This window comes from Parasteatoda tepidariorum, chromosome 3, assembly GCF_043381705.1.
Source record: "Parasteatoda tepidariorum isolate YZ-2023 chromosome 3, CAS_Ptep_4.0, whole genome shotgun sequence".
Taxonomy (NCBI): Eukaryota; Metazoa; Arthropoda; class Arachnida; order Araneae; family Theridiidae; genus Parasteatoda; species Parasteatoda tepidariorum.
In genome coordinates this window covers 36,915,205-36,987,293 of record NC_092206.1, presented here as the reverse complement: position 1 = coordinate 36,987,293, position 72,089 = coordinate 36,915,205, and the positions used below count along the sequence as shown (strand labels likewise).

General features: G+C 27.1%; 2 protein-coding genes across 4 annotated transcripts in view; both read left to right on the top strand.

The window, feature by feature from the left end:
* The first annotated feature begins 18,746 nt into the window (after positions 1-18,746).
* On the top strand, positions 18,747-50,888 carry LOC107455154 (neuroglian). Its single transcript, XM_016072622.3, has 23 exons — positions 18,747-18,977; positions 21,254-21,500; positions 23,016-23,203; positions 23,886-24,039; positions 25,076-25,236; positions 26,841-26,946; positions 27,041-27,228; positions 28,771-28,902; positions 29,636-29,779; positions 31,662-31,813; positions 31,917-32,037; positions 34,799-35,080; positions 37,203-37,390; positions 38,096-38,275; positions 39,533-39,770; positions 40,245-40,363; positions 41,560-41,746; positions 44,280-44,402; positions 44,972-45,160; positions 45,466-45,597; positions 46,398-46,556; positions 49,046-49,259; positions 50,318-50,888. Exons 2-23 carry the CDS (start codon positions 21,286-21,288, stop codon positions 50,520-50,522), a joined length of 3,777 nt encoding a protein of 1,258 aa, XP_015928108.2. The 5' UTR covers positions 18,747-18,977; positions 21,254-21,285; the 3' UTR covers positions 50,523-50,888.
* Positions 50,889-62,283: 11,395 nt separating this feature from the next.
* Positions 62,284-72,089, top strand: part of LOC107438378 (zinc finger CCHC domain-containing protein 24) — a 23,631-nt gene continuing 13,825 nt past the window's right edge. For 2 of the 3 annotated variants that reach the window (XM_071178498.1, XM_043038515.2), the window contains exon 1: positions 62,286-62,475. In XM_071178498.1, coding sequence (XP_071034599.1) covers positions 62,374-62,475 — 102 coding nt within the window. In that variant the 5' untranslated portion in view covers positions 62,286-62,373. Of the gene's footprint in view, positions 62,476-72,089 lie in introns of all 3 variants that reach the window. The other variant, XM_071178499.1, reaches the window with a different exon arrangement.

Sequence of the window (72,089 nt, the reverse complement as noted above, 5' to 3'; positions counted from 1 at the left end):
AAGTTAAGTAGCTGAAGAAATCAATTCAAGGTAATTTCCCCCATAAAATGAGTTAACAAGTTTGAAATATTTTTAAATGTTTTGGGACATAGGGAAAATAGATCTCTAAGAAAAGTTCGTTAAACAGAAAATTCATTTCGCTACTTGGAAGTTATTTTACGAAGAAATTTTCAAAATGTTCTTAGTTCCTCGAAAAAAGTTCCCAAAATAGAGAAATTCGCAAAATGGAAGTTCGTTAAATAGAAGTCCGACTGTAATTTTAGGTCTTCATATGTGGACCTTATGCTTTAAGTAAGTAAAATAATATAAATATTTCGTAATTCTCGTAATTTAAATTATATAATAGTTAAAATTAGTTAGATTTTCAGGCATGAGCGCCATTTTTCGAAAATCACTTCTGTTTATGTGAATTTCTACCCAAATAATTTACATCTTTTCTCGTCTTTTGCAATCCCCAGAAAACTAAAGCGTCCAATAATGTTTAAATGAAAGTAAAACTATAAACGTGTTTTTGGAAACTAAGGAGTGAAGGTCCACCAGGGCTCGAAAAACCGCCCGTCCTCGGCGGTCAAAAACTCCCCGCGGACAACAAATTTCTCGAATCCAACGTCGGCGCGGACGGCCATTTTCCCGTTAATGTTCGTGATACATTTTCAATTTTTGTTATCTTACAAGAGTNAAAAAAAAAAAAAAAAAAAAAAAAAAAAAAAAAAAAAAAAAAAAAAAAAAAAAAAAAACTATACGTCCTGGTCTTAAACAATAAGCGTTAAACGCAATTATGAAAATCCACCTAAATGGAAGCCCCCATTTAGATTTCTGTGCAGAAACCTCTGTAAATCATTTGCTTGATTGTGGAACTGGCAAACGTCATACTTGATTCATTTAAAAAACGCAGTACCCTCGGATAAATTGACATTCCAGATAACTTGACCTTTGCTATTTAAATTATTTCATGAAAGAAAGAAATTATTTCATAAAAGAAATTCTAGGTTTTACTATTAGTAACCTAGTATTTCCTTTATTACTGTATAATGTAATCCTAATATTTGTAATCCTAGTAACTACTAATTCATTGTGCAATTTATATAAGTGTTAGTAATAAATAAGACAAGATTACATTTATTTAGAAGCGACGGGTTAGTTTCAAAGGAGGACGGGTACATTGTAGGACAAGCCGTCCTCGGTGACGGGTAAAATTTCTGAGTTTTTTCGAGCCCTGAGGTCCACATATGTGCACCGAGGTAATAGTAAAAAATGCTTTAAACGTTATTGAAATTAAAGAATTAACAATTCCTTTCCTCAACAGGCAATTAATTTTTTTATCAAAGTCAAACAGAAAACGAAAAGTTAATTAAAAGATGTAATGAATTCATATTTACGCTATCAGAAAATAATTTAAGTAAAGAAAAAAACTGTAGTAGAAACTTTATAGCAATTATTTTTTATACATTCAATTTTTTATACTCTATTCACTTGACATTTTTTTTATGGTTAAAAGAATGATTTTCGTAAAAAAAAAGTTTAGTGCACTTAAGTATTCGATTTTAAAGAATAAATATTTAAAATATTCATCATTAAAAAAAAAATTACAAATTGATTTTATTACAAATAATTATAAGTGTTACTAATTAGTTATTCATAGAGTTAATTAAAGTTCATGGTTTTCTCTTCATCAAAAAGTGATTAAAATTATTTTAATTTCAAATGAGATAGGGTCTAAAATAGTATTTCCTTATCAGCTAATTACATTTAATAACAAAATAACAACATAGACGAATAATTACATTTACTAACACTGTAAATGAAATGTATGAAAAACTTGCTCCAATATAATCATAATAATATACGTTTTTTCAAAAGGGATAATTTATACATCAAATAGTTTCTTAGTATTCCTTTCAGGTAGATAGTTTATAAGTTTCAAGAATTTCCACTAAATAACATTATAATACTGAGAAACTTTTTATCAAATGCAAGTAATTGTGTTGTTTCTCACCAAAAGCCCTTTGATTTTTTTTTCTTTTTTTGATTATCTGGTTAATTATAAAAATAATCTATATTTTTTCCCGATACTAAACTTCTGAAACAAATGTCCCAACCAAATGTCATCTTATTGTAATTCTCATCGAATGCAATTCTTATCGAACTTACTTATGCGTTATTTACAACAATTAAATAAACTATTTTAACTTTTTAATCAAACATTTAAAGTAAATATCGATGTAATATAGGATTTAATATCATAAAAAGAAATTAGTTTTCGCACTACAAAACGTAATAGTTCGTATATATTAACTTGTCCTCAAACAAGGAACTTCAACTTCCTTGTTACAGAAAGCTGAATAAGGAACTATTTTCTTAATACTCATCATTTTCATCTTTATTTTCTTATAATCGTCTCTACAATGATTAATTAAAGAAACAATGTGTAAGTGAAATTTGATTGTTATCTAGTTTAGACTTAGCATTAGCATATAGTAAAAAAAGAAATTAAACCAATTTTTTCACGTGAAAGATGAAATATTTTTATTAGAGCCCCTGAATTAGTATAGGAGCCTTAAATTTTATGCTTGCCAGACCTAAAAACGATAAACATAATCATTTTTGAAAGGATAACAATGTTTTTCGAAGCTCTATCGCCAAGAAAACTAAAAAAAGCCATAGTTTAAGTGTCTTACACTTGAAGCAATGCGATGATTTTAAACTATATATATAATCTTGCCGTGAAGAATTATCTGGGCTTTAAAACAGATAAATAACTTTAAAAAAAAAGTTACTAAACTTTTTTAAAAATCGCCAAAATCGCCAATCGCCATTTTAAAAATCGCCAATTTCCACCTAAAAGAAAATTATCGAAATCACTGATTTATTCTCAGTTTTTGCACATTTTTATGAGCCCAGGTAATTCAGCATTAGAGTAAGCTTTTTTAAATAATGAAAAATTAGACCACAAACGCTTTTCCTTTTCACAAAACTGTAGCTTTCCTCCATATTTCCATTTTGCGCAATTTTCGAAATAAGCGTATACAGCGCTAGCTTTAGATAGGCTAAGCTTGAACGAACAGTCATGCGTAGCAGATGCAAACTAACAGCAGTTATAAAAATAGCGTATTATTCGCAAAAAAAGAATAATTTTAAATTACGATGGAGACTTCGAAAACCAGCCTTAAAAGTTACGAGTGCTTTAGCTATTCAGAAAACGACCAAAATTTCGAATTCAATATTGTCACACACAAAATAAAATGATAAAAGTAAAAATTATGATAAAAAAGGCAATGAAACACATTGTTGGACTAAATTTTTATTTTTTATAAAATGCCTACCCATAAAAATTTCTTCCTATAAAATTCCTAATTTTTTCCTTCAAAGTTATATGACGAATTTCATAATTCTTAATAATTCATTCTATTTCATTATTCCTTCATTTATCTAAATTTTTCGACACGTTTTGCTAAGAAAACATACGAAAATACATTCTTTTACACAATAAGTCAAAAGTTATTCTGGTAAAATTTCAAATATGAAACAAGCTTCTCTTAATGCTTTCTCCTAATATTTTTAGTTATCATCTAAAAATTCATTCATCATCTTATAAGACTTTCTTGGCATATTACAAAGAAACTTTATTTAGTACGAATAAAAATTTCTTACTGACACTGTTTGCTTATAAAGAGCAAAGCAAAATTAAAAATCACAATTTTTTTTTAAATACACTCTCCTGACCACTAATTAAAGAAACTGGTAAAAATTATGGTATAGTGTCAAGCTAGTGAGCTTAAGCATTTTGTATTTCTAATCCTACCTTAATTGCTATTTTAAATTAAAGAGTAATCTTTAAAGCCAAAACGTCTACAGAATTCGTGAAAGATATTAGCGTTGTTGTCAAGACATTGAAAAAAAAAATGAATTTTTACCGGCGCATTTGAACCAAGACAATTAAATGTCGGTTAACCAAAGCTAATTTTTTTCTTTTTGTAAGTCACTTCTAACACAAACGCTTGGTCAGCGTAGTTTGTTTTGCAAATTTAAAAATGTAAAAGTGTACAATTTCTACATTTTTTTTTCCATCGTAAGAAAAACAAAGACAGTTGCTTGGTAATTATTTGAAGATTATAACAATGCTGGGAAAATGTTAGTTTACTAAAAAAAAATGGGAAAGGAGTTAATTTTTTTGAGCATTTTCAAGTTGTAAATTCTTGGTGACGAATGTTTGAAATTACTGGAAGCAGTTTTAGCAATTACTAGGGAATTAACTGTTGTAGATGTAAGGATCAACAACTTGTCAGTAAGCTTAGAAGATAAACAATTGTTATATTTTTTTTCTCCATAAAACCTGAAACATAAGAAATTAAAAAAGCTGTCGTGACTTTTCATAGAGAAAAAAGCGTTGGTAAGTTGTTCGATATTACATAAATATTAATAGATGTTACAATTTTATTAATTTAATTATTTAATTAATTAATTTTGAGATTTAAAATATTGTACAAATTTTTTTAAACCATGAAGTTTAAAAAATATATGGTTAAATTCGTCAGTTCGAATTTTTGAATTGATCTTTTTAAAATTAAAGTGTTTTATTTTCATCTGAATTGGAGAAAATTTCTTCCTCTCGCTTTTTCTTCTATTTTGTTTAAATGCACTGTTTGTTACTTAATATTTAAATTTAGTGTGATATAGAATTAATATTGAACTTTTTTTTCACAACCATTATGAAATTTAGGGAATATTAGTGGTATGTTTCCAAATTATTATTATATTCGTTATTATTTCGCTACAAACGTGATGTTTTAATGAATTAATTTGTATTATTTTAAATTTTTAGTTTCAATTATAAAAGGAGAACTTTTTAAGATGTAAGTGACCGTACCTTTTTTATTAAGTAACCCTAGTTTAAAATTACTTAAACACAGTTATTTCTTTAAAGACAGAGATAGCATTGTGCTTTAAACATAGGGCTAATTTATACCCTCATGGGAGATAATTCAACGCAATGATAGAAGTAAAACTGAAAGGATTTAAATAAAAATTGCTACAATTTAAGGAAAAATTAAAGTATTTACAAAAAAATTTATGTATTATAGTCAAAATTATAACTTTTTAAAAAACTATATTCTAAATTAATTGTCTTAACACTTTCACAAAAATCATCCCGTCATCGAAACAAAATGGCTTGTTCTCAATTCAATAGGTCATGGTCTAACTTCGCAGCTATTAGGGTACCGTAAACCGGGGCGAGTCTACCCATTTTTTCAGTTTGTCAACTTTCAAGTGGTCAAACTTTTGTAAATATTAAAGGAAAATTTTAATCGATTTTAGAAAATATTAACATTTACGCTGTTACTGTATATTTTTATAGAGCTGCTGACAAATCTCTCGTATGGGCCGAGTCTACCCATTCTACTAAAATGAATGTTAACATTGTAAATAATCAATTAATTGCTATTTTAGTTACTATATAGGATATTTATGAAGTAAAATTCATAACTTTATTATATATTCCATATTTTTATTCATAAAATAACACAAATTGAGTATTTGATCGATTATCACATTTTGATCACAGTTTTGTTTTTATAATCATTAACATTATAAAATAACACTTTTTTCTGATTATTGTTGATAAAAATAAATTAAAATTAATATAAATTTACAATTAAATAATTAATAAATAATAATAATTAAAGATTATTAACAAAATCGAAATTCAAACATTGGGAATCATGAAAAATCCTTTCCCCATTCTTTTGGGAGGTGTGATTTTTCTTACAATGTTTTCTCGTTGAAATATAATATTAAATAAAAAAAGTTAATTTTGTAATATAAAAATTGAAAAAATAGGTAAAATAAACATATTTTATATTTACATTTATATTTAACCTATAAATTTTCTTATTAATGATAAATTTATCAATGCAGAATTAAAATAATATACTCAAATTCATTTAAAATGACTTAATTTTAATATAAACAAAGTTCTAAATTATATTATTATGCTTTATTAAAACTAAATACGAATGGGTAGACTCGCCCCGCGAATTCTGGCTTTTTGTTTACAACAGCAAAACTTACATTCTTTTTGTTTTTTTTTATATAAAATTAATGTAATCTTAGTCTTAGATAAGTTTATCACTTAACCAAAGTGAAAATAGTAATAATAATAATATACTTACGGAGCACCAACTAAAAGTTTGCTGATTTTCAATACAAATCTCTCAAAAGACGTTTGAACAGGTCGGTTAAAAAGACACCAAATAAATAAAAACGGATCAAACTACTACAGCGCCATCTTCCTTAGAGTCTGAACTAAGTTCTCCGAAGGTAAAAATTTTTTATTTGCAATTTAAAATAGTGAAAATTAAATAAAACTAAAATGGGTAGACTCGCCCCTGGATGGGTAGACTCGCCCCGGTTTACGGTAGTTACTCTGTCAGAATATAGGCTTGGTTCAAAGCAGCTTCGAAAACAAAAGTTTATTCGTTATGTTTTTTAAAGGCATAAAAATATTTGTATTACTTAACAAGCGAGAAAAAGTAGTACTACTCCGTTACTGGGTATAAAAAGCTAATACTACAGCACCTATACATTTGCATATTAGAGATTGCAAAAATATATTTCGACTCTACCTGTTTACGAGAATTGTCAAGAAGAAAATATGGTTGGAAGATGTTGAGGAGGATATAAAAAAGTTAAAAATTAAGGGCTTGAAGTAATAAAACCTAGATCCGTAAGGAATGGAGGACTATCCTGAGGCAAGAGGGTACTCAAGGGACTGTAAGCCAATGACTTACAGTAGTAGGTGTCAAAAATAGTTTAATATTTTTACAGCCAAATAATTATATATAATTAAATATTTTTGGTCTTATTTTACTTTTCTTTTTAGAGATTGTATAGTAAAAGATTTCACAGCTAAACGTTCCGTATTGTTATATTGTGTTTGCAATATTTCTTGGCGTAGCCACTTGAGCAAAATAAAAATTCTCAAAAACACATAGTTTCTTTTATCTCCATTTTATCTTTAATTAAAACTAAAAATTCCACCTCAACACATTGATTGACTGTCTTAAATAATTAAACTTTTGGGTCCAAGTAACCTTGTTCTACGGTACTAAAACATAACACTGCATTTCCATTCATATATTTTCTTTCAGAGGTATAGCGAAATGAACTTCCAAATTTCGTAAATCTTACAAAATAATCATCACTATAATTGTCAACTCAAAAAAATGTCTTTATTGATTTCATTTCAGTAAATTATACATTTGGATGGAATAATAAATTTCATAAAACACAAGGAAATAATTTAAAGTTTAAAAATCAATAAGGAATTTTTTATTGAAAAAAAAGATTCTTTAATGTCGAATTTTAGAATTATTTTCTAATTTGAACTTCTCGATTGAAATAGGATTTCAGAAAAAAATCAGAAAATTTTTTTGATATTAAATCGTTGTTTTACAACAAAGAATTACTTATAACATTGTAAAATTACAGTGCTTGTCTATATTTTATCATGAGACAGCAGCTTTAAAAGCTACATTATATTAAATTAAAACCTTTTGATTTATTACTACTCAGCATTATAAAAATGGCTACAAATCATTTAAAATAGATTCATTATGCTTGAATCATGTGAAGCTTTTCTAATATTGGTGAAAACAGAACGCGTGTGGTTTATCCTTCTGTTAAAATGATTCATGCGGTTTGTCAGAAATTTCTTGCTTTTTAAAATATGTGAAGTTATCGTATCTTTTTCTTTGGACTATAAATTTAATTGGTGAATTTGTAAGTTGATATTTATAAAATTTCCTATCATTCATAAATTTTAAAATATGTTTTTAAATAAATTTAAATTTATTCATAAGTATTAATAATTTATTTATTGAAATATTTATTTCAATTTCCCTTTTTAAAAATTCCAATATCTTGCAACATTTTCTGTAACTGATAAACTTTAAAAAATGGTATTAATTTTATTGTAAGTTATTCTTTACTATTAATTTCAGTTAGTTAATTTATATATTAATAAAAAAATTATTTAATTAATGCTTTCATTTGCTAATTAATTAAATTACTAATTAACTAGTAGTTTTTTTGTTTTATAAATCAATTGATGATGAATTAATCTTCTGTTGAATAATATATTAATCATTTAATATTTCTCTTCATCATTAATTATAAATTGAAATGATTAAGTGAAATGATTAATTGAAATATTTATTTTCAACTGTTTAATTGACACGAATATTTAAATTACTCAAGGATTTTTTTTTTGTTAGAAATTTTTTTTTATCTTCATTATAGCATAATAGGAAAGTATGGTATCTAAACATATATATTTCATTTTTTTAGTGTATTAATCTATGCAACTGTTATCTGGTCTAGAATATAATGATAACAAAAATGGTAACCAATAAAAATGTTGTGTGTTTGCCTAATTTGGATGACTAGACGTATAATCGTTCAAAATTATTTTTACCAAATTTCTATGGTTTAGAATGGTAACTAGAAGTATAATGCCAGATTACAAAATATAATTTTCAGTTCGTTATTGTTCCATTTAATTATTCCATTTTGAAATACTAAATATACTGCAAAATAGGTTTAATTAAACACACTCGACCCATTAATGCATTTCTTTTCTGGGATGAGGGTCTAAAATGAATTCGAAAACTCAAAAGATTCTTTTTACAACATAAATTAAATTTTATAAATGGTAGCATGTATGAAACGTTCGACTTATAATGGAGCCTTTTTTTATTTTCAATTCCCACTTCAAAGTAGATATAAGAAAAAGGTTTAGTTTGTTCCATTATTTACTAATTTATTTTCATAGAAATGAATCTTTTGTTAAACATGAAAGTAAGAATACATTTTTTTTCTTCGAAATGCTATAAGTTTAGATTTTGATAGTTATTTGCCCTTAAAAAGTGATATTTCGCAGAAATTTGACATTGATTATGACATTATTACGTCTTTTGATATTAGACATTAATCATGTCCTTTCATTTTTATGAATTAAAATGAAAAAATTGTTTAATAATTTTCAAATTAATTTCGTAGCCTATAGGATCATATTACAGAAAAAATGCGATTTGTTTAGTAAAAGAGTGAAAATAATTGTTTTGAAAAGACGTTTTTTTTCTTTAAAAAAATAATACATAAATGAAAATCGAAAATACGCATCATAATAAATGAAAATTAAGGTTAATTTTTATATTTTGTTGCATTTTTCTTGCACTATATCAAATATGTGCATTAATTATGCAATATCTATAAACGCCAATTTCTGCAAAAGCTGAAGGTAAGCACAGGCATTCTTCAAACTTATTTGCAACTTATTCCATTAACCCTACCAAATTACTTTCAACACTCTTTCCTCATTTTTAGATAACTTTAATCACTGAAGATAGTTTTGGTCATTGGGCTGTCTCTAGGTAAGTCCTTTTGTTCTCGCTGCTTCTCTGTTTTGATAATTCATCAAAATATAAATATGCTGTTGCACTCCCTTAATTTGCATAACTTTTCGAGAAGAATCGAAGAGTTTCCCTTCGAATTGATCCCTCCTTCTCCCAAGAGTCCTTGAAAGGGGGATTTTCATTTTAGGGAAACGCATATTTCATTCATAAGGGTGTAGAAACTCAAGATGCACCTTTTCCTTTGATGCTGAGCCTCGAGGGCCTCAGAAGGACTTATAACTCGGCGAGAGACCACACAGAAATTGGAGCCTCTTTCATTTTGAACTTTAAAATTGAGCCAGAATTTTACCGTTTGCTGAATAATGAACTGAAGATTGAAAATAGCCCAGATGGCCATGTCCAATCCTCCTCTGAATGGGCCTAATTTCGGATGCATTCTGTCCTCGCATGGGAATAGAATTGAAATGGAAGAATCAGTTAGTTCTTCTAGAACGATTGGAAAATTGTCATTTTCTGCGGCGCACGTTTGTGACCAAAGACGTGCCCTATTTTGCATATAATGCGCCGTAAGTGCTTATCCGGGCAGTAAAATTGTGTGCTTACTGCCTGCATACGATTACAGCTAACCCTTGATTTAAGAGAATATTTTCGGCAAATTAAAATGGATGAAGGATTTAAATTTAAAACAACAGAAAGTTGGGAAAGTTTGCAATATTTTAATCAAACATTTACTTTTTAAATGACCTGCGCTCTTTAAGCATTTGCTTAAGACCGCTTCAAATTTTAAAATGGCCCTCACAATACCCCAAAATACTTTTAAGAGACCATTGAAGTTTAAAGTGAAGAAATCGAAGTAAAAACTAGTTTTCCTTTTCCTAAAAGTTTTCATAGTTACAATAGTTTTTGAACTATATACAGATGAAGAATCGATTTGTATTGAAACAGATATGTATTAGTGTAACATTATTTTAAACCTAAAGATTGTTTTTCACGTAATCACTCTTTGAAATATTACTATATATGATAAATAATTTAGTAACAAGTCATTCAGCTGACTCAACTATAATTCCCTCTTCAGATAAACATAATATGCAGTACTTTTTGGATGATTTTTAAAAATTTTAATTGTATGTTATTTTTTTTATTAAAACTTAAATTTAAAAGTAATTTTGAACACATTTTTGACAAACAGTGCAATTGTTAAGCACTCAAATTTCAAAGTTCTTACTCGAAGCGAACATCCAAATTCGAAGAACGACCCTTTCGAGGTCTAGATCTCGATCCTTTCGAGAAACAAAGTGAGCTTGGTAAAGCAATGTCCTGTGCTATATTTTTCAAAAAATTTAAACTCTTACTAAAAGATCTTCTATTAGTGAAAATTAACCCTAGAACTTTCATTCATTTAGTTCCTATAAATTTCATATGTTTCTCTCTTTCTGTCGTTACTTTATGAGGTGTGAAATAATTACTGAGTGACTTTTTGTAATAAATTAAAGATTGATGAGTTGAAGGCAATATATATTTAGCAAACAACAACAAAACTTTATTTCTGATGTGCTTCTATCGGTGAGCTATATTTGACTGACTGTTACATAACTAAGCTTACTCTGAACTTTAAAGATAATGTCATTTAGTGCCGAAAGATACTTATAAAAAAAACTTTAAAAAGACACTACAATTATCCGACGCTTAAATAGAAAGTTGTAATGCTTACTTAATATTACTAATTCGATGAATCTAGAAAGTACAAATAAATTTATGAATTAAGAAATAGGAAGAAATAATTAGAAATTTTCAAAAAAATTTAAGTGCTTTAATTAACAAATCGTTGATTTGCCTTTAAATTCCAGTTGAACAACTGGAATTAAAACTCGTAACTGATAATTAGTTCCAATTTGTTGAGAAAAAGTAAATTGTTTAGGAACTGTTAAGCTTGAATGAGTTTTTATCTGATTGCTGATGGAGTGAAAAAGTTCATTAATGATGGACTTGAAGTTGTTTCTGTCACAGAAGGGGGTAGTGGAATAGTTTGAATTGAAAAATCATTTGATAAATCATTCTCCAACACTTGATCTTTGAAAGTTGCAATCGTTTGCGATGTTGATTATCGATTTGAAGAAGATTTGTTTGTTTCTCTTCTTCACATTTTCGTAACTAGTTGAAGCGTCTTTTTATTGCATATCTATCGTTATGTTCCGTTAGATAATGCACTCTTCTAAGACGTTCAACAACAGTGCCATATTTCTACATTTTATGTTTTTTGGTTGGACTTTATCTCCTTCTTTAATCTTTAAACAGTTTGTTGAACTCGTATTGCACAGCTGTATTTTTTAAGTTATTTTCTGGATTGAGTTCGATAAGATCCAGTCTGGTTCGAAGATTCCTCCTTAACATTTATTCGGCAGGCGTGTTTTTCCATTAGCAAGTGGGGTGGTTCGATAGCAAAAAGATAAATTGGCAAAGCTTTTCTTAATGAGTTCTTTGGTGATATTTCACTCATTTTAGCATTAGTTCGAGAATTCGTTCGTATCTTTCAGTTTGTCCATTTGTAGTTGGGTATCCAAGTGCAATTTATTTTAGTTAAATACCATTTCTTTTCCATAATTTAGTAAAGTCTTTTGATTTGAAATTGAAGCTTTATCCCTGACTAATATTTCTGATAATACAAAATGACTAAAAGTCCATCCAAGGTAATATATAGTCGTTCAGGACTTTCTTCGTCGAGAATATTTCAGGCCATTTCGGCTTTGCAAAGACTACTGTAAGAAATTTGTGTTCCGTGAATTGCCCTGCATCGATGTACACACGATGCCAATTGCTCGTTGGAGTGTCTCAATCTGTGTTTTTTTAACATCTTCTCGACATCACAACATTTTTTATAACTATTCTATATTTAACTTATGATTCAACATCAAAATCAATGTTCTTTCAATAGCAGTAAATTCTCGCTAAAACTTTCATTTTTACAATTCCAACATATACATGAATGAAATTTTTTTAAAAATGACTGGTTGTAGTTTTGTAGGAATCCAGGAAGAAAAATTCCATCTTGTAGGTTTAATCCAGATTCTCGAATTTTTACATTTGAAAAATCTTCTTTGAGTTGAAAAAGTTCTGCATCTAGCGCAATGTTCTTTTGTATATGGCTTACTTTAATTGTTTAAGTTGAAATATGCTAAATTAAAATTTCTTGAAAAAGATAATGATCATCAACAATTCTTATTCAATCAAAGAAGATTTCTGGATAAGTAGTCTACAATCCAAAAATCTATTGATTTTCGGTAAATAATTCTATAGAAGTATTTTTATGAAAACTACTTTTATGAAATAAATAGCATCATTTTATCTACTCTAATTATGAAAACAAAAAAACATTGTAATCCCATTTTTAAATTTTAAGAAATTGCGCATATATTAGGAGTGTACCGGGTACCTAGACGCGGCCAATTTTACCAAGTATCCAATGCCGGGTTAACATACATTTATGTTCGACGGAACCGTAATGCTTACAGTAACCTTAAAACTATTCATAAAAATAGTTACAGTTCTAGAAATCCATGTATTCCATCAGTTTCGAAATAATCAAGCTGAAATATCTGTTTTAGGAATGACATATTTTGTTTCTGTGCAGAATTTAATTTAGGAAATCATTGGTAAAGTGAAAACCTTCGAGACAGATAAATATGTTCGCTGAATTGCGTGCAAATTCATGAATCTAATGCTGAAAACTATAATAACTAAATTAATATGATAGTTAAATAAATAGGATATTGAAAGTAAAGAGTTGATATTTATTTAAAGTTAATAAAATTATAATGAATAAAATTCTAAGGTAATTGTAGAAAAATACAATATGTGTTACTCTCATACTAAATTTGCTTAGAGCAAATTGAGTAAAAGCAAAAGTATGTTTTTGTTATTACAGTTTGTAGGCTTAGCGTTTTATAAAAATATAATGGGACAACAATTGAAAACAAAACATAAATATTTTCGTACAAATAAAACTATTATTCTAAAGCTATTACTAATTTAAACATCATTGAAGATTAATTAAGAGTGAAAAAAAGCACATGTTGAAGCAGAACCGGTTGAGCCTTGATTGATTGATAAATAAATTTTTGGAAGGGAGTTTTTGTTCTTAAACCAAGGAAAAGTTTTTACTTTTTTCATAACTCAACAAAAAACTTATTCGAAAAAAAAATTTATTACATATTTTCAGCACAAGTTGATTTACTTTTAAACTAAAAAGAAATATGTGTGAATGAAATTGGCTATAAGTTAACTCTAAACTAATTTTTTTTTCTACAACGTTTGTTTCTTACTCATTAACTCAATAAATTCGATTTCCATGCAATCAAGTTAATGATCTCTTGCAGCCAGACTAACAATGAAAGGTTTTCGTCCGTCTAACACAAATACCTGTTAGTTTCACAGAAAAGTTTTTCCTTAAAACTATTTGCTCTTTGCTTAATCTAAAATGTTGTTTTATCTCAAGGGATTTCGAAATATCAGGATAAGTTGACCGAAAGTTTAATAAATGATACTAAGGTAAGTTCCGTTTATAATTATCGGATGATTAAAAATTAAACCCTGACAGTTAAAACATTTTTCATTTAATACACCATTTTTCACTAATTTAACCATTTTTCACTAATAAAACATTTTTCACTAAATATTCTTAAAATATTCTCCTTTTAGTAGGAACTACATTAATAAATGTTATTGAAAATTTAAGCAAATCAAATGAAAAATAATTTAATCAAATTTCACCATTAGTAGATGACTACAATTTTTCGCTAAGTACGTTAATCATTTCTACACCCTAACAGTCATCTTAAATCTTTTTTAGAAACCTTTTTAAAATATAATTTTTTAAAAAAATCCAGAAATAAAAACATGTTTTTATTTAAGTAAGCAAGGAAATAAATTTCTTTATAATTATATCTTGTAAAATATTTATTCTATTGAAAATTATACGATTTTTATGTTGTTTTGCATAGATGTTATGACACTCGGCCGGGTACCCGGAGACAACGGGTAATAAATTAAAATTTTGCCGGATACCCAGAACCGGCCGGATAAGGCATTCTATTTTCTGCGGTAACCCGGAGTGTTATAAATTTAAGGATCCGCCACATCTCTAATATATAATGACAACTCGATGACAGAAATTTTTACTTAAATATAAAAGTGTCCAGGTGTTTTCAAGTTGTGGGGTGAAAAAAAAATTATAATAAATATAATAAATTTTGTTTAAAAATTAATTTCAAAAAACCACACTTCAATTTTGCTTTTGTTTTCTTTCCCTTCAATAAATAATTTTTAATACGTTGTAGCTTCCCAATAAAACTGCATAACAAATCCATAATCTTTCCACTAAACCATTAATCAATATAAATTCAAATCCTTTCGAAGATAAATTCAAAATATATTTCTCTCACTATCTTTTACTTCCTGATACTTAGCACACTTATAACTGATGATGACTGCATCGTTTTGATGAGATGGAAGAATAATCTCAAGGCCACTGTATAAATTTTTTTGTTTATATTAAAACCTATTACCATGTTTGGATCTCAAGTAAACGGAAATGAGATCATTCAGCATTAATATATTTAGATCAGCTGACGAGCCGCTGAATAATAGAGGAAAAGGAAAACGAGCGATGCTCTGGATTACAGTTACTTGCTCTCGTTGAATTTAAATATTTATTTAGGAGAAAGACCTGTACTTGCTCAAAGAAAGAAGTTAAATTTTTTTCTGAAGCTTGTAATTTTTTAAGTATATTTTAATTTATTAAGTTCTAGTTGTTAGAAAATTTTTAAGAATATCTCTTCCTAAAATATAATTGCCTTAAATCTAGAGTTACAGTAGAATATATGGGTTTTAGTTGTGTAATGAATTTAAAAAAATGTATTATGTAAATATGTTGTTCAAATACTATCCTTTATGAATATTGCTTTGTTAGACTCCTTTTTTATGTCAAGTTAATTGCACTGGAAAACGGTTTTTTTAATGGGATTTTTTTTAAGGATCTTGGATTCTTTCACTGGTTTCAAATCTGTAATCGGTTTTTCACTCCAAGCTGCAGCTTTTCTGTCAAGTTAATTGCACTGGAAAACGGTTTTTTTAATGGGATTCTTTTTAACTGATCTTGTATTCTTTCACTGGTTTTAAATCTGTAATCGGGTTTTCTCTCCAAGCTGCAGTTTTTCTTTAAAATGACACTAGTAATTTTTGGTCTAAAGCTTAAAAGCGTCATGAAAAACAGGGCATCGCATAAGTGTTGCGACAAACCTCAAGCCTAGGGGAGTCATCCCATTCTAGGGAACACATCATCAGGATTAAAATATGTAGTCCCATTCTGTTTCCCCCGCTTCCCTGTTTTGAACTGTTTCTTCGTGTGCTTCTGAGCAGGCAATAATAGAGTCACACCTCTATCCGCATACGACAGCATTTCCAGCCGCTGTCGTATGCGGGTAGGGGTGCGTATGTCGCATAAAATTGTTCCTATGCAAATTTACGCGGCTCCCTTGTTATATTTAAACTTGCTCAATGCTGAAAAAAAGGATCATTCTGAATAACTGATCTAATGATAAGGTTTTCACGTTCTAGGACTCAATCTTAATGGTTCAAGGGGGGGGGGATCTCAAATATGCTAATTAATCAGTGCAAACTACATTTTAAAATACGAAATCAGACACAAAAACGTACTTTCTCTGAATAAACATACCTTTTTTAGGACGGATTCGGATTTCTGCTCCCTCCCCCCCAAATATAGGGCGTAGCAGCAATTTGGGAAATATGGCCTGCACAGTTTGGTCAGGAAATCGACCCCTTGATGTTAATTTTACTTTTTGCGTATTTCGCCATATATCGAGAACTTCTTAAGCGAATTGAAAAAATTTTGCACAAAATTATAAAATTTGTCTGTCTAAAGATAATTCCATGCAAAAAATAAATTTTAATAAATATTTATTACTTTTTATTATTTTATTTAATAGTAGTCGAAAAATTTTGAATAGTTAGGTATACAATTTTATACATCATTTTAAAGCATGCAAGTTTAGATGGCGAAATACAAAATTTGAGCAAAATCGATTGAATAATTCCTGAGAAATCGAATTTTTAAAATACGACTTTTAAAAATTCGATTTTTAGAATTTTGAACTCCATGTTCAATATTTTATATTTTAAAACCGCCGTTGAACAGTCGATCCATTTTTGGGGTTTACGACTACTAATGTTAACGCCGTTGCCTTGTAATTTTAAACCCAATCCAGAAGACAATGGAACTTCTGGATTGAGTATAGGGAGAAATTTGTCTTCGTGGAGGACCTATTTTTTATGGAATTAACTCGCATTTGCGGTGCATGGAGAGGAAGACCACGAGAACCTCCCACGGTTAGCCTGATGGCAAGGAGACTCTAACCCATGATCCGTTTGCAACTGAGGATATTTCACGTCAGCACTGTGATCGGTGCAAGCCGGATGCGAAATTCGTATCGACTGGGATTTGAACCCGGTTCGCCTCATTGGAAGGCGAACGCTCAATTCATGTTCAATATGACGAGATTACTCTGAGATTAAGTCAGAATTTTCTTATTTTAACTAAAATGCCTGACTGACATCGTCATTGCACAGTTTAATGTACATTCTTTCAAATAAAAAAATTCGCAATTCTAAATAATAAAAAAAAAGAAAAAGGAATAAAAAGATTACTAAACTTCTTATTCGATGCGTCATGTACTTTAATGACAAGATTAACAACCGAAAAAATTTAAATTAGAACACTAAATTCTTTTGCTGTCTCAATTATCTAACAAGTAATGTTTTTACTTTGCTCGAAGTTTGTTATCGTTTGTTGAAGTAATGTTTAACTTGTTCTCTTGTGTTGGAGGAAAAGTTAGCAGGGAAAAAATAGTAGTTAAAATGTTCAGCAAATTTCGCATATATTTAGTTTGACAAAAATACTAACTTAATAATTTTTTTTAAACTTTTCGAGTGTTCAATTTTGATACAATTGCCTAAAGAATAACCATCATAAAAATATTTCAGATCCTATTCTTTCAAACAATTTCCACAAAAATCTGTCATAGCAAAAGTCATTTTGAAAAGAATTAAAATGTCTATTTAATGAGTCAAGTCCTAATAATAATATAATCAACAACTGAGAAATAAAATCTAGAAATTTATTTTTTATCTTTTCTTCCTTTCTTTTTTCCCCCTTCTAAATAGCTAATCAATACTTACAAAGTTTGACTGCTACTCAGTCATATAATAGAGCATTCTCAAAGTATACAATTCACATATGCGATTTCGAGTCACCACGATTCGAGCATGCTTGAGCTGTTCATTTTACATGTAACTTTGAAACATTCGTATACGCGTCTATGGCAATTCAAAATTTTCTTTTTACTCGGCAGAGGATCAAAATTGTGATGGCATGTCTTCGGATCATCCTCAGGGATGTTTCCCAGACCGTCGCCAATAGCCCATTATGCAGCTCTAGCGTGACGTAAATTAACTACAACAACAACAAAATTTTTCAAATGGACTCAATAACAAATTCATTAATTGTTAAATATATTCATAAATTGTAGCTCAGAATTTCCAGCTTTTAAATTTGACTACCTAGGCTTATTAGTATTGCTTTTGGATCCTTTGATGCTTGAATTTTTCGGTTAGCACTAGTTTTAGGTTACCTCGACCTCATAATGCAAATTATTTGAAAAAGTACACCATTGATTTTTCCAAAAGGACAACCTGAAAAGTTGAATTATTTAACCCTTAAGCTCGTAATTTCAGATATCTGTTTTTTTTTTAATTAATTAATTTATTTATTTTCAATCAAATGCCGTCATTAGTATGTTTTACACTTATTTTTTTTTCAAATCAAATTGTTTTCTAAAAGTTTGAACTGTAAAAATGATCTTAATGATTAAATGACTTTAAGAACGTGTTGAAATTTTTACCGAAGGTATCCAGGTATATTACAAGTTTATGAAAAAAAAATGTATATAAGTCATGCCATTATTATCTCCTTTTTTTTAAATTTCAATTTTGTCTTGTTAAATCATTAATGAAAGAATGTTGGCACCTACTCTTTTAGATTTTCTTACATTCTTTCTTTATCTTATTAATTTTTATTATGTTTAATCCTAGATAATTTATATTTTACGTCTAAATCAAATTAATATTTATAAGTCCAAATCAAAGACAAAGAATTTTGGAATGGAAGTATGACGTCACAAGGATTTTTTCTTTTATGTTGTCCATTCACCAATATCACGTGAGATACATTTAAATTCTAAAATTTGTCTTATTCGATTTGGCAACGCTTGGTGTGGGTTGGGCTGCTAGTTAATAACAAACGGTTGAAAAGCATTTATTTTGTAATGAAAATGTGAAAATTAAAAAGAATATGATTAAATTAAAAAAATTTTGATAAAGTGAATTTTATTACTTGATTATTGACTATTTTCTATTAAACTCAGGATGTAAAATTATTGTTATATTTGAAATATTTTTATACCTTGGTAAAGTGAAGTTAATTAGTGATTTGTAAGTAAACAAGCACATTTTGTAATCTTCTAGAATTTTATAAAGTTACTTAAAGTTAACACTTGTTTGATGTGTATTGTTCTACTTTATCTAGTTCGCATACCCAGCCTGTAAACGTAATGAATGTTTTTATATAAATGTTGGTTTATTTGAATTTTACTTTCTTACGGTCGAAATAATTTGATCATCAGTTTCATTTTATAGCTGTTATAGTTCGTGAATTTAATATCTAATAATAATACTGTCGAGTTATGATCACATTTCTTTGTTATGCTATTATTATTTGTTGTATCTATCAAAATAATAATGTTAATTTTATAATGTAAATATACGCATTTTATCTTTTACCAAACCTTTGCTATAATACTTAACTATAAATAGTCTTGCATTATTGTACTTCCATAACAAGAATGTAATGTTTATTCAAAGCTAAAAATTTTTTGCCAAGTTTCTTCCATTTTGTATTTACATTTAAATAAATTTGGCTATGTGTGAATAAATAAACCATTATATTTATAAATTTGCTTTGAAAGATGGAGATGGTTGCTTGCTCATTCTTTCTACCCAGTGATGGGGATATTTCCGTGTCCTGATCTGTCATGCCAACTATAATCGCCAAGGCGCCAAATAGATTTTAAACTTGCAAATTTTAAAAAAAAACAAAACATCTAGATGTTTGCCCCGGGGGTGGACGAGTTTCGAGTTGGTCCCTTTCTGTGATGTTATTTTTTAGTTTCTTGTGGACCACTGACCGGGAGTTTTTAAGACTTGGTGATAATTCTGCCACAGATCGCGATATGGAAATCTCCCCGCAGTAAAATTTTTTAATAGTCTTATCCAGGTTTAGACTTAAAAAGGTTGTACCGACTTTTTACTGTATATCTAACTTAAGGGATTAAATGTTGATTTACATTTTTTCCCCCAGGCTTTCTTGATAGCCACTATTTAAATTTTGTCCCTAATTTATTTATTTTAATTATTGTATATGCATTAAAACACTCCTTTGAAAGTCAATTGTTAACAAGGTACTCTCATGCTGAATACTCAATTTCATGACTGACTGCATAATGTCAGCAATCTAGTCAGTGTTATATCAAGCTTTTTTTTTTGTAAGTTGTTATTGATCAATCTGAAACTTAGTGTGCTTTAAGTGATCTCCAGAAATAACCCTGTTTTTTTATAATAACAGCTCAGAGTCTTTATAACTTCACTGTTGCAGCTCATATCTATGCATAAATGTATTGAAGAATCTATATACTTTGCATCTTTCATTTGAGATTCACTCTGGGAAGCTCTTTCATAAATTTTATAGAATTCATTTGGAGAGTATATTTATTTTATAATTCATTATGACTTATATCTATCTTTTTTTTGTGTGTGAGTCTAAGGCATTTTTGTTTTTCTTTAAATGTTTCACACTATGTAAAAAGATGAGATTTATCAGTCATATTTGTCTGAAGATAAACTTTTAATCTGTTTTATGATCATTTTAATTTACAAGAAGTTAATGGCATGTTCTAAATCAAAATATTCCACTAATAAATTGCATCATGAAGTCTGATTCATTTATCATATTAGTAATTAGGAATCTTGAAATGCAATTCAGATATAGGGTGAAGCTTGATGCATAATTGAAAAATTATGTTATTAAAAATTATGATCTCTGAAGTCACAAATTTAATTAACAGAAAATGGTATGTATGGTTAATAAATTGTGTCAATAGGATGTATGACTTATTAATTTTGTCTTTGACAGGGTGCATAGCATTTTTAAATAGCCCTTAAAGGTGCTTTTTTTATTCAGGGTTTGTAAGAAGTGCTTAATTTTCTATCTTTTAAAAAGCACTTTTTTTTTGCTGCATTGGTTGTCTTTCTAAATTTAAAAAAATCCATTATTTTAATAATTTTCTCTGCAATATTTATCAAAAAATAGTTATTTTATTAGGTTTATGTAAAGTTTTTGAAAATGTTTTTGACTTCTATTGATTTTATGTTTATAACTTAAGAACTTTAAGCGATAGAAAAGTAAAATACTTCTTATTACTGCACAGATCCTAATTAGGATTTTTTTTTTTAGGAAAGCGATTAAAAATATTTTTTGAGTGCTTAAAAAGTTCTTCTAAGGTGTTTATTTTTTGTTCAAAAATCTGACTATGCACCCTGTTTAAATTAGAATTACAGTGTTTTGATTTGCAAAACTGGTTTGAAAGTTCAACAAAAATGAGAAATTTAAAATTAGTTTTCTTCTAAACCTGAATGTTTTATTTCTTTTATAGGTTTCTTTATTTTTGACGTATAGAGCTTGACAATGTTGTGTGCAACTACGATATATTTTTTAGCATTTTACTCACTAACATTTTTAATAAGTATTGGACAATCAGCTGAGCCACCAATTGTGCCTTTTCCTCCCACAATCGTTAAACAGCCTCCTCACGAGCAGTTATATCAAGTGGCACAAACAGCAGATGAGAAAGACAACCCCTTCATGCTGGAATGTGAAGCTCAAGGAAACCCTGAGCCAGAGTATATCCTATTTTTATGTTCTATATTCCACATTTTAATTTATTTATCATTAAATAGAGCATACATTTATTCATTATAATAAATGATGCTAGATGTGTTTCAGTATTGTTTAAAAACATGTTATGATCATCTGTTAGTATAGATATCAAATATATTATTTCAAGTCTCTAAATAAAGTAGTTTTTTATTGAAATTAAAATATTTAAAAAAAAAAAAAACAGGTTTCCTCTGTTGCTTTAAAAAATAATGAAGTATATATGTTTCCTAACTCCACAGAGGGTTTCGTCCACATTATCTGAACTGCATACAGGGGTCTGTCCAGGCCAAATTTACTACCATTTAGCAGTACTTTCACAAATTCAACTTTAGGAAAAACAGTAGTTTCACAAAATACTTTTTCTTGAAATATTATTTTTGTATCCTGTAAATCCATATTTTTACCATATTTTTGTGTTGATTTTTTCATATAATTTTTAATTTTCACAAATAATGTCTAAATTTTCACGAAAGAGGTACCTTTCAGATAAACCTAGACATAGCCTGGGTCATCCCAGTGACCTTTCCTCCTTTTTTTTTCCACATAATATCTGGCATAGTTTAACTCTGATACTTTTTGTTGCCGTCAGATTAAGTATTAGCCTCCAAAATTGGTGCAATCTAGCCAAGTTTGATACTTGCAGCATTAAAATCTGCATTTCATTTATCCTGAATTCATTAAAATGTCTTTTCAAATCATCTAAATTTCTTTCACTTGATTCTTTATAACTAACTTTTACCGTAAATTAATCTCAATTTCATAACACAAACGTTCCTTCTTATATTGTTTTTGATGAAGACAAGAAAAACTAAGTTATGTTAAAATTTAAAAAAAAAATTATTATAAAAAATATTGTACTCTTGTGTAGCTTTTCAATTGCATTCTTTTATTATCCTTAGTGTATAGCGTGTCATAATATTGTTGATTTTAGGACGGTTCTTGTCTCTTAAATTGAATCCATAAAAATTGCTAATTTTATTTTTTCTTATAAATGAAATTCTCATATTTTTCTGTCAAAATTTTATGTGAAAAATCAAAAGAGAAACAATTCATGTGATCCATTCAAATGTTTCACATACTTTGCAAGGTTATTGTATTGAATTAGGATAAATGAAAGAACTCATATAGGCTTGAATGTAATAGGGGCAAGAAACCTTGAGCTTTATGTAGGTTTCATTTTTTAAATTCATTTATTATTAAATTAAGCTATAATAGTGAATTTCTTTTTATCATTCACTACCAATGTTATAATTATATTATAGTTAATACATTTATTAATTATATTCAATTAAGTTTTTTTGAAAATTATATTCCTGTGAAGATGTAAATCTGAATTAACAGTTAAAATTAATAGTTAAAGAATATTGATAATTATAAAATATTATACTTTTGTGTTCGAGGGAAAAATGAAAAATTTAAATGCAATATTATTATTTTTCAAAACAAATTTTGCTTTAAGAAAGTTTCTATAATTTCAGGTATCGTTGGATGAAAAATGGTCTTGATTTTGAGTATGTTGCATATGATAAGCGTATAAGTCAACAGCCCAGAAGAGGAACTTTAGTATTCACAAAGCCAGAAGATATTGATGAAGGCTTATATCAATGCTATGCTTCAAATCGCTTTGGCACTTCTGTATCAAATTCAGTCTTTTTAAGAAAAGCAGGTTTGTTTCCCAATTAGTTTAACAGATATTGAAATGTTCTAAATTTCAGTTTTTTTTAAAAAAGAGTTTTGAGAAATAAACAATGTCTTGTTGTAAATTTTAAATATATCTTTCCATTAAAATGCTCATTGTTATTAGGCATGAACCAGTTTTTATCCTCAGCGTATTTAGAAGGGCAGCCTGCTCTATCTGCCCTTTCAACACTATAAATGAGTTTGTTTTTTTTTGTAAAAATAAGCCGAAATCCTTTCCCTTTTTTTCCCTCCAGGCTTCTTTTTTTTTTACCATTTGGAACCATTCAATTGCAGTCTAACTTGGTAAAAAGTCATTTTTTTTTCCATAAAAAGAAATTAAAATTGACATTTTTTTATTATTTTTCTAACAATTTGTTTTTTAAAAACACCTACTTCTTTAACGGATACTTGTCTAGTTTATACTTACTGTTTTTCTTTTAAAAAATTTATCGTTTTTAAGTAAGAAAAGTTCATGGTTAGCAAGTAATACAGTGTAAGATTAATAGATACGCAAAAGTGTAAGTGTCAAAAAAAAATTTTTTGTGTGCTTAATTTCTTTTTTTTTAATTTAGAGTACTAAATATATTAAAATAATTTTTTTTTTGTTAATGATATTTTTTCTGTTTTAATGTGATTATTATTAAAGTTTGGTCAAAACTATGTTTCAGAATTGAATTCGTTTCTTGATGTGGAAGCTAAAGAAAAAGTTGTAAATGAAGGAGATCCTTTGTCATTAAACTGTAACCCTCCTACAGGATATCCTCGTCCAACCATTTTTTGGATGATTCAATCATTCACTGGATCATTAAGGACTATAAATAGGTAACATACTGTTAATATATTCGAAATTTATTATATTTTAACTTAAAGTGAAATAGTCAGCTCTTTCATAACGCGTAATAAAGTTTTTTTTATAAATATAAAGTTTTGGTCCTTTTAATGGCCACTCTCGCTGAAAAATGAGAAAACCTCGAATTCCCAGGGAATTTCAAAATACTTTAGAAAATTTAGAATTCCCTGCGAAATTCTCAATTTACTCTGGAAATTCTTAAAGTATAAGCAAAAGGTGAAAATTGACAGCATATGTGTTTAAATCTGTTATTATGCTTTAAAACTGTTAAACGACTTGTAAAAATCCTTACTGGTTTTATAACTTATTTTCTTTTCATTGCTGCTATTATAAATTAGTCTGATATGAACATTTCAATATAATAATTTCTTTACTTTAACTTTCTTTTAATTAAGTTTTTCTTTTATTTAAATTATGCTTCAAGAAATATTAAAATGCTAAGCATTTTATTTTTGCTAATAAATCTATAATTTTTACTAAATACACGGTAAATAAATTTCTTACAAATATAAATATTTAATTATTAAACTATTTTTTTACTTTATCAAATTTTAAGATATACATCCACTATGTATGTATCTTTACTACTTACATCTTTCATTAATAAAGGATGTATGATGAAAAAAAAGTTGATTACTTTTTGTTACCTAGTTTCAAAAAATAGCTGACACTGCTGATGAACTTTAGAATATTTTAAAACATGTCATCAAAAAANAAAAAAAAAAAAAAAAAAAAAAAAAAAAAAAAAAAAAAAAAAAAAAAAAAAAATCTTTTCTTGAAACAGAAAGAAAGGGTTATTTTTTAATTAAGTGACAACCAATCTTTTCAATTATGTTTGATTTCAAGTTGAAAATATCAGATAATTGCATATATTTTATATTCAGACAATCAGGATTATATTGTGCTTTAAATTTTTTGTATTTCTTCAAGCAAATAATTATTTTCTATTGAAAATAAGTTAATTATGCCATTCATTAATATTGATAAAAAAAAAATTTCTACTTATAGCTCTAGAATCACTGTTGATCCTGAAGGAGATTTACATTTTTCAAATGTAACTTTGGAAGATGATTTAGATGAAGCAATGTATGCGTGCAGCGCTACATCTAAATCCCGTAACGAATATAAATTCGGAAATAAAATCATTTTGAAAGTCGAACCATCTGGAGGTAAATTATAATTTTTCATTGATTTCTACTGAATGTGTGCTAATATTAGAAATGTTATGTTAATTTATCTTCTTATCTTTTTTTATTGATATTAAACAAAATTAATTATATTATTTGAACAATATATCAAAATAAATTATTGTCTTTAAACTTATTATCAAATCATAAACTGTTTTATTTCAAAAATCACAAAAGTATTATATCACTTATTCATTTTTGCTCTACATCTTTGACAAAAAAAAAAAGCAGTGCAATGAAAAGAGAAAAGCATAACAATCAGATATATCTTTTGAATGGTCTTTTCTCTCCATTCTTTTAAAAAGTGACTTTTGTTTTAGTTGTTGATTGTGATGAAAAATACCTTCCGTCAAAACCTAAATAGTAATTTATGTCTTAGTATAAATATTATTATTCATATTTTATAGAATACATAAAGTAAAGCATTAAATATTACTTTTCTTATTCACTTGAAAGAGATAATTTTTATAAAAAATAAAAACTTCTTTTTGACATAAATATTCTTTAAATGTAAACTATTATATAATAACAAATATCTATTGGTAGAATCTAATTATTTAAGAATTATAAATATTGTAGTTATTATTTATGACAACATTACCTTTTTTAAAAGAAAACAAAGTAATATTAAATTTTAAGTTAAAAAGTTAATTTACTCAAAGTGCAGCTTACCCAGACACCATTTTCTGATTTATTCTAATGAAAGTATGTTTATTTTAAACTATTCTTTTTTTCTTTGGATAGTTCTGTGTATAAATTAATTTTATGTTATAATTTGGATATGCAGTTGTAAGATTTTAATTTTTTTTCAAGGAAAATATGAATGTAAAGTTAACATTTTCTCTTCTGCTTGAAACTATACTTTCTATTTTGATATAACTATTTTTAATTTAACATTTATATGCCTAATATTTTATTTATTTGCATACATTCAAATACTTGTTCATATTTGTACTTAAATGTTTTAAATATAATTTTAAACAATTCATATGCATTGTGATTTTTAAACAATTGTCTTAGGTGATATGACAGTATTGACGGTTTTAACCAGTTTCTGATGGATTTAACCGTTTTTTCCACTCTCTGACAGCTTTAACCAGACTTGTGTTAAAAACCATTCTTTTGAAGGTTTTGTGAGCCACTGGGTAATTTACTAAAACATCAAGATAATTAATCATTCTTTCAAAAAAGTGTTTTATTCTTTCTTTCAAAAAATTTGTTATAAGAATGAAATCAAAATTTAATTTTGTCCGTATGCATTAGTTCACAGAGTGTGCTCCAGTTAATTAAGCTAAGTTTTTCTTTAATAAAACGAAATAATTATTAATTAAAAAAGAATTTTTATCAATAAAAACTTCAAATGCCAAATTGATTACTACTAATTTTTAATGTGTCTACCATTAATTTTTATTTATTTAAAGTTTCAAAGAAGATCCCTGAAATTTTGCATTTTAATGAATATGTGCTATGTGTCAAATACGAATTAACATAAATAACATTCATGATATTTGAATTATTGTCTCTACAATTAAATTATAGAGTCTGAAAAATCTAATGAGTGTAAATGTTACTTTTTCACCTATTAGGATCTGGCCAGGCAAGTCATCGCCCAATCAGGCAGTATGTATCGCCACCAAACATGGTTGCATTAAGAGGAAAACCATTAGAAATTAGTTGTATATTTGGAGGACCGTAAGTTTTTAAACTATTCTTAGTTTATAATAATAATTATTATTCATCATTAATAATTATAATTTAAAATTTCTTTTATTTTTGACCTCATTAGTCCATTGCCTGAAATTAAGTGGACAAAGCGAGGCAGTGAATTGTACTCATATAAATATGTGTATAAGAACTATGGCAAAACTCTAACTATTCGGAGTATTGACTTCAGTGATGAAGGAACCTACGAATGTTCTGGTAGTAATGGGGTTGGAACACCAATCACTCATGCTGTTTCTGTTACAGTTAATGGTATGTATAAATTTCTAGCCACTTAAACATAATTTCATTTAACAATTATATTATTTGATGTGTAAAATTATTATCTTCAGCACTTACTATAAAATATCCAATAGTTTTTTAGTAGTTTGAGCTAATTGATTTGATTTTATAACTATAACATCTGTTAGTGAAATGTAAGACCAGGATAGATACACATAGATGTTTATTGTTTTTTTATCATATCTATTATCATTCTTTAAAATTAACTTAAGTGTTTAAGGGAAAATTTTTTTCTCTAAGTAATAAAATATCTATCAGACATTTCAGCTCGGAACTAGGCTAAGAATGATAATTCGGCTATCTTGTGAATTCAATTTAATCAGTTATTAAAATATATTTAAGTTAAAAATTTCTCTAAAGTAGCAAAAATGTTGGATAAGCAATTAGCAAACTTGATACAATAATTGTATAATACAAGATTTATTTATTGGTTTGGTTGGTGTCGTATCCTCTATTGAATCATATTTCATGGTGTNATATTTTCTAGTCTTATCTGTAGAAATTTTCATGTTTTTATGATGTTTTGTTCTTAGTCTGATGAGAGTAGTGGCTGTCTTCCTATCGATGTCAAGATTAGTTATTTGATCTTTATGGGCTTTGATTTTTAAAGGGGTAATTAGTCTTGACTTTGCAAAAGCATTTGCATCTGCCAACATGATTTTGATTGAGATCTCTGGCATTTTTAGCCAAGGAATCAGCTATTTCATTGAACTCTAGGTTCACATGGGCGGGAATCCACAGCAACCTCTTCAGAGGTAGTGGCAACCCCCCCCCCTCATGATGTTTTCATGACTTATTTATTTATTTTCTGTAAAGGCTTGATAGTTTTAGTTAGCATACCCATGAAGCCTCCTGTTTTTTTAACAAAGACTCCTGTATATTACAACTATCTCCTGTTTATTCGTATATTCTCAAATTTCTTCGTATTTGTTGAAGAAATTTTTAAAAAATATCTGCTGATGGCAAAAATACTTGTCTTTTCCTCTACAGATTTTGTTGCCAGTACTGCGGTATGTTGAGTATTTATAGTTTAAATGATTATAAATGATGGTTTACAAAATCTTCTTTAGATTAACATTTATACACATATTTTTTACTTCGCTAAATGTAAGTGCTTATATTGTTTCCAATTTTGAATTGTTCTTGACTTACATGGTTATGCATGATGTATCAAAGCTTTACTCGTAGCCTAAAAAATGTCGCTAGTAAAATCTCGTTATTTTATTTCTTCAATGTTGGAAGGTATGAGTTAGTATATAATGAGTGTGTCATATATAAGTTTGATTTCTATTTTTAGAGAATTTATTGTGATGGAAAAGTGGTGTGTTTCTGTCTATATCAATTTCAGTTTATATAGAATTGACTTTATTAAAGTAAATATTAAAATAATTTGTTTCAAAATAAATTGACAGAAATGCCGCCAAATGAATGAAGAGTTTCTGTTTTTGTAAATACTATTAATATCAATTTTTAATCTCATGAACCTAAATTATGAAAACTCTCTTTAATTAGCCATACCATATTGGATTACTGCACCTAATAACACAAATGCAGCAGAAGATGAAGTAGTACGTTTTGTATGTGAAGCTCATGCTTATCCTGAACCTAAATTACAATGGCTCATTAATGGAGATCCAATTGAAAGTAAATATACATTACAAATGATTTATGATTTTATTTTATTCTTCTCTTACTTTGTGATTGATTTTAATGTACAAGTTATTTATTTTCTTTAATGATATGTATCTTGATAACACTTTTATAAAATATGTGTATTACTTTATTTCTTATTGAATTATTTTTAATTTAATTTTGATTACTTTATAAATTTTGTATTTATTTTGCTTAATGTTATTATTCAGATTGAACTGAAAGTTGTATCTGATTTGTCTATGCTAATATAAAAGCAAGGGAGGGTAATATCATTAAATTATTTTCATATATTGGGGAATTTTCAAAAAACCACAAAACTCTTTTCGCTGAATAATACAATTTACAGATTTTTCAATAAGTTTCAACATTTATGAAAAATTAAGTGAAAAAATGCATTATATTGTTTGAGATATGTAAAAACATTTCAATTAATCTTCATGTATAAATCATTATATTTATTTATCATTATATTTATTTTTGGAAACACTCATTGTTATTTGTTTTGAAGCATTTTAATTATTAACTTTTGTGGCTTGTTTTTGCAATCCAATACAAATAGCTAAATTTTCTATTTAAAAAAAAGAAAAAAAATTCTTAAAAAATAATAATGCAAAACAGTCTTGATAATTTTTGTCTTGATTATTTGATAAGTCTTGAAGTTTTTTAGTGATATTTCTAAATTCTAAAAGTTTTGTAATCCTGGAATCTTTTCCATCTATTTTAGAGGTTCCAACAAATCCAAGGCGAAAAATTGAGGGAAATACTATGATTATAGAGAGTCTTGAAAAATCTGATACAGCTGTTTATCAGTGTAACGCATCAAATGTTCATGGTTATGCTTTCAAGGACTTTTATCTAAATGTTTTAGGTAATTTCTTATTGACTTTTTAAAAAAATTTGCATTTTAAATAATTTGTTCTTATCTGTTAGTTTTTGTAAAAGAGATATTTGTTTTATTAATTATTATATTTATAAATTTAAGTAAATGTTCCACATGTCAAAATACATGATGGTAATTATTATTGCTTATATTTCGTGAAGTTAATTCTTGGTAAAAAAAATCAGACTAAAATTCATCTTTCTAGGTTCTTACAATTTATATCTTTTAAATAATTTGTACTAAGCTGAACTGTATCTCTTTATGAATTTATTTAACATTATTATTATATATTTATTCAAATGAATGCTTGAGAATTGCCATTTGCTTACTATTGCTTTTATTTTCTATCTAAAAATTAGTTTTTCTCAGCTGATAGATATTGATTTGTTTTCAAAGTACTTATTCTTTGCTTTAATATGGAGAAAAAAAATTTTTGGTTTATTAATTGCATTTTGCCTTTCCTGATATATTTTTAGGCATGTCTTTCAACACTTATTTCAGTGCTTCTCACTAATAAGTAAAAATACTTTGAAATTTTTTGGGCAGTAAATGGCGATTATGAATTAATAGTAGTCACAAAGTATTAAAAATATTAATTCCTTTTGCGATATGCTACCTTTGTCAAAAGGGCACATGGATGCCATTAATTATGGGTGGGGGAGGAAGTTGACCTTAAAAACTAAATACAGAAATCATCTGTTGTTGCTTAAAAGGTAATCTCTTTTATCCATTTCTACTGTAGAGTCACAGATGGGCAAATTTTTAAAAGGAAACAAAATCAGCTATCTCATTAATTATAATATAACCCGGCAAAATTTTATCAGTATTATAACAGTTACTTGTATTGCAATTTCTTTCAAATGAATATTTTTGTTTTGAGTATAAGAAAATGTTTGTGTATTTTAATCAATTTATTTGTATACATACATATTCCTCTTCGCTTTGAATCAGAGCATAGGGCTTCTATCGTAGCTCTCACTCTGTTTGTAGACATATATTTTGATTCTCTCCATGTCTTTCCTATTGTTTTCAATTCACATATAATAGTCCTGCACCAGGTATTTTTAGGTCTTCCTCTTTTTCTATTGGTCTAAGGGTAATTTATTTGTATGTTGTATATATTGTATATTTAACTTAATTGATGAAATTTGCTTATTTCCTTTTAGGAAAATAATTAAGTTCTGAATTGTAAATTATAAGGTATTATAAGTTCTTAAAGAGAACCTATAGTTCCTTATTTTAACCTGTATTTCCTAAATACTCTTTCATGTATTATTTTCCATCAGTAGTCTTTAAAAAGACTTTTCTTTTTTTTCCCAAAACAATTTTTTATTTTATTTGAAAAATCTTATTTTGACTATCCTGATTTCTTTGTAGTGATTAAACACTGATAATACTACATACAAGTGAAAATTTGTGATTAATCTAAAACAAGTCTGTTAGAGTAGTTATTCTTAATTCTGACAAATATGCATAACATGCTTTTATTTTAATTGCTTTTGTTTTAAATAGGGGACCAGTTTATTTAGAAATTTTTAATGTCACATTCCGTTTTGTCTGATTAAAACAAGGCAAGAGTCCTAAATATTGAATTTTTTAAGTCCTCATGCAGTTTTGGGAAGTGTTTCAAATCTGATGAATTTTAGTTTGAATAGTACAACAGAAATTCTACATATATATATATATATATATTAGCAAAATTAGCATAAATAAATTTTTTTAACTTAAGGTTTTAAGTTTTTCCAGTTTTGCAGATATTTTTAAGCAATAGAACATTTCATTTTTGTAATTAAAAGTTTTTTTTCTTGTTTCTTAATGCAATTAGAAAACAGAAGTTTCTCATGCATATGTTTATTTTTAATTCATTAAGCTCTCCCTCCAACCATTGTTGAAGAACCTGAGCCACTCACTAAAGCAGTTGTAACTGCTACTGTTACTTTGATATGCCGTGTGTTTGGTGCACCAAAGCCTGAAGTCAGGTGGTCTCGTGAAAGACAAGAATTGAGTGGAGGAAGATATCAGGTGAATATTAATTTAAATCTCTTATGTTAAATTTTATTTTATTCTTGTTTTTCGTCGTTATTATTTTCAGTTTTGGCTATTTTACATTGATTTATTTCTTTAGGTTATGGAGAATGGTGATTTGCAAATATCAAATGCTTTGAAAACAGATGAAGGAGTTTACACATGTTCTGCTAGTAACAAATTAGGAAGTACTCAAGCTCGAGGAAAATTGGAAATTAAAGGTATGTTCTACTTTTGAAATTAATTACCTGCTGCTTATTGTGAAACAGAATTATTTAATAAACAAGCATTTATTTCTTAAAAGAAGTTTTTTTGTCTTTGAAAAAAAATACTTTGTAGAGAGAAGACGGAAATAAAATAATTCACATGAGTCTAAAATGAGTGTGAATAATATAATTATTAAATTAGCATAAATTGATTAAAACTTAATTAAGTGTTTTATAATCTGACATAAATTAAAATTCTCAAAATAGAATATAAAATTAATTTTGCAATGCAAATTTTTTTTTTTTTTTTTTTTTTNTTTGTTTTTTTTTTTTTTTTTTTTTTTGAAAAAATATTGTTTTCTTAAATAGTAAACTGATAGTTAAGTTAGGGACTTATGAACAAAATGATTAAATTTAAGAAAATAAATTCTCAAATAAGATCAAATAAATAAATTCTTATATATTGGAAACCTTTTCACTTTCTTCCTTAAAAGATATTTATTTTTGGGTGTAAAGTAGGGTTTTTTTCATCTTTGCAACTGTAACAATAATGATGAAGTTATAAAATATTAAATTAATGCAAGATTTGTTTGTTTTATATTGAGTTTTTAGCATTCATAAAATTTTCATTATGATAATAAATTTATATGAAATTTTTGGAACTTAATCATTTATTATGTGCCTTTAAAATTTGTAGAAAAAGTTTAATTAAATAGAAAAAGCTTTATAGTTTATATGAATAATGCTAAACAACAAATATTTCTAAAAAGAAGGACATTTTTATTAATTAATGCTTTTTTTTATCTCTGTTTAATGTTTTCTATATTTGAAGGAATTCATAAAAATTATTTGTTATGTTAATCAATTGTGAAACAATCGATTAACATAAATGATTAATCGATTAATCAATTGAGTAGTTTTCATGTAGGAAAACAATTCATATCCTTATAAAATTTTGTGTTTCATTTTTTTTAAAACTAAATAAACCTTTTTTTTTTCTTTCTTTCCTGGCCTTTCATTTTTCTTTGCATCATTATTTGTACTTTCTGAATTTATTTGTTAAGTATATATACTCTATTTAGAAATTAATTCTTCAGTAATTAATCTTGAAAAATTAGCTTTGTGTTATTAAAAATATTTCATTCATCAAGCAAAATATTGCTCTTTATTGTATTTTTTAAGTTTTGAATATCTTATTTAGGGATGTAAAGGATAGTAATTTGACTGAATGCTGAATATTCGGCGAACAGAATGGGCTGAATATTAAATATTCAACAGACAAACAGCGAAATTTTCTTCTTTTTTTAAAAAAATCATTCATAATAATTTTTTATATGGAAATTAGTTAGCTCATTATTGAAAAATAACCAATTTAGCTGTACAAAATATTTTTTATACAGCTAAATTGGTAAAAGTATAAATTTAGCTGTATAATAGTTCTGGTGTAAAAGTTTAAAAAAAAAAACTTAAATATAAATGCTAGATATTAATAAAAATGAATGTTAGATATTTAGAAATATTGAAGGTTTAAAATAACTAATGGCTATAAAAAAAATTAAATTTGAAAGAAAAAAAAGAAATAGAAAACAAAACTTTCATGTTAAAAATAATATTTTCCAGAAATTTTTTTCCATAAAACATTAAAAGTGATAATGTCTATCAGAAAACTTTCAAAAATGCAGTGGAATCATAAAAACACTTATTAAAAACAAAGATAGAAAAGCAAAACAGAAGAAAAATTTACCTTAATTTTTTTAAGTTAATTTTAGAGTTAAGCATTTTAGCTTTCCAATTAGCTTATTTTCAAGGAAAAGGGAAATTTAAAGTCAAATAGAAACACTCTTAATTGCTGTGTCCCAATAAAAACCTCCATAAAGTTATTTGTAAAAAGAAAAAAAGCTAAATAGAAACCAAAACAATAATCATTCTTAAATTTTAAACGAAAGATTTAATGGTAAAAGTCTTAATTTAACTTTTTCACATTGCCGTATTTTTCGAAAAAGTGACCATAAAAGAATAAAGTTTATTAGAAACGCTTTTTAAAGCATACTGTCATAATAAATAAGCTGATGTTAAATAAAAGTTAATGTAAAAATCAAATGAGGAAGAGAATTTTTTTCTTCTTAGTTCTGAAATATAGCTATAATGTCGAGAATCACAGTTTTCTATGTTACTAGTTATCTGTATTACCGTACATGAAAAAAGTGACAATTAAAGAATTAAGTCTATTAAAAATGCTCCATTAACATGCTTCTCTATAGTTAAAGCAGAAAAACAAAAAAAGTACTCATCGTTTAAGACATAAAGTGTTGAAAAAACTATGAAATCGATTTGCCTGAATATAATTAAAGAAAGAAAAAAATCAGCATTATAAAATTCATAGCTCAGTACCAAGTAATCTAGTTTCAGTTCGTCAAACTTCACTTTTAGAACATAAATTAACAAGTTTCTGAACTTAACAAATGTGTGTAAAAACAATTTCTAATGTATTGTAAAAAATACAGTTTTAGATTATCCTTTATTAAATTTATTAAAATTCCACCACCTCCCAAAAAAGAAATTTTGTTGAAAAATAATTTTCCAAATAATACTTTGCCTAATATTTGGCCAAATATTTGAACTAATATTCAACAAATAGGCCAAATATTCGTTACAACCCCAATCTTACTCTAATTACCCAACTCTCACCAATAACCCATTCTTGTAATAAACATTGTTTCTGCGTGTTATTGCATTTGAAAAGTTATTTGGCATTTACCTGTGATGTATTTTTTAGGTAAAACTAAAATCACCCAGCCTCCTGAGAACTTTGAAGTTGCTGCTGGAAGTTCTGCAACCTTTAGATGCAATGCTGAAGCGGATACGAGTTTATTATTAAAGATTGATTGGCTATTTAATGGTCAGCTAGTAGACTTTGATCAAGACCCTAGGATAGTTCAAGCTTCGGATAATTCCTTGACCATTTCAAAGACACTTGAATTGGATTCTGGTATTTTTACCTGTGTTGCTAAGACTGATTTAGATGAAGATACTGCCACTGCCATTCTTACAGTTCAAGGTTAGTTGTATATTAATATGATTTTTTTTAACTTTAAGCTAAATATTAGAATTTCTTAATAAAACATTAACTATGTTGAAATCAAACATTTAATGTTTCTATTTTTCTTTATTTATGAAGAATATGTTCAGATTTAAAATTATTTTGAAACTCAATGTATTATCTGTCTATATTTTTTTAATAAAAATAGTTTAGTATGAAAAATAAGTTACTCCTTAGCTAAACGATGTTTGATTGTCTGACAGATAATACTGAGTATATATATGCATATATATGTATATATATATATAAATTAGAAATTGGAAGGGATTTGCCATGGATAGGAGGCGTTGTCGTTTGTCAGCTATTGAGACAGACAAGACCTGCAAAACACATGTACATGTTACTCAATAAAGTTTGACAACTACTGTCTTAAGCTGTCATTTAAAAAAGTTAAAATTATGATCTAAAATAATTTTTAATGCTCTGAATTAATATATATTTATCGTAAAGATTGCTATTTTATTGTTTATATGTTCATTGTTTTAATTTTTTAAAAATTTAATATAGGTATTAATTTTTGACAATGTGTAAAAAATAGTGTAAAATTTACAGGAATACGTTTATTTATAAGATTGCTTTAAATGTAACATTAAAAAACCGTTGTCATTAGAAACTTTCGTTATGGTCATTAATTTACTTTGAAGTCTTTTGTAATTCTTTATTTTCAACATTGTTCTAACTAAATTATCTAAAATTTGCATAAATTATTATTATTTTTTTTAATATTTTGAGCATAATATTAAAGAATCATAATCATTATCAACTTTGAAATGTTTCATTAGTCTTTGTTTTTAAAATTGTTAAAAATTTCTAAAAAAAATTTAAATTCAACCTTATTATGAAAAATAAAGTTTGTTCATAAATATTGAGTTTTGTGTGAAGAAATGTCATTTTCATTAAATGTCATTCTCTATGTGGTTGTAAGTTTTATTATATAAGAGAATATTGCAATGTAAATTATTTTCCTCTTCAAGTTTTGATACACAACAAATTTCCAGATGGAATCAATTGACTTTATTTCTCAGGGCGTGTAAAATGACATTTTGATATGCTCATTGCAAGATACCTTTTTTTTTTTTTAATTTTTTGAAATAAAAAGCTTCTTTTCTACAATGATTATTATTCCTGGAAAGCAAGTGTGTGACCTTTTCAATTAGATTATAAGATGTGTTTTATGGCAAGAAGAGTACTTAGTTGAAGTATGAATACAAAATAAATATTAATTCACATCATCATTATGATCAAATATATTAATTTAATTAACTAAGTAATATAATGTCAGATTAATCTCACTACATCTTAGAGAAACAAGCACAATCTGCATCCCACTACAGCACCTGAATATTATAGCACCTGAATATATATAAGGAAAAAAGCTATTTCCTTTTTGAAAATTCAAAAATTGGGAAATTTAAATCGCATCAGTTTAGAATCAGCGATTTAAATATTAAAAAAAAATATGCATGTGGTCAGTAATTAACATGAACATAAAGAAAAATATTATTTCCTTTTTAAATTAAAAAATCAAAAATTTTGAATCTCAGAAGTTTTAAGTGTGCATGATTGAATGTTTAATTATCGTTGTATTTTATTTATGCCAATTTCATTGTGATTCAGTGTGGTTTTTTCTACATTAGTTTCATAAACATGAATTTTTTTAATTGCTTGTCTTTTTTTAAAAGAACAAAATTCTTTTTTTTTCAAGTATCAGTTTTAGATTGTTTAGTTTTGAATGAGTTCTAATATTTTACACCATTTAATTCAATGCAAGAATATTACTAAGTTTACTTCTTAAAAGGTTTTAGTGTTTAGAACACTGGTAAAAATTTCCATAATTGCGGTCGACATGTATAAGTTTTTGGTCATGCCATATTTCAATGGTTAATTTGTTTTACAAATGGCCCTTTGCTCAAAAAGATTACACACCCCTAACTTAGTCTTAATCTTTATGGAATTAAAATTAGTATGAAAAATTAGTTAGCAGAATTATTAAGGAAGGTACCTCATACTGTATTTAATATTCTCATTGACATATTTGTAAAAATATCAAAAACTAACGTTTTTTTGTTATGTTTTTTAGATGTACCTAATCCTCCAGAAATAGTAGAAGTTGATTGTGATGGGCTTTATGCTTTGGTAGTGTGGAAACCAATGGGTGACCGAAGAGCACCCATTTTGAGTTACCATGTTCAGTATAACACTTCTTTCACTCCAGATACTTGGGAAGATGTCAACAAACATATCCCAGCTCCTGATACACGATACAATGTATGTCCATTTTTAATTAATTTATTTTAATATTTAAATATTCAGATAATGAAATTAATTGAATTATAGAAATTAATAGCAAATATTTATTTTATTCGAAAAAAAACACATATTTCTTGTAATTTTACATGTGTAGGTTTTGAACTTCCTGATGATTTTTCATCTCTTAAAATTTTCTAACTTATATTATGTGTTGTTTTAAAACTATTTATTACACACTTTCTTTTTTTTTCTTATAAAAGATTTTTGATCCCTATTGGTTGTCTGAATAAATAAATATATATGAATTTTTAATTGAAATTTTATTGTTCATTCATTTGAAAACTTACCTTTAAAGATGTAATTGCTTATGGGCATATTGAATTGCTCATTTCTAAGAACAATCCTTTTCAACTATAAGCATAACTTAGAAGAAAATCATGAAATTATCTATACATTTACTAATTTCTTAAAACATCTCTATATCAACATCAACTTCATTGTTTTACAGAATGAAATTAGATTGAGAAATAATTATTATTTTTGTATGTGTTCAAGTTTCTATGCATATACAATTGCATACATTCCTAAAACATTTTATTATTGCTTTTAACTTTGATTTATGTTGGTCCATGTTTAACTTTGATTCGTGTTAGATTTAGAATCAGATAAATAATATTCTTGTTACTTAATTTTGATTTGTGGATCGTACTGTACTTTTTGTAGGTTGAAATGAGTCCTTGGGCAAACTATACTTTTAGAGTAAGAGCAAGAAATAAAATAGGGCCAAGTGAACCCAGTGATCCATCTCAGCATTGTGCAACTCCTGAAAGTGTACCCTACAAAAATCCTGACAAAGTAATAGGAAGGGGAACTCAGCCTGATAATCTTGTAATTTCTTGGACAGTAAGTAGTAATTTCACATGAACATTTACTCTTTGCTTTCCCCCCCCCCCCNTCATGTTTGAACTAAAGCGATCATATAGTGAATAATTTCATGATTTATATATTAATTGTTAAAAAAGTAAATATTATCGTGACTTATATAAAAAAAAATTTATCACAAAATGAATATTTAAAAGCTTTAAGTAGTTAAGTCTAACATTCAAAAGTGTTATATTTCCAATAAAAATTATAAACAATTTTGTAGTGTATGTTAAATTTAATTTTGCGCATTTTAAAGTTTCCTTAGTAGAAGCATTTCCTCATGGGTTAAACTTCTAAAGGAAACTGTGTTCTTTTCTCAAAATAGGTTTTCAATCCACCTTTTGTTCATTATTTCTACTACACATTTCTATCTCCAAACTGCTAAAAGAAAATGTGTAAGAGTTGTACCAATAATTAAAATTTTGTAAATTCTGAGTATCCGATCAAAATCTAATCTTTTATCTGGCTGATTCAGGTTTACTCGATAAAATTCAAATTTTTTGATATCCGTTTGGTTCCAAGTACCTGGCCATTTATTGTAACACTTATGTATAACAATATGAAGATTTTATAATTTTCTATTGAGCAAATAATTTGCAAGATATACTTCAAGGAAATTTAATGTCATCCTATATAAATAAAAACATATGTTTTTATTTTTGGATTTTGTTAAAAAAATTTTTGGATTGAAAGCTTATGTAATTGTTTAAAGCAAAGCTTTGCTATTGAGTGGAGACATCTACTGATACTGGACGTCATAGCACTTCATAAATTTTCAATAACATTTATCAGTGTAGCTTCTGTAAAGCATGGGATTTTTAGTAAATATTTTAATAAAGTGACAATATACTAAATGAAAATTGTTTTAACTTTCTGTGTTGACTGTGCTTCGGAACCACTGTATTTTTTTAAATGTGTTTTTCAACTATAAACTATTTTTTTAAAGGTTAATTTTATTTGTGTGTAGATTATCATAAAAAATAATTTGTAATATTTTAAATTATTCTATCAATTACTACATTTAATTTGTCAAGTATGTTTTAGCACTGAGTAAATATTTGAGGTATTTTTATGCACTTACAAAAATATACACACAGCTGGGCCTTTTCAAGTGTTGACTCTACAGATAATTATTCTCTTTTGATTATAATTTTGTTGAATATATGCCAATAATGTAATTTTTATATTATAAAGATTAATAACCGAATGATTTGCTAATAATCTGTTTAATTTTAGCCTATGCCTCTGATTGAACATAATGCTCCTGGCTTCTTCTATAAAGTATTCTGGAAACGAGATGACGAGACGGGATCACAATGGAAATATGAAGCCATTACTGACTGGCATGAAAATAAGCTTGTCGTTGACTATCAACCGACATTTAGAAGGTATCGTATCAAAGTGGAAGCACATAATCGTCGAGGACAAGCAAAAGTTTCGGCTCAAGAAATTGTTGGATACTCTGGAGAAGATGGTAAAATATGTTTTGTCTTGAATTGAATTAATATTGTACTAATAATCTAAATTGTACTTGTAATTGGTATTATTAAAAAATTAAAAATTTTTATTTGGAAAATCGCAGGGAGAATAAATTGTATAAAGTTTATCATAAAGTTTTAGATTTATCAAATTCTTCACATTCTACTGTATTTTTTTAAAAAATATTTCTGTAATTTAAGAAGATTCTTTGACAACTTATTCTTTTGAAGGGATTTCAGTGTTCCAAATGTATTTTAAATCACCAAAGAATTTTTCTTTTCAAATTTTTATTAACAGGATCTAATTTAGTAAAAATTCAGTTTCAAATTAAAAAAAACTCTTGGTATTAAGTATTTTTAAATGTAGGAAAACTTCACTGAGTCAGAGTATCGAATTAGTTGTAAATTTTAATATGTAAGAGAGCATTTTTTTTAAATGTGTTTTAAAAAAGTTTAAAAATGTTTTCCAGTTCCAAGAGAAGCTCCTTTAGGCTTTCGTCTTCTGCACATCAGAGATGCCAAGTCTGCTGTTTTTGTTTGGGATCCTGTGTCCCCAGACTCCCTTTATGGTCATTTCAGAGGATACAAGGTACATTTTACTTAAGCTTGTATATAATTTTAATTTTTTATTTAAAAAATTTTTTAATTATAAAGTGCAAAAATTTTTTTAGCCACATTTCTATTAATGCTTATAATAATAGTTTTACAAAATACTTCATAATGTATTCTAGTTTGCAATGTTGTATTTGAGTGTTTTCTACGACAAGCTGCTGACAGATCTAACGAATTTTAAACAAGTCAAGCAACTTATACAGTTTTCCCTCTGTGTTTCTTTTCTTATCAAAGCAATATGACAAAATTCTATTGTTAACTGTTTTCAGATTGTTTATTATTTTACTGTTGAGGCATTTTTTTTAGTATGGCTAAGAAGTAAGATTTTTTTTAATTCTTCAATATAAATGTTTCAAAATTGCACTTCTTTCTTTTTCTTTTGACCAATAAAGATTGTTAGTGCACTTTTTATTTTTTAGTTTCTGTGATATGCTTATGATTACTGAAGCAACCTTTAAAGTTTTCGAAACATGACTGCGAACATGGTTTATAAAACTAATACCAACTTTTATGCTATGAAGTTGAAGTTATCTTAAAATTAAATAAGCAGTTTATTTTCTGACCAATAAATTTGAATTAAGTTATCAATTTTATCATAGTTCACATAGAACTGCCATGTGAACAATAATCTACCTAGTAAAATTTTTTGTCCGCTGGTTTGCTAACATTTTGTCAGCCAGTTTTAGGAATGTATTGGAAAAGGTGCAATTCATGTTTAAAGTTGAATTGAAAAAGATTCAATTCATGTTTAAAGATTGAATGGTTAAAAATTCAAAAATCTCAGACATAATAGTATTTGAGCATAATATAGTAATAATATCACAACTGGATGACTTTCATTTTTTTAAGTGTTAGACACTCATGTGCTAATCCCAGCATATCATTCAAGACTATCATGACTACAATCTTTATTATAATGCTTTGATTACAAAAAAATTTCAATCCACACATATAAATATTAAAAAATAAAATTTATTTTAATTGTTTCTCTAGGTTCTTAATATACTTATTTTCCCTTTGAAAAAATCCTTTTTTGTAAAAGTTACCCATGATTAAATGTATAATATTAAAAATTTCTTGACTTTTCAAAATAGACTTGTCAATTAAATACTAATTTAAATGTATCTCTCATGTGAATATTTAATGAGGTATTTTTTATTTAAACAAATTTAGATTCAGACTTGGACAACTGATGAATCAGAAGAACATCTACGTGAAGTTATTATTCCAAGAAATGTCACAGAAGCATTAGTCAGCATTTTCCGACCTTATTCTCGAAATGTGGTGCGAGTATGTGCCTTCAATGATGTTTACAATGGTCCCTCATCTGATACCATTGAATTTGCCACACCAGAAGGAAGTATGTATCCTGCATTAGTTACTGTTTGTTTTATTGTGGTGTTTCATTATCCTGTGTTAATTAATGTTAATTGTTATGATACTTAGCAATTCTGTTTTGAAAAACTTAAATTCTGTGTTTAGGCAGGCATTCAAATAAATACATACCTTTTAATTACTTTTTATTTATGTTTAAAAATTGTTTTCTGCTTTATTTGGTGCCTTTACAATACTTCAATACAATTTGGTGCAGAACAATACTTCAATACAAATATGAACTTATTTTATAGATAATCCTACTTCTGAAACACAGTCGATAGTTGATTGTGACTTTTTTAAAAACATATTTGTAAACTTTGTGTTCATAGATCCAGAAAAACAAAAAAATTAAATAGAAAAATTGTAAAAAAGTTAAATTGTAAAGCAATAAAATAATATATTGATAGAAAAAAATTATAAATAATGAAGATATTAGACAAAAACATACTTGGTTTAGTGAAAGCAGAGTTCATTTTAATCTAGAAATGAATAATAGTTTACATCTTTACTTTTTTTAAAGTCTTTGTGAAAAAAGTATTTTTCGAAACAGAGTTGAAAGCAATTATTTTTAATAATCAGAAATTATAGTAGAATCACTTATGCCAGCTGTAATTCAGTAAGAGTACCAGTGTTGCCACGGGCGACTAAAATGCAACTATTTGCAACTATTTTTGTCATGAGGTGACTATGGCAACTTTTTTTGCCTGAAAAGGCTAAAAACGCAACTATTTTTGGGAAAAGGATACTATTAGGAGACTTTTCTGTACTCCTAGCGATGTTTTTTTTAAGCATGACTTGGGTTGAAAAGCTGCGCGATAGTGTCTGAATACTAAACTTTTTTTTCTTAAAAAATAAAAAATGTTTAACATTTTGAATTGCAAATTAGAGTCTTCACTTTTTAATTTGTTCAATCTGCACAGATTCCATTGTAAGTTTGTTTCGTTTCTCGATTGCCTTTTCAATGGCTACGAAATTCAGCATGATTTTTTTTTTTAAAAAAAAAAACAATTTTTAAAACAATAGTACAAGGGGTGATCAAATGAAAAGGTACGAAACGACACAGTGGGTGCAAATGTTGACTTTATTCAAAGTATACACCATAGGCCTGAGCACAACGATCCCACTGATGAACAAGCCATAGGATTCTTTATTCCCAGAATTCCTGTGGCCGTGACGAGACCCAGTCCTTCACAGCATCCTTGAGTAAGTCGTCCGTGTTGAAGCACTTCCCTTTCAGGCGTTTCTTCAGTGAACCAAACACATAGAAATCGCAGGGCGACATGTACGGACTGTAGGGCGGAAGGTTCAACGTCTACCATTTGAACTTTGCCAGTTCCATGTGTGTGACTCTGGAGGCGTGTGGACGCGTGTTATCATGGAGCAGAACCACATCCTCCGTGAGCAGCCCTTTTGTTCTTGATGGACCTGCGTAGGAGTCGGAGTGTCTCACAGTACACGTAGGAGTTTATGTTTTTTCTGTTCCTCATACGGTCTGCCGCATCATTTGGACGCCGCTTTTGATAAGAGCCTCTGCTCTCTTCTGCGTATGCGGGCTCCCGCTCATGCTCCGATCCCAGTCAGGGACTCCAATCGCATCTCGAGATGTCTCGCTACGTTCTCCCATGGCGGAATATGCAAATATTTAACTGTTACGTTTTTACGTCGTTTCGTACCTTTTCATTTGATCACTCCTTGTACGATGTGTGAATTTCGAGTTTGACTAATCACTTTTCACAATGTATATGTATGTATATATATATTCCCTAGATCAATTATTGATAAAAGGGAAAATAGTGTTAGAACTTTAACTTTTATATAAAAATTATCATATTTGCCACAAACTTAACTAAATGGATCATTGTATATGACAATTAAGTCATTAGCAAAATTTTAGTCATATTTTTGTTAAATTTGTGTTCTTATTTAGGCAACTATTTTCATAGTTATCGGCTACTATTTTCCTGCTTCAGGCTACTAAAAGCAACTATTTTGTTAATTTTTTTCTGTGGCGACCCTGGATTACAAATAAAACTTGTGTGTTGAAAAATTATTGTTCTGAAAATAATTATTTTTTCTGTTCTATTATTTACTATTACTATAATTTTTTTTGTTATTTACTATTACTATAATTTTTTTTATTATTTACTATTGTTTTCCAATCTCTTTGTAAAATTCTTTCTTCAGGGAAGGAACGATTTTTTTCTTTTATTTTCATGCTCTTCTATAAAGAATGTAGAATTAGATAATCTTTTTATTTAGTAGGAAAACAGATAAATGCCCTCTAGAAATTTATTTATACAGGTAGATGCTACCTGGATAAATGGGGGGGGGGGAAAAGATGAACATTTGCTTTTAATTTCAAAAAACTGAAAAACATGAAATAATTGTGATTTTAGACTAGAAGAACATTCTTATTTGATAGTAAAATATGTGATTATGTTAATTAAACATAATAGAAGTTTTGTAGGATTGAATAAATGATTAAAATATTACTTTTTTGTATGATTCTTTCAAAGCTCCTGGGCCAGTGTCATATTTTGAAGCTGTGCCTTTAGGATCCAGTGCATTCTATTTGATTTGGAAGCGCCCTGTTGAACCTAATGGCAACCTTACTGGATACAGAATTTATTTCCGTGAAGGTGAAATATTATTTTGGTCTAATGAATTTATTTTATTTATTTGTAGTTGGTCTATTTATTTATAAATGTTCAATTTTTATGTATAACATTTCTTCCTTGCCAAGTGTTTTGTTTCTTAATTTTATTTAATTTTTTTTGAATTACTACATCAAAGTGTCTTTATAAAGAGATATTACTATTTTTAAACCAAATTTCATATTGAGCCTTGGTATTTACGCTGTGTTCGTAATTTTTTATTTTTTTTCAATGTGCATCATTTTGACTTAGTGATACTCTTTTTTGTGCCTTTAATTATTAGTCTCTTTTTTTTTTAAGTCTGCAATTCCTCCATAAGGTTCAGCTTTCAAAAATCTAAATACCACAAAAAAATTGATATACCTTAATTCATTTGAAAATCTGGGTTTTTGATTTAACTCTATCCTGGTAGGTCTGCTGCCGACATTTCTATAAGGTTTTACTTAAACCTGAAGCCACACTAAAAAATAAATTTCGAAATTGTGCTTCTTTTTGCCACAAGTATTTGTTTATTTATTTCTAAATTTAGTAACCAATTACTTAATAATTTGTAGTTGACGGAACTTCTTTGGGAACTATTGTTGAAAGACAACCAGCTATAAGTGACCCTAGAGAAACCAGAGCTAAATTAGCTGGTTTAAAACCTGATTCAAAATATAGATTGATTATTCATGGAACTACCAAAGTTGGACAGGGAGATCCATATTATATCGAAGTGAAAACTAATGCTCAATCTACTATTGGTAAATATTACTTGAATCTATCTACTTATTAACTACTATCTATCTACTTATTATCTACTTATTATATACTAATCTATCTACTTATTATCTACTTGAATCTATCTACTAATCTATCTACTTATATTAATTCTTCCATATAATAATTTGCTTGTGAGTAATGAATGTCAAATGTAAATAAATATTTTTTTAAAAAAAAAACTCATATTAGCCATAAAGCTCTTGACATTCAATATATTTTAAAATCAATTTTGCAGTTTTTACATCCAACCCTCTATATTTGTAAAACTTATGTTATTAATCTTCAGTTCCAGATCCTCCTAACTTTGTATGGTCTCATGTGCCTGGAGAGCATGGAAAAGCTGGTATTTTGGTTACATGGGTGCCAGCTGTTGATGGTCAGCCTGGTAGTTATTTCTACGCACAGTTTAGAAGAAAAGGTAAAATTTTATATTTCATTATCTATTCTATACAAGNCTATGAACTCGCCGCTTACCACCCACATTTTTCCTTAACTCTTACACTATGTATATCACAGGAAAGTGCTAACCACACCTGTTTCACAGGTTTGTGAGTAACTGTGCTTCTTCTAAAAAAATCTTTAAACTTCGAAAAAATAAAATTTTATAAATAAGAACAAAAAAATCTGAAATATTGCACCTTTGATTTATTATGTAGTCAAAATTTTGATTTTAAAAAGCGGCGGCATTGATTTTATTAAAAGATGTTTTTAACATGTATTAATATTGTAACGATTCGGTTCTTGCCGATTTGATTTTATAAAGCGGCTGATTTTATTATCCGGTGATTTTATTAGCGGCGGGCACTGTACTCCCTTTAATATCATTCTATGCCTATATATAAAATTTTTAGCTCTTATTTTTACTACATAGAGTAGTACTTGTAACTGCAATTAACTTGTAACTTTACTGTGACTGCAATTCTCAAATAATATTATAAGTACCTGGCTGATAATAAGATTTCAAAATGTAGAGAAAACATGGAAAAAATTACAGAATAATGAGAGAAAAAAGAAAATTATTTTTTAAAAAAACTTAATGATTTTCTTCATTTTTCTCTTTTCCTTTTTGTATTTATTTTATTTATTGTACTATATATATAAATGCATGCATTTCATGTAATTTTGCAATTCATGTAATATGATATTAATATAATTAGCAAATGCAATATAGTTTAAATAAATATCTTTTTAATAAATAATGTTTAATTATTTTTTTAGGGGAAGGTCATTGGGACGAAACAGCTAGAGAAGAGAATGATGATTCTGTGCTTGTCAAAGGTTTAGATTTTGGAACTTTATATGAAATGCGTGTTGTAGCTGTTGATGGGACATTTGAAACACCTAGTGCCATAGAAGAAATCGATACTGGTGGATTAGGTGAAATATTTAATATTGATTTGTTATAAAATGAGTTATGTAGTCAATAATTAATCAAAATTTAATCAATGGTTTCAACTTAAGCTTTTATTTAACATGCGTAAATTTTTTTATTTAAAAAAAAATGTCAACGAAAAAACATTGCATTAGCTACTTGTCAATTGATAGAAAATTTTATTAGTTATTAAAATGAAACCTAATGCTTGTCTCAAGGATTGTAACAATGCAAACACTATATGAAGAAAAACCATTTACAAATGGAGAGAATATGTGGTGCACTTAAATTGAAAAAATTATTATTTATGTAGAGAAATATTTAAAGCTCTATGTGATGTTAAAAATTTTGCTGCTAATATTATAATTTTGTATTCACTTAAGAATTATTACTCTGAAATTCAGTACTTTAGTAATGTTTTGCGGGCCATTATAATTTAAATCTGGTTTCCAACTATTTTTTTTTCTATTTGAGTAACAAAAATGTTTTAATTTTCGATGATAATAGAACTTTAATGTTATTTCTAAGCATTTAACATTAACTAAAACATTTTAAGTTAGTGTAAGTATTTAAATTCCATAAGATAGGAAATAAATCATGATAGGCTAATCACTATATAGAGAAATTTTTGCTATGAACAGAAACTATTTCATTTGGTTTATGAATTTTAGTGTCTAAAAGTTTTGAAAACAGCCAAGTTTTATTTATGCAAGAGTTTCATGTCAGCAATAAAAAATTAAACCCGTCTAAAGTCTGTATAATGTGATTTTTTCCCCAAAAAAACACTACGGTGAGTAAAATCCTTATATAGATTTTTAACTTCAAACATCAAAACTTTTTTACTGGAAAAATAATTTTATTCGTATTCCTTTAAAAAAACCTGTGTAAAATCATAATTTTTAACTGTTCCTCTGATGCAGAATCAGCCAAATCATATTTTTTCATAATGTATAAATCATATTGGTCTGAATTGCAGTATCCTTTATTAAGGACTATTGCAGTCCAAATATTGAAAATTTAATTATTTTCACTTTAAAGATTAGTTCTTTTAGTTTAAATTAATCATATCATTTAATTAAAAATTTCATTTCTCTGATTTTAAATTTTTTTACAATGATTTTGATATCACCAATTATGTTATAAAAAGCTGTAATATTGCCTTGTGATTAGACATACAGTATCTTTTGAAATAATAATATGTCGATTATTTATCAGGCAACTAAAATTTATAACACCTATTGTCTTTCTGGAAGCAATAAACTTAATTTAGAAATTTTTATGTTCTTTAAAGTTTTATAAGTAGTAAAATAAAATACCATATGATTATTTATCAGATTTTCCATTCAAGATCATCTAATACAAACTGCCTCTTTTTGAAATATTGGAAAAAACTGTTACTAAACCATTTTAAAGTATTGGTTACAAGGATAACAAGTTTTTTTCAACCCAAATAAAGGAAATGGAAGAAAAACTTTTTTGAAAAAGAAATATATAATGTTAAAGAAATTTTTTAAAGTTTATTATTGCATTAATTTTGTTAATTTCCGAAGCTGTTTTATAAGTCTACAGGTAAAAACTAAAAAATGACAATCGGGAAAAAAATTAAATTTAATGAATTTCTTAAGTAATTCAAACAACGGTAGTTCTGTAGAAGATATATTCAATCGTAGTTCTTCTATAGAAGATATATTCATTCATAGTTCTTCTATATTCAACTGTAGTTCTTCTTTAAAAAGAGTATAGTAGAACTGAATTTTGTAATCCTGAAACAATTGTTAAACATATAAATTACAAATTTGTTGAATATTAAAGTGCATATTGATTGCAATTTCAAATGGCATTCTAATTTTTATAATCAATACCAGCTCTTTGATATTATGTTATATGGATTTTTAAATTCTATATAAAACTAAAATAAATAATATATGTATTAAAGTAGGTATGAAATACTTGTAACTTTCTGGTACTATATTAGACTTTTAACTTTTTTAAATTTTAATCTATTACAATTATCATTGCTAAGCAATTGTATTGATAGTTTTTAGTAATGCACTGTGTAATGTGGGATCTTAAGAGCTTGTTACTTTAATGAACTATAACTTTTGTCATTCTTAAGTACAGAGTAAATTATTGTTGAATTTGGGTTTCTTTTAATTTTCCTTCCAAAAATTTCGTGTGGAATTCAAGATTTTACTTTTTTATTGGAATCACAGCAGAGATGAATATTTTCATACTAATCCTGTTTTCTAAGAGCAACTTTTTGAGTGAAATTTGCATTTTAATATTCATAAATTAGTATTTAATTGGTAATACTGATCATGAGTTAGCGTTATTAGTTACGCTTAAAATTAAAAAGTAATTATTTTTTATTTTTGCGTATTATGAATGCTTACTTGCTATGAACTTGCTACTACTTTTTAATATGTGGTGGTAACAGTACATGTTAATAGATTTAAGCATTATTTTATTTTAAAAAACAAATTATTGTGTTTAGTTATGGCGGCACCTGAAGGTCCTGAAAATATTGCTACAGCAGCTTGGTTCATTGGAATGCTGTGTGCCATAGCACTACTGCTTCTGCTTTTGATACTTGTGTGCTTAGTGAAGAGAAATCGAGGTGGAAAATACTCTGTTCATGAGAAAGAAGCAGCTCAGGGACGAGATGTAGACTACACAGATGACGGAGGGTTTAGTGAATACAGTAAACCGTATGTGGCTAAATTTCTTTCTTTAAAATATATTTTTAATTGTTTTCTGTAAATAATGACCCAATATATAACACTTCATAATTTCACTTCGTTATTTAGAAAACAGTTTTGCTTTTGTGGTTTTGAAAGCACTTACTCTGTCATTCTATATCTTGCTATGTATATATTATTACTCTGTACTTTTCGTCTTTTGTTTCAGAAAAGAGGTTTTTAATTTAACAAAGTACATGGAAATTTTAATATTTGTAATATGTATTAGTGCTGTATATCTTTTTACCATTTCACAAAAAAAATATTATTTAGTTACTCTTTTTTCGTAAATGTTTTGATACAGTAGAATCTGAATTAATTGGAATCAGATTACTATTCCTCTTCAATCGCACAATAGCCGTGAGTGAGCTCTGGCTTTCTCCAGAAATCTTTACCAGGCATCTCTCAGTTTTTGGTTTTCGTCCAATTTTCAGAATATCCATGTCTTTTTCTAGACTGTCAATCTATCTAAGGCAAGGTTTGCCTCTTTTTCTAGTTATTCTTGGCTAGATATAGTTTTTGGTAGTTTGGATCTTTCTGCATTCTAACCAGGTATTCCTCCTATTTTATCCTTTGAATTTTCAACTATTTCACAACTTCGGGGTCTTTAAGAATTATATATAAATCCAATTTTGTTCGCCTTCGCCATAAACACCCACCTAAGTACCATAATAAATACTTTGGATTTTTCTCTCAAATCATATTATCCACATTATGAGTTATCCAAGACAGTCTAAGTACGAGCTTTTTGATTAGTTTAATATAAATTTTGTTCTGTGGTACAAGAACTTTTTGGAACATGTCAAACTTCTTTATAAAGATGTTTTTTATCTGGAATAAAATTTGTAGTCAAACTTTTTGAAAGGCATATGAAAAAAACTGACATCTGTCATTTCATTTTTCTTTAAACAGTAATGTATCAAATAGAAATTGGTATTGTTTAAAGGTGATGGTCTTTAAGAGAGGTTTTTATTTATGTTTTTCTTAGCATTACTATCAATGTAACTGAGTTTCTAATTTTTTTTTAGAGTTGAAACGCATGCTGGACCAAGGGGCAGTCGTGTATCCCTCACTAGCAGTTACAAGGGTCAAGAAAGTGACACAGACAGCATGGCTGACTATGGTGAAGGTGAAATGGGTAAATTTAAAGAGGATGGATCATTCATCGGACAATACGATAAGAGAAATGATGGTCAGGCAACTTCTCCATCAGCTCTTGCTACTTTTGTATAAAAATAATAGAGTATATTGTAGCTATAAATCTATACATATATATATAAAACATAAATTGTTTCGAAGCAGCTTAAAAAGATTTCTACAATCATCCTTCTGCCTAAATGGGAATTAATGTTTAGTGAGGCAATAACTATTTTAGTATGGAGATGCTCTTATTTTTCCGAAGTCTCTTACATTTTATAGAGATTGTTGTGACTTGTCTTCAGTGTCTTATTTTAATTACTGCCATGGATACTGTGCACAGAAAACATGTGTGAGTGATTGACTTTTATATTTTTAAAAGAAGCATGACAGAATGCAAAAAAAAATCACATTATATGAATTAAAATTATGTTTGATGTTTTCTTTTAAATCAAAAATATGTTATTCCTTTTTCATACTTTTTAATGTTTTACCTCATATGTCTATTTTATTTGCATATTTTTTAGTTATCTTTTTTTTTTTGTCAGAGTGAAACTGTTTTCATTTTTGTCTTTTCACTTTTGTTGGATTTGAAAGATTGTAGGTGTCCGTGATATTTTTCCGTCTATTTTAAACATTTCTTTTGTTATGTTTATCTCAAACCTTGTTATTAGTATCTTTTTGTTCTAAAAAACATCAGCTGGAATGATTAGCATTTTAGAATCATGCATGCATAACTCATAAATGTTTCCATAATTGTATATTAAAAAGCAAAACAAACATTTAAAAGTGTTTTTTCCACCAGCAAAACTTGCTAACTACATTTGAAAATAATTTTATTTAATATTCTGCAGTGCAGCAATCAGATAGCACATTTAAGTTTCCCTTATTCAATTGATATTTTAGAGTATGTATAATTTAAAGTTGAAGAATTGCTACTAAAATTATTGATTTGGACCAATAGTTACAATATATTCAGGCATCACAAATTGAGGAAAGTATTGTTTCAGAACTTGACAGGTTTCAGGAACATTATCAAAAAATTGCAAAACATTTCATAAAATAAAAATAATAATTTTTAAAAATGTATAAACAATCGTAAACAAATGTGTAAACAATATTTTATTATTTATTTCACGTATTGCACCAGAAAATATTATTAGACTATAAAACTGTTATTACCTGTTTTAGAAACTTTTACTTTAATTTAGAAAACCTAATAATATTGTTAGCTTAATGTAACTCGTTAGAATTTAATTATATTCATCTAGCGTACTAAAAGATTGCAATCTATCACTTTACAATTTTGTTAAAATAATGTGGATGTTAAGAATTTGGAAAATTTTACTTGCATTTATTTCAACTTGCATTTGTTTATTTTTTAGTTCAAAATCTTTTCTCACTCTCTTTTTTTTTTTTCAGTTTTTTTTTCCTGCAATAATTTATTCTTAACAAATTATCAGTGTACAAAACACTTTAAATGAGAGATTAAAAGCATGTATAAAGCTATAGGTGTGATTAATTGTTGTTGTAACTACCTGTTTATTTAACATTTTCTATATTTAAATGTTATGTTCTGAAAAGTCAAACTTCTCATAATAATAACTTTCTTTTAAACTTACATGTTTAAATTATCCCTGCAGTTAAATTAAATATAATGAACACATTTACTGCTTTTAAACAAATTCCAAAAACATTTATTATAAATGACATATTTTTCTTTACTTTTGTGAATAAAAAATATGAGAAGTTCTATTATTCAAGTTAATATTCTATGAAAAAGGTAGATGTTTCATTTTTTACTTATGCCAAAGTTTCCTCTTTATTATCATGTAAATAAACTGTTCATTTTTGTGTTCTGATAATACTTATATTGCCCAACTATCTGTGTATAATGTGATGATATCTTAAAAGACTGATCATTCTATGCTGGTGATTGTGTTAAACTTCATTGTAAAATGGTGTTGAGTTATAACATTTTTATTTTTGTATTATGAAATTGTTAGATATATGGCAGATTTCTATTAGTGACCTAGTATATTTTTGTAAAGTGAACTAATAATATTTCTAGATATGTATTGGGAAAATTAATTTGAATGTATATAATTTGCATTCAATTTTAATAAGTATAAATGTGTGATATTATGAAAAAACAATATTCTTTTTCTAAGCTTGAAAAATAGTTGAATCTTAAATATATCTATTTTCTGTATGCAGCTATTTTGTAATAGGCTTACTAAGTAGAATGCATTCTTTTTCAATACATGTGTTTATTGCTGTCCATTATACACTTATTAGTTTATTGTTATTTAAGCTTTATGGTTTTGTGTCATCATCCTATAAATAATTCAACTTTTTATAAATTTAAAGCCATATACGTGTCTTTAAATGCACACCTAGCCAGTGTAGCACATTATAATTTAAATTGATACCATAATGTAAATAAGATTAATTCCAATTATTACTTTCTACCATTTTTACCTTAACATTACCTGTTCAATTGTTTTATAAAATTATTTTAAAATTCGCCAAAGAAATATGTAATAATATCTACATATGTGGTCATAACCTAATTTAAAGCTTTAAAATCTGCACAATTTGCAAGCTAAAACAAGTTGCTAAGTACATCATGAACATACTCTCAGATATAACCAACAGGAAGATTTTCTTGCACTTCTTTAAGTTACCTATGGAAATTATGGGATTTGCACAATTCCCCCTGTCAATCTCAAGACCTTTCAACTATAGGGTTGAAAAATGTATTTGTAGCATCTTTTTATATTTAAATTGTTAATCTAATTTATTTAAAATTTATGTGCAGCTAGGTCGTCGTTAGTTTTGATAGCAGCTATTTTTTTTTTAAAAATGCAATTTTTTTTTCTTCTCTTCAATAAAGTAGAATTACTGCATTTTATTTCAAATCCATTTGTTTTTATATGAAATGCCACTTAAACTGTAGTTGTGTAATCTTTTAAGGTTTAATTTGAAAAGTTGGCAGCTGATTATTTTCTTTTTTTTAACGTTAGAATAGGAATTTTAAAGTAAGATCTTAACTGACTTGAACCTTAATTATATATGATTTCAATTTTTTTGAACAGTTGTAAAAAGTAGAATATGACTTTGAAATTTACAATTGTTTTTAGTTAATCAAAAAATTTCTGTCATTTATTTACTCAATTTATTATTAAAAACATATTTTAAAGAATTTGACTGGACTTTTATTAATGAAATATATAATTATTGTGAATTGTAAAAAATTTTCTAAGTTATATCTTGCATTCTATATTTTAGCCCTAACTTGAAAGTAACTACAAAATATCTAATTTATTCATCATTTTTTATCATTACTTATAATTTGAAAATTTATTATTTTTTAAATAATTTTTAATAATACATTGCAAACTTTCAGATAAAGGTACTAATTTATTTTATGTTAATCTTACAATCACGAAATTATCTGAAGATTTGCTAGTTTTGTAAACTTCACTCTTTATTGTTTTTATTCTATCTAATTTATATTTATACAATTCAAAGTATATATATTCTAAATGTTTATCTATCTGATTTTTTTTTTTTTTAAATTTTTACACTGTTAACAATTTTTTAAAATTTTATTCTATTCAATAAACAAATAAACTTTTTATTTTATATGTAAAGAAAATCAACATTAGTTATTAAGTAGCTTGTTCAACAATACTTTGCTTTTATAGATTTTATCAATATTTTTATTCCAACATAAAATATTTGTAATTATTGAAACTTTAAAATCAATTTTTAAGAACACTTCACTGTGCTCAAACCTCTGAAACTTTTGTAAATAACTTGCTATGAATCTCTTGTCTTGGATTTGCTGTTATTTTTGACATAACTAAATATATATTTATATATTTTTTTAATTTTTAACTCCATAAAATAACACTTTATTGTAACTACAATTCAATACTACATATGATTAACACCCGGTTAATAATGTGATTTCTCTCTAACTATTGAATTGTAAAATAATTTGATTAGAAAATATTTATCTTACTGTAAATTTTAAGATTTCTTATATTTTTTATTATCTTCTATATTTTTTATCAACAAAAATTATATATTGTAAAAATTGATAAAAATTTGTATATATTGCACAATTGTTGGGTCATGAAAAATTGAAGATTTGCTAATAAGGTCAAATTCTTGTAGAAATGGTTGTAAATTTGTATAGTTAGTGAGTTAGTGTCACTAGATACATAATACTAAATGATAATGATTTAGTACAGGGGTTCTTGACATATAAGTCACAATCTGACTTAGACGTAACTTATGCACCTTTTTCGTTGGACTACCATATTGTTTAAATTTATAGATTCAAAAACAATATCTGTTTGTGTGCTGTTATCTTTTTTATATTCGTAATATACATGCAATGTAAACATCTTTAAAGAAAGATTGCGTATAATCTTTCATATTATTTTTGCATGTAAATAATTACATATTTGCATGTAATAATAACACAAAAGAGTTTTTAATAAAATAAAATTAGATAAGGTTATTTATATTAAAAAAATGCCAATATAAATATTTTTTTTCTAAGAATCCTCATGAAGCAGAGTTCATAATAAATAAATAAATAGTGTCTATAATGAGCTGAAGGCCAAATACTTGAAAAATTAATTCCAAATTTAAAGGATATCTTATTTTTATATGTATAATTGCATTTAAAAAAAAAAAACTCATACATTGTTTGAAAAATACTTCTTGCTACTGAGATAGTTGTCTTTGTTCCAACAAACATTTATTGCATTCTATGGTTTCCTATACAAAAATACTACCTCCTTTCATTTAATTCCATCTTATGATGACCTTGCACAGATAGTGGTTTGTTAACCATGTTACCACATTCATAGACATCCATTCTAATGGTCAGGATGACTTTTTCATGCATTTCCAAATAGAGCATTTACAAAAATATGTTTTCATAAATTGTATTGTTATTACTTAAAGGGTTATAAACAGGGATCTACATAACTGCCAACTTTTATTTCTTTCGAGGATGATTTTCCCCTGTGGTAGTAAAATAGATTTTGAATTGCAATTTAAGGCAGAAACATTCGCTGTATTTTGAAAAAGCTTCTGCGTACCACCTCGACTCAGTTGCATATTAATATATGTGTTTAATTTTTTTAAAAATAGTGGCGGTCAAAAAGATAATAAATTAAGTTTATAAATGCAAGGAATATATAGTAAGCATACATTTTACTACCACTTTTAATGTAGAAATAAATTTTTTCGCCAAATGCGTAAAAGTTGGCAGGTATGGATCTACAAACCCTACCCTGGTTGCTAGGGTGCCTAAAACATCATAGCTAGGGCCCGAAATTTAAGTAAGCTTTAACATGATTTTTCTTATATTTTTTCAACATAACCAAACTGCTCAGGATTTTCTTCAAAAATTAAAAAGGCATAGTATATTATGCAGGTATGTAATGTGATATTGCAATTCATAAATTGTGTTCACAAAAAATTTTTATACTGTGGTTTTGATTCCTTTATTTATTTTTAGACAATACTAAATTAAAAATAATAGTTGTCTTCATGTAATTTCAAAATGATACAAAAATGTTATTTTACATTCAATTCTATTTCCTGCTGCCATGCGAAAATTCATCGTGACTTGAAAATTTGAACCTTTGTAAACCCCTGGTTGTAACTGCAACATATTATTGCTGACAATCATGTTGCAAAAGCAAAACTCATCATATATTTCTTGTAAAAAACTTAAAAGCACAACAGAGATCAGTTACAGATGTGAGCCATATACATTCAGTTTCATTTTAAAGGTTTTGGAGTTGGTTTTGGCATCAAATGGTTAATAAAAACTGGATCATGAAAAACTGGAAGTTGAGCCTGTATTTCAGTTGTGATTTAAAAAGAAGTTAAGAACCCCTATTGTAGTAAAGAATATATGAGCTGACAGTATTGAATAAGATAAAAATTAGTTTATTTAGTACCAGGAGAGAAATTAGATTAGATTGTTGTTAGTGCATGCTTACAAAATTATTAGACATTTTTTTTATTTTTCAGACAAATTTTTTTAATTATATCTTTTTCAACAAAAAAAAAAAATCTACATTAATCAAAACTAATCATATATGTATGTATATATTATTGATTCTATTGAGCAGTTTTTGAACTACCATAAATTATATCCGCTATTTCAGCAGAACAAAATTTATTATTTACATTTTTTTCATTGCTCGAAAATTGTTTATTGGTTGCTATTTTGAACTTTTAAATTAAGGTATATCTCTGTTATATCACTTGATCATTTTATTGGATTATTGAAATTATTATTTTTGTATAATAAGTTCAAAAAAGTAGTTTCTTATATGTTCCTTTTTTATGTATGAAGTATATTTATACATTTGGTTACTGTTTTTATTATTAATTTGTTTGATATTAATTTTATGTGCAAAATGATGATATACTCTTGGTGATTTTAAAAATTCTCTGGTATATATTTATACATTCCTTGTTTTCCAGAAAAAAAATTTAATAATATTTTTTTACAGTATTACAATTGTTAAATATTGCTCACTGTGGTTTTATTATTTTAAATACCTGATATAAAAGTAACATTCCTAAAATAATATGTTACGCTGCCTTAAGAAATGTGCTCTTAGCTTCTTGGGTGGCAAGAAAGCTTTTTATTCATTTTTTGTAATAAACTTGTCTATCATGGTATGTTTTTTTATTTCCTTGTTTATACATATCTTTTATCTAGTTAGCCATTTTCCTTTTACATAAGATTGCATACAAAATAAAATAAAAACACGAAAGATTAAGCAGCTTTTTTATTAATATTAATCATTTTAAATTACTGAAATTTGATAAAATTAGTATCTTAATAACTAATAATTATCTTGAATAACACAATAGTTTTAATAACAGAATAGTGTTAATAACTTAAAAATAAATATGGTACAGATTATTGTTATTAATGCATTTTAAACATACTAANTCTTAAAAAAAAAAAAAAAAAAAAGAAAAAAAAAAAAGAGGGAGAATGAATGTGGATATATATTTACTATTTTAACGATCGAGAAAATAAATGTTATGTGTATTTTATAATTATTAATCTAACTTTGTTATAACTATTATTTTTTAACTATTTTTATAACTTTGCTATTATAATGTATTTTATTTTGTCACGTGTTTTTCACTTAACCTTAACCCAAGAGAAAGTATTTTTTCCCCCCCTATCTTCTCAATCCGAAAGTGTCTTTGCAGGATGGCTACAGCACGAGTAAATCAGGAAATTTAATTAAAAAACCCAAAAAGTAAAGAAAAAAAAGGGGGGGGGGAGATTAAATTTCACTTTGAGGTACCTAACATAGTAATATTTTTTCTAAGAATATTGGTCTTTTAATAATTTTGTTCAAAAAAATTTTTTTTTCTACTTTTATTGTAAGTATAAGTGTTATGTGTAAAGAGGCATAATTGAAAAAGTAATAAAATTTATTGCACCAAATAGAAAAATTGCAATTTGATAAAAACCAGTCTTAAAAAAAAAGCACTTTTTTTTCACCCTGCCTTGAAATGGATTTTTTAAACCCAATCATACGATAAAAATACCGAATGGATTGAAAGAGAGATTCAGACTTTACTACCATTTAAAAAAACATTTTGCAAAAGAAATAACATGATGGCCTTTAATTGCGACGTTTTACCGTGTCAGTGAATGGATTGAAAAGGATCAGTCAATACTAGGCCTTTGCAGATGTTATTAAGAACAAGGCCGATCCTGAAATCCTTTAACTATTACATATCTCTTGCCTCAAGTATTAGAATTTAATTTATAAATCTCAACAATATTAATTTATCTAGAAAGGTACTTGCATACAAAAGATCATACTNTAACATTCCTAAAATAATATGTTACGCTGCCTGAAGAAATGTGCTCTTAGCTTCTTGGGTGGCAAGAAAGCTTTTTATTCATTTTTTGTAATAAACTTGTCTATCATGGTGTGTTTTTTTTTTATTTCCTTGTTTATACATATCTTTTATCTAGCTAGCCATTATCCTTTTACATAGACTACATAAGATTGCATACGAAATAAAATAAAAACACTAAAGATTAAACAGCATTTTTATTATTTTTTTTTAAATAACTGAAATTTAACAAAATTAGTATCTTAATAACTAGTAATTATCTTAAATAACAGAATAGTTTTAATAACTTAAAAATAAATATGGTACAGATTATTGTTATTAATGCATTTTAAACATACTAAAAAGAGAATGAATGTGGAGATATATTTACTGTTTTAACGATCGAGAAAATTAATGTTATGTTTAATATTAACTACTTTTATAACTTTGTTTTTCACTTAATCTTAACCCAAGAAACAGTATTTTCCCCCCTATCTTCTCAATCCCAAAGTGTCTTTGCAGGATGGCTACAATGTGAATAAATCAGGAAATTTAATTTAAAAAACTCCAAAAAGTTTAAGAAAAAGGGGGTGATTAATTTCACTTTGAGGTACCTAACAGTGCAATATTTTTTCCTAAGAATATTGGTCTTGTAATAACTTTGTTCAAGAAAAAAAAAATTCTACTTTTATTGTAAGTATAAGTGATATTCAGAAATAATTGTGCTCCAAAAAAAATCCGGATTTTTCTCTAACTGCGATCCGGAAGTTTTCGGAAACCCAAAGTCCAGAAGTTTCAAGAAATCATTAATCACATTTATGTATAAAAATTCTGGTATATTTTTTTTAAAAATATTGGAACTAGAATTCATACTTGGCAGCTCTTTCATTTGTAAATATTTATAATATAATATAAATTAAATATTTTATAGTACAATAATAAATGTGTATATTATAAAATGTGTATATAATAAATTTAGACATAAAAGTAAACTTATACATTATTATCCATTTAAATTATGCTGTATATTATTTATTTAGAATTTCCTGTTTGAAAATATTAAAAATTTGAATTTATAAAGACATAAATTTTTTGAAATGCGTCATTAATGATTTCACTCAAGAAATTTTCAGGATTTTTGAGTTGGGCTCACAATCACCCATGGATATGTGTAAAAAGGCATAATTGAAAAAGTAATGACATTTATTCAACCAGATAGAAAAATTGCAATTTGATAAAAACCAGTCTTTAAAAAAAAGCCAATTTTTTTCCCAACCTGCCTTGAAATGGACTCTTCAAAACCCAATCATCAATAAAAATACCGAATTGATTGAAAGGGACATTCAGACTACTACCATTTAAAAAAACATCTTGCAAAAGAAATAACGTGATGGCCTTTAATTGGGACTTTTCACCGTGTCAGTGAATGGATTGAAAAGGATCAGTCAATACTAGGCCCCCTTCCTTTGCAGATGTTATTAAGAACAAGGCCGATCCTGAAATCCTTTAACTATTTCATATCTCTTGCCTCAAGTATTAGAATTTAATTAATAAATCTCAACAATATTAATTTATCTAGAAAGTTACTTACATACAAAAGATCATACTGTAACATATCACACCATTGACAAATTGGTTCTACATACATTACTTTTCAGCTATGAAATGTAGAGAAGACTTTTTTTTTTATAAATGCTTTTTATAAATAAAATCTGAGGAGATAATACATAAGGGTTTATAAATTAATATTTAAGAAATAAAACTTAACCCAAATCTAACAAACTATTACTGATGTCAATCAATCAAAATTGTCAAAAATATGTTTGGGTGTTGGATGAAACTGAAAGGATAATAGTTTTCAATGAAAGGTAACTAACTTTTTTTTTTGTACTTATGCTTTATTTTAAGATTGATAAATATTTGCTAGATTTAAAACTAATACTATAACTGGACTTAATCCTTTGTCCCTAAAATTTTATTTAAGACCTTAAATGTTAAGATTTTTATAAAAACCTATATATAACGTATTTTTTTAAAAAAAATACAAGTCTTGAAAATGGGCGCCGATTTTTTAGCACTTAAAACACGTCGACTGTTATTTTCTATTAATTTATTTTTGAAGCGAATGAAGTTTTTAATCGAAGTACTGTTTGTTGCATGTTTTCAACATTCAGAAAAAGAAAAAAATTCTGACTTTATATATGTATTATATACTTAGAATTACCAGTAATCTTTTATCTTCAAAACTTTTTTCTCTAATGTATCCTTACAAGTTCTGAAATTTAAAACATGCTCTCTGCTTTCCTCTTGTTAGAATATTTGATTCAAATAAATTTTAGACAGTTTTAAATTATATTTAACCACAATATATTTAGTTCCTAAGTAGCTGATTACAGGAACAATTAGTGGAAAACTGAAAATGTTGTAAAGATTATGATATAGAGATTAAATATGGATATCTGAAACTTGTCTGCCCCCGGATTAACGCTTTGGCAGAATGTTGAATTTTCTGGCCTGAGAAAACATAAACATTGCTATTCAGATGTTATGTGCTATGCACTTTTTTTTTCTGACTTAATCTAATGAAGCCAAATACAAGTCAATGGGAATTAAAGTTAAGAAATTATTCGATTTTATGAATTAAAAGTTCAATTTTAGACTTATACTATGTACTTGAGCTTAGACTTATTTTATACTTATTACGCACTTTGCTATGGGAGCAAATGACGTATTGTTTCTGACATCTTTTGTCCCACCGAATCGAATGAGATTGAAATCAAATCGATAGAATAAATAATTTAAAAATTATAAGAGTTTCGAAAGTTTTATTTGTAACTAGTTGTACAATTTTTTATTTATACCTATTTACGTGTCTAATATTTCTATTTAGTTATGTATTAATGTTTCTGTTGTTTTCCGCCAGGCGGTCATTATAAGCGACCTCATCTTATATCATATAGCCAATTTATTATACATAGATACCACTTTTCAGAAAACGGCAGCAATGTCACAGCTGCCGTTTGAAAACAAAAACATGGCTTTTAGGCTTTGGTGTGCGCGGTCTATATCTCTAAATGTAAATATGTAGTTATTTCAACACTGTAAAAAATGGATACTCAAATTTAACGAAACTTTCTTCGTTTCTGACGAAACCGTTTCCTGGTACATACTCCGAGTCAAAGTTTCCTCATAGTGGTGGGAAAACTGTCGTCACTTCTTCAAATAAACGAAATTCGTCAAAATTAAAAGAAACATTTCGTCCCTTTATTTTTTTAAAAAGAAAAAAAATAGCGCCTAATGTATCTAATTTTTCTAATAATCACTTTATCGTGGGCACCATATAGGTAGATCAATGTCGTACAAACAACACAAGGACAAGTGGACCAGAGAGATAAATTACACTCATGCCCGAAGCGAGGTCCGCACCCGAGATCTTCCTGGTACGAGGTCGACTCCTTGATTACCATACAGTCCGGTCGGCTTGTTTTATCACTTCATTTTCGATCTCTCACAATGCACTGTGATGAGGTTCCGACTTGAGGAAACATTTTCGTCATAGATTTGAAATTTCGCGTTTTTTTTTCTTCATAAATCATGTGATTTCACAACGAAGTGATTTTCACAATTAACGAAACACAGCTCAAAGAATGCTGAATCGTCAAAAGTAAAGAGTTTAGTTTAGTTTAAATCCTACCGAAAAACAAGCAACACGAGTCAGTTGCAAAAACGAGTGAGAAAAAAGCAAAACCTTGTTAAATTAAAAGAAAAAGAAGTGATTTATGTATAAGGTGAAAAACCCTTTAAGTTGGATAAAAAAAAAGGAACAACGAAAACAGATCTCGATTTAACGAGAATAAGAGAGAGGGTAAAAAAAAAAGAAAGAAAGTTGTGTTGATGAGTGAAGTATATTTATATCTTCTCCTGAGCTGACGCCATTGGTCGGAAAGCATCTGGATTAGAGTGGGGATGTTTGAGGAGGGCGACAGATGAGGATGCTTGAGAGCTGAGAGATTGACTCTTTGAGAATCCGAGGATGACTTCACTCGCATCCATAGATCCGTCGGTGTATCAACCGGCCCAGCTGCTGAATTGGGTATATCTAACTCTTGCTGACCAGCCACAGTCCGGTGACCAGGTGGGCCATCCTCTTCTTCTGCATGCGCATCCCTTCTGGCCAATATGGGACGTACCATAGGTCAGTTCAACATAATTAATATTTAAAAACTATAATGCAAATGAAGAAAAAAAAATTTAATTTCTTTAAAATTTATCGTTTACGAAACGACGAAATTTACAAATCTGAACGAATTATTTCTTCTCCAAAGAGTTTTTAAATGTTTTTTTCTTTAAAGAAAATTTTTATTTTATTTAATTCATTTACTTTTTGTTTTAGAATAGGAAATTTTTTGTCTCTTAGATTTCTTAAACTTTAAAAGCTTAGCAAAAGATTCATATTACGATGGTGATTTTTTAAGATTTTTGAGAACAAATCATTTTCAGTATCTAACACATTTTGTGACTATTACTTTAATTCATATTATTAGAACGAAAATGCTTTTGATATTACCCTTTTAGTAGAAAGTTATGTACAATTAAAGACTTTGAAACTTTCCGAAATTATACCAGTTCTAGACACAAAAGCCTAATTTACTTTCCTAATTTTCTTCATATATTTAAATAATGCTATATATTTGTATTTAAATAGTGACGGAAAGTTTTCTTTTAAATAATGATATGATATTACGTTTTTCATCTGAAATTAGTATGAACATGGGAGGAGATAATTTTTTTCCCATTATACTGAACTTTAAGTGAGGTTGGAACTAGTAATTTATTTGTTCTTAATCTAACTCTCCAAAGAAATGAAGATGAAGTTGCAAGGTAGTAAGTTAGTGCACGTATCTCGCTTCTCAAAGTGCGCTTGAAATATGTAATGTCATATATTTAAAGCAATGCTGCTGAAAGCGACAAATTAGCCTGAAGGCGCGAAACGGCAAGTCTATGCGGGAGTACCAGATGCTGATTGTAGTTGATAAAAGATGTTTACTCTGTCCGTCAAGGAATTTGTTCAAGTGCACTTATGTCAAATTGTAGTGCATTTTTTTTCTTGCACTTGCTTGTTACTCTAATGCACCCTTACACCCGCATTTTATAAATCTAATAAAGTTTGAAATTTGTGTGGAGAAATTTTAAACTTAATGAAATTATTGATTCTTTAAAAAGTTATGAATGACTACAATAATAATAATGCTAATAATTTTCTTACATCTTCTTGCTCTGTTTTATTCTCCATCACAAATCTAACTACTAATTATATATTTTGGAAAATAAAAATATTTGCTGCATGCAAAGCGTAATTTTAGTTTTTAATTATTAATTTGCATAGAGATTAATAATTTATTATTTTAAGAAGCAATTCTATTTTTCAATTTCATAAATACGTGTTGACTAAAAATAATATTTAAATATATTAAATATTTCATATAATATTTGTTATAGATATTTAAATATAATATTTTAGTTTAAATAACATACAATTTTATAAAATCAATTATTCTGTGCTCGCCAAAATTTTGTAAATGCCAGATACCAATAAGTTTAACCAAGGAAATTACCTAAGACTTTGTTTTTATAATAGTGTATTGAAAGTAAATAAAAATAATAATTTTTAAAAACTTCAACTGATTAACTGCTTTTCAAAATGCTTCATGCAAATTTTTTTCTTCATATTTTTCGTGATAATTTTCCATTCTTTACATTTTAAAAAATATTTTTTCTTTCAATTCAGTTTAACTTATAAGAAATGTGTTTTAATAATGCTTTTTAGTTCACTAAACAGAAGTTATAATTTTTTTTATTAGAATTGAGATATATACAAAATATTTGCAATATTTCGTAACAAATTTAGCAAATATAATATTTTATTTATTTTAAAATAAAATTAAATACATTGTCTAACAATAATGCTAGTTAAAAAGAAACACGTTTTAGTGCTCAATTTTTAATTTATTTCGTATGTTTCATTTCATTTTCCTTAAAATAATCTAAAGTTTAAAATATTTATAAATTATTTGTTATTTGTTAATTGAATATGCATTATTTGTTATTTGTTAATTATGCATAATTTGTTATTTGTTATTATTTGTTATTTGTTAATTGAAAATTATTTGTTAATTGAATATGCATTCTAAAACTGGTAAATAAAAAATAGGTTTATCTTTAAAACATGATTTTTTTTTTTTTAATTTACCTTCAGCTTAATTTATTTCATATTTTTATGCGCATTTTTAAAACCTATCCATTCCCCTCAAATTTAAAGTAAAACTGAAAACTAAAAAAACTCAGTTTAATTTCATGAGATAAAACTGAACCGAGTTTCAGATCTATTTGAACCTAAGTATTGTTTTATCAAGTAGCGAGGAATTGATTTGTTCAATAATAAGGTTCAGTCCGGTTTTGTATTAAAGGTTTCTGTTAATTTGCACGATGTTTTGGTTTAACACAATCGAAAATTGCTTACTGCATAGTATATTTGATTTTTAAGAAAACTTATTGAAATTTAAAAAACACTTAATTACGAAAAAAATAGAATAGAAATTATTGCTTTTGATTTTCACTTCACATGATGTACTAAATTAATTTTCAAATTTAATCCTACATTTCATGAAAGAAAAAAAATGAAATATTTACTTCCCAGTCTATAATATCTATTAAAGATATATCCTAATCAGTTTTATTTTCTGTATTTATATATAGTATGGAACTAATTAATAAGACGCGATCATGATATGTATTTTCTTAAATACACTTTTCGAGATAAGTAATTATAAAATTTAGTTTTAAAGTAAGTACTATGAAAAACTTTTAAACATTAAAATAATTAGAAAAATAAATTTAGCTTTCGTTTCGTTTTACTATTAAATTAACTCATTGAAGATAGTCGCTAATTCAATCTAATAACGGTTGAAGAAGAAAATAAAATATAATAGATAGTATTTTTCTTTTTAAGTGTTTGACCCACTGATATAATAAAGTTCTTTCCGGAATCAATAAGTAGCGTTTTTTATTCTTAACAAAAGGTGCTATTATTAACACAAATGGTGCAATCAAGTTCACATGACGTACGCGAAATATGAAATTTGATATTCCTTTTGATGAGGGAATCTCAAGATTCACCCTAGTGCTTGACCTGTGACGTCAGAGATACATTTTTTGTTTTAAATTTTATATAACAGAGGAGTTTTGGCAAAGGATTTATTTTTTCTACTGAAGCTTTTCTCTCGTGTTTTTGGTATGTGCTGCTTGTTTTGCTGAAAAGGTTACGTCATGGTTTCTTAGATTTTTCTGTAGGTGGAAAGCTTTTTGAGACAAATTTTCATTTTTGTATTTTTTACTCTCTTCCTTCTTTCTTTTTTCAATTCTCTTCCTCCGCTTTTTTTTCTTGATAGTTTTTAAAAAAATAGAAAAAGAAAAAAGTTATTTGAAGTTGAGTGTTAAAAGCAAAAGAAAAAAAGAAAAAAATCGTTTGCGCTCAAGAGCAGTTAATTTATTTTTCCCCCGTCATTTTTTTTTAAATGAATATTTTAAATCAATTTTAACTATTAGAGAAAAATAACTTAACTTGTTTTCATAGCATAATAATTTGAAAGTATTATAATGATATCGATTATTATTATTGTTAATTTTAAAAGTTCTATTTTATGAAATTATCGCTGCTTCATCATCGTCATCAATAAACTTAAATCTCATTTGGGTTCGTACAAAAAATATTTTCTTATTCAAACGATTTATTCTTTTCAAAACGATTTTTATTTTTTTATTGCGCGGCATTTTGTTCACGTAGAACTATATAAACAAAAATTTATTATTTCTAAGTAAATATCTCGTACAGAAAGGTTGTTATTATCGGAGTAATAAGAAAGGTAATGAGGTTTTTATTACTGTATTTATTTATTGGTTAACAAATGTGAAAAGTATTTGAAAAATGTTGTAAAAATGGCTGATTTCGACTAATTTCTATGAAAAAGAATGAAAAGAAACACTAATGTTCTTCGTTTATTATATGTCTTCTAAACGTTTATCTATTTTCTGATTTTAAAACAATTTCATTTTTATCCATTTTTTTTATCTCCACGTAAATACGAATTCTTGATGTGATTGCAAAATAATATATATTTCAAACACCTTGATTCATTCATTTTAAAATTTTAGTAAACAATTCTGTTTTTTTCTTCACCAATAGATTTTAATATTTACTGAAAAAAAAACTATTTCATTTTTTTAATTGTTTAGTGCAGAGTAAAATAAACTCTAAACTTGGATCTTAGGTACATTTTTTTACATTCAAAAGAGGGATAGAAAATATGTGTATGTGTATAAAACTTTTTTACTTCAGTGAAGAAATCGCAAATATTTTAAAAGCTTAAAATAAAAGATTTAACTCGAACTCTTATAAAGCATTCACATCTTTCTAAACATTTGTAGAATAATAAATTAAGTTTATTAATTGATTTACTTAGATATAACTATAAAGATAACGACAAAACTAAATATGCCTATTAACTAATTATAATTTATGTTTTTAATTATCGAACAGTTTATATTGTAGCCTTCAGATTTATTGTCTCTTATCTATTTTATCTGAGATCAGATTATGTATTTTATTATTGCTTGTCTGATTTATTTCTGAGTCATTTCTTTCAAATTGAAAAAATTCTCGTATAATATTAAAGAAATAACTATAATTAAACTGGAAAAATAACTGCCAAAATGATAAGTTTTGTTATTTATATTTGCTTTCTGAAGGAAATGTTCTAATGTTCTTAATTGATAGTTCAAGTTTTGATTTTGTAATTGCATAAAATGATTATATGAATTTGAACAGAATTGAAAATTAACTCAGTTTCAAAGAAGGAAAAAACATAGTTTCCTTTAGATCTAAAAATCGTTAGGTGAAAAAAAAATTTCGTTTTAATCTATTTTAATCTTGTAATTTTTCAAAATATATTAAAAATATTCTTTTCAAAGATTGTAATTTGTAAAATTGAGCAAATTTTAAGTGCCAAATCAGATATTTTATTTGAAGAAATTTTCAATTTACGAATTAAATGTACCATAGTTCAAAATCAATGATTAACAAAGGAACTGATCTTACTGCTTTAGACCCAGTTTTTTTAAAAATCAAAAATTGACCGAATCAGGCAAAGTTGAATGTTTTGGCATTTTTGATTTTGTTAAAATTTCCAGGATATGTTCTATATGTAAAACTACCAGACACGTTTATTTTTATGTATACAAAAACGCTATCTCAGAGTTTTGGGGGGTCGAGACTGAAGATCCTTCCGAATTTTTAGAAAAATATATCTATTTACAATGTGTTAATACTTTTTGTGAAATGCGTGAACCACGCCACTGACCGTTATTCTATATTCTACCTTTTCCACACTAAAAATAACTGTAAATATTTTCAGTTGACCTTTGTATAGAAGGTCAAAGGTCATTCAAAAATCTTTGAAGTAAAAGTTTTAAATAGGTAAGTGCAAGAAAGTATATAACGGAATTTTACCCACTCAAATCGTTCATAATTTTTTAACTGTTAGTGAACTGAAGTGTTCCTATCTATTGCTAAAAACAATTGGAATTAATACCTCATTTGCCTAGACGGTAATGTCAGGCTCATAAATATGTACGAATCAGAATTTGATCTGCTTCTACAAAAAAAAAATATTCTTTTCTATTAGTTTTATTATAACTTTTGGAATAATTATGTAAATTTGAATTCTTAACTATTAGATATAGAGAGTTGGGCGTAGTTTCCTTCGATTCAGCTAAAATATTACACCGGAAACATGTCACATGTCTAGATAGCAATGAGTCTGTTTTGCTCTTGATGCCCACCCTCTCTTATTAAATTCTAGTAGGAGATTCCAGCTTACCAACTGTTAACTTCAGATATTAATTTAAATATCCTACCCAGCTTGACTTTTAAAAAAGCTGGCTCTTGAAATTCATATTAAATTTTACCAAATATCACAAAAGAAAATCAATTAAAGAATGAACATTTTGCATTCTGCTCCGGTAACCAATTAATTTTTTCTCCTCAAGTTTCAAATGTATTTACTAAGTTTGTACTAAGTTACTGATTTCGCTGTTTCATAGAAAAAATATATAATGTTTTGTGCAGGTTGTCAGATAATTCTAACTGAAATATTTGCAAGAGTGTATATTACTTATGTTCAAAGACTATTTCATTATGTTTCTGCCAATGATGATCATTTTCATAACAATAGTTTTTTCTCTATTAGCAGCATCATTTCATATTTCAAAAGTTTAGGTGTGGGATAGATATCGAGAACTCCATAGACCCATATGCTCCCATGTATTCGATGAGGAACATGGGTCTGTAGAATTTACAATCTCGACATTCTAAATTCTATCGACCCATTCATACAATTCACAACTGAATAAGAATCTAATAATAGTCTTCATTTTTTTAACCTTTTTATAACCCGTTAAGATGATAGTTTTAAAACCATAGTGTATTAGAAACACTTTACTGTTTCTCTTCCATAGAACTATTCCTCTTAGCATCCACCTGTTTAAAAAACTGCACCATGTAACCACCTTGGTCTTTAAAACTCTTAACATCTGTTGCATAACAATGTGAAATCAATTGCATTAAAGCCATCGACCATGGTAAAGTTTTTCCCTCCCAAGATTATTGCTAATATTTTTAAAAATGCATAAACCGTCATAATTTTAATATGTCAAATCTGAAATAAATAATTTATTTGTACTTCCGTTTCTTCCGAAAATTAGCTTCCGAATATCAAAAAAAAAAAAATTCGTAGCATGAATTCTAAATTATCTTTCCACCAAACGGCAAGCAAACGAACATCAAACAATCCATTAATTGCTTCAATAGCTGAGAAATTTACAAAATTTCTTATCAGTATGAGAACTTTCTTACATAAGGCTAACTAAGCGAGCACTCAAATTACCGTCAAAACTCCGTCATGAACTCCACTGCTCATTAATTGCAAAACACTGCTGGACAGAAGGCTATTTCTCGTAACTTTCGATTTTCTCTCACCTCATGACTTTCATAAACACATTTCATGTATTAACTTGGATTTCTGGGAGGACTTCCATATCATCAAAAACAAAAACTCTATTGTTAATTATTACCTTAAACAATTAACAGCCTTCAGATCAATCGCCTTGAAACTACTTGAAGAAGTGACATCGCTCATAAAACTCCTTGGCTGCTCGTTATCTGTTGCTGTTTTCTCAATATTAACAAAACCCCTTTGTTGCTCATCGTTTTCTAATGTTCTTTCCATACGATCTTTGAAAGTAGTAAAAAATCTATCAGTTTGTTTGTAATTTGGACATGATTTTTTTGTAGATAAATATAAGAGTTTTAAGCATTCTAGATTAATTACACATTAATCTAGAATGCTTAAAATGCGTAAAAATAAAACCAACATTTTGGTAATTTTTCTGTGATTACAAAGTTTACACGTTTTGCCTCTTTAACAACTACTATAATTGTAAATGATGAGGTAAGCAATTAGATTCAATTGACATGGCCCTTGGCATGCTATTATAGACTTTTTTCCCAATCCGATTCATCAATCACAGCGTTAAAAGTAACATCCTTGAATCAACTGATTTTCACCAAACTTCTATCCTCTTTGTTTTCTAGAAATATTGCCAAAAGCTCTGTCGCGAAAACTTTGCTGTAAGTGGAAAAACAAGAGATTTGTGTCTAAGACTACTCATAATACTTCCAGCATTTGCTACTATTTATAAACTGGTGGAGGAAAATTCTTCTTTCTCTTATATTATTCCATGCGTACTACTACTTTTTGACTCGTGTATTTACTCGTCTCCGGAACTTGAATTCGATTCTTGCCACAAAAAGGCGAAGAAAAAAATGCTAGCTCGTGCCGGCGCCAACAAAGAATTTTGTGTAATGACTTGAAAGAAGTGGGTCGGTGTTTCAAACAATGAAATCTTTTGGCATTGGCGTGTGTGTTATTTTGGCAACAAAGCTCATTCTACTCAACAATGAATTTAATGGAGATTATTTCTGGCTTGTGGTCCTCATTAGAGACGATCGCTTCTGATTAAGTACATGTCCGTGCTGAATAATATTGTGATAAAAGTGCTATACTTAATCTTACCCCTGTATCTATTCCAATTCTATTTTGTCTTACAGAATTTCCTTTTAGTAACGCTTAAAAAATTACATGAAGCAGGAACAGGATATGCCACGTTGTTTCAAAAGCATCCGTTTATCATGCAGTAATTGGTTGAAAACTTAGTTATTGTACTTAACCTTGACACTGTATCACATTGCTTTCTTTGTGAAACTTTGTCCGTACATAATATAAGAAATGCCAAAAATTTCTGTGATCAGTTCAATTTAGTTTTTTTTAAATTTAATTCATTTAATGAATTTATAATTTTAAAATCATTTATGGAAGTAAAACGTAATTGATTACACATTATCTGTCTTACATTTTAAACAGCATATAAAAGAGAAAAGAAGACTTCCGTAACATCGAGCCAACTTTGGAAAATATGCGATAAAGTTTTTCTGGTTAATAGTTAAAAAATATTTTCTTTAAAAAACGAATGTACCTGAATAAAACTGAATAACCATTATTTAGTGAATATTTTCTTCAAAAAGAATGTAGCTGAATAAAAATGTATAGCTTTTACTTAGAGAATATTTTCTTCAAAAACGAATGTGGATTAAAAATGAACAGATTTTATTTAGAGAACATTTTCTTCAAAAGGAATGTACTAGAATAATAATGAATAGCTTTTATTTATAAAGTACTTTCTTCAAAAGGAATGTAGCTAAATAAAAAATATATTATTCCAAATTCTAATTTACGGAACTGTCTCTCTCTCTCTCTCTTTGTACTTTGTGTATATAAGATAAGATCAAGAGCAATTTATTTATTTGAGTAATTTTTATTGTATTCTTTATTTCGAAATGCCTCTGTATTAAAAGAATGATTCCTGAAGAGAACCTTTACGCTTATTCTATGGAGTTTTTACTACATTTCTGATACTAATATATTTTTAATTTTAATAAATATTGAATAATGAGATTATAAAAATTTAAAAAATTATAATATTTCTTAATTAAAAAAAATTTTATGTAATAAGTTACTGAGCCTACTTATTTAAAGATACTTAACTATTTACAATAGCGTTTCCTCTTAAATTTAAAAAATGATACGAGAGAGAGTGTTTTAAGATTTTAATTTTTACATCTATCAAGGTAGTTTGAACTATTTCCTGTTGCTTTATCTTAAGTTTAATACTAAATTTATATCTGTCCATTTTTAAACTTACAAAGATATCGCTTGCATACTAAAAATTAGTTAATGCACATAAAAATATTGTGCCAGATCAACAAAAATCAACTAAATGGTTCTAAAATATTTAAAATCAAATTTTATTACATTTCAGTTTATAAGTTCTAAGGTAATAGTATTGTTGAGAAAAATTTCCGAATGAAGCACAAACTCCAACAGGCAAAATTACTCGGATAAAGCTGAATATGTAAAATCTATTTTTCCTAGCCTTAGTTAAGCGATTGATCAGTGATTAAGGTATTGAACTGTCATCGTGAAAAACTGAGTTTAGATTTCCAGAGACGACTTGAAGGCCTTATGGCTTCAGATTAATGGGTATATCAGCTTTCTGGGAAGTAAAGGCGTCTTGTAC

Excerpts from the sequence above, each read along its gene's own strand:
- LOC107455154 (XM_016072622.3), top strand. The coding sequence starts at position 21,286 with ATGTTGTGTGCAACTACGATATATTTTTTAGCATTTTACTCACTAACA. Across the intron at positions 24,040-25,075 it reads TCATTAAGGACTATAAATAG|CTCTAGAATCACTGTTGATC; the intron begins GTAACATACTGT and ends TTCTACTTATAG. Across the intron at positions 44,403-44,971 it reads CAGAATTTATTTCCGTGAAG|TTGACGGAACTTCTTTGGGA; the intron begins GTGAAATATTAT and ends AATAATTTGTAG.